Source organism: Eufriesea mexicana, unplaced genomic scaffold (genome assembly GCF_001483705.2).
Source record: "Eufriesea mexicana isolate 0111107269 unplaced genomic scaffold, ASM148370v2 scaffold442, whole genome shotgun sequence".
Lineage (NCBI taxonomy): Eukaryota > Metazoa > Arthropoda > Insecta > Hymenoptera > Apidae > Eufriesea > Eufriesea mexicana.
Window position 1 is genome coordinate 2,188 of NW_016908587.1, and position 72,089 is coordinate 74,276.

Below are 72,089 nucleotides of genomic sequence, written 5' to 3' on the forward strand. Positions count from 1 at the left end.
AAAATACCTGATACAATAAAAATACAATTTTTTCTCCCAAATAATGTTCCTCTTAAATGAAAAATAATGTAATTTCTACTTCCTTCTACCTTCTAAATGAAAACAAAAACTATGCAATTTCTTCGCAAACCTTTCAAATAAAAATAAAAATTTACAAAGCCATTAAAAATATCTCTACCATAAATTAAACAGAAAAAAAAAAAAATAGTAAAATAGAACAAAAAATGGTAAAATATATCGTTAAATAAGAACAATACATACATTAACTATATCTCAAAACTATTATTTGCCACACACTATTTCCAACTATTACAACTCATCAAAATCAAATAACAACTATAATTACCATTCGTTTAAATTTAATTATTTAAATCCACCTTAACATTCTTTCTCAACGTAAATTTGAGTCAGAATTAATTGACAAGTTTTCGCGTAAATGTAACGGAAGCATTCGCAGTTAATGAAATATCCGATTTAGCGAAACTATATCGGGGAATGGCAGCTATTCTCGCGAGACACGGTGGATTGAAACGGAAATGGTGTTGCACTGCTTGCAGCCAGGAAGTTTTCTTCCTCATTATCATTGGCAAATTCCCAGCTTTCGCATTTCGTCCCGCAGAGCCTTTTACGTTCTGAATATTTAACGAGACAGCTTACATAAGCTCCGCGTCGTTTGTAGATTTTTCAAAATGGCCGTCTGGCCGACGCCATTTATTTTTCGCCACCGTGAAAAGCAGCTTTGGCTGAACGACCCGATAAATAATTCCACGAAGGGATATTTTTGTCATGCTGTTCCGTGGTGGAACAAGGAAGACCCGTTACGGTCTTCCCACAGCCAGGTCTTAGGGTTAAACAATTCGGCATAGGAATTTTCCGCTCCATGCCTTCAGCATGTTTGAATGCTTTTACCTTCTTCTTTGACTTCTCGTGTCGCGGAGCACGAGAATCCTGGAAATCCCTAATTTAACGAAATTAGGTGACGGCTCTTAAGACTTAGCTGACAATAGGCCCGAGGGCTCCACGTGGTCCGCACACGTTGAAAGCCTCAGGCCCTCGCTAGGGGTAATAAACGACCGATGGGGTCACCAGCGCGCGGGTGGACCCCACGTACCCCACCTTGGAGAAGAGGGTTTCCTCCACTATCGTTTACTTTTTAGGGGAACCTTCCCTTTCTCCAAGGTCACCGATTCCCGAACCAAGGGAACGCCCTTGGTCAAAAACAGCCAATTACATTTGGCGAGCTCCTGATTTTTCCTAAGGCCGATCTTAGGAAGATCGAGGAGCTCACTTCCTTTCAAGACTTCAAAGACTTCGGTTCTTTCCAAACACTTCCGTTCGAGATCTCAGAGACATCGGTTCTCTGCAAATCAACGAGACGCCACGTTTGCTTCGAAACGTCGAAGACACGATTCCTTTACGCTCGTGAAACTTAAACAGTTGCCCAAGATTAATTTGGCGGACAACATTTGCGAGGTCGTGAGACGGATTTACGACCCTTCGGAATTACGAGATTCGATCGCGACGCGACAAAACACACGCGGAAAATTCATCGACGTCATACGTTGGCTAAATTCGTGAAATTATGACCGTCATTAAATCAGACAGCAGAATTTTCTCGTTGAAAAAGAATTTCATTTGATATTTTTGTTTATTGTTGTTAGTGTAATAAGAAATAGTTTTCTTTTTCATTTTTGGTGGGGAATTTTAAAGAAATTGGAATTGAAAATATATATTTGTTGATTAATTTTAATTAAGCACAGTGGAATTATCTTTATAAAAATAATTTATTTCGTATTTGAAGAATATTTAATTATACTTTGTCATAACAAAAAAATATGTTTCTTATTATTATATGTTCAAATAGTAAATGATATAATTAATTAATTAATTTCGTAACAATCATAATACAGTAAAAAAGTTTGTAATTTTTATGTAATAAAATTTTAATTCCTACATTTATTTAATTTTGATAAAATTAATAATTTGATAAAATAATTTGAAATTATTAGAATAATTACAAAAAGTTTGATAGTAAAATAACTCTGTAATTACTTTATAGAAAAATCCTTATTGTAATATTTATTTAAATTTAGAATTATTATATAGCAAAATATTTTTGCAATTTCTATATGTAATTAATTATATCTACAATTGCTATATAATAAAATGTCTATAAATGTCATACATTTTTCTATCATTATATCCTCAATTGTTTTAACAATACAAACCCTACGAAATGCAATATTTTAGTCCAAATTATTAAATTATAAATAACCAATCGATATTCGAAACAATTTACAGTAACAACGATGAAAATATTATGATGTATTTACATATCTTCGCTCAGAGAACCTTCTCCCTATAATAAATAATATTTATTTGCAACTGTGTATAACTTCAAAGACACTTGTCATAACAGGAACATTTAAAACATGGTTAATAAAACTTACCCATGTCGTGCTAAATCATTCTCCCTGTATCTCGATAAGTAACGATATAAATCATAAATTGATATAAGAGACCATATTCATCGGAAGATCTTACCCACCACGTAGATCTTTTGTTTATGATCCTATAAAACCATCGACGTCTGATTTATGATCTTTCCATGTCCAACACGAGAGATTCATTTTCCTACCTGCGTATGGTTGTTGTCATAACGTGCACAAGCTTTCATTTTGCGGTAAATCTTCAGCAATACGTAATATTTGACTTCACGACAAACATTTCGAAAGAATTTTCTTCTCGAAGATACAAAATAATAATTATTTTTAAAAATTTGTGTGAGAAAAATAATCAACTTCTTAAGGACCGAATTATTTTACAAATATTAGTTAAATAGACTCGAATTTTTTGTGGAAATTTTGTATAAAACCAAAATCGTGTTAACACAAGCACAGTTATTAAAGGATTATGGAAGAATTAATCTTCACTGAAGGGGTATTTTGAAAAATACAACAACCGAGAAATATTAATTTTTAAATATTATAAATGGAAATAACTCTCACAAAATATTATTTGGTGGTGTTTAGTCTTTAACTTGAAATTTCTTTTTAATATTAGTGTTCATAATTAATATTATCGTCTCTATTGTACTATTATTAGTTGTAATAAATATTATTAATTTTAATTAATACTGCTATCTCCATAACAATATCATTTTCTGTAACAAATTATTACAGAATATTATTTACAACTGATACCCTATTAATTACTATTCCTATAGCAATATTATTTCAAACAATGAATATCCTTACAGAGATATCATTGTGTATAATTTATTTAAAATAAATTAGTATAATTACAAATAATAATAATATTATTTATAATCTAATATAATTTATAATTATACTACTACCTTCATAGCAATATTATTATTTATAATTAATATTTTCCTTCTGTGCTATGTTTGTAACACTATTAATATTTATAATAAATATTATTACTCCTATAACAATATCGTTATTTACAACAAATATTATTATCACCATATCAAAATACTATACTAAAGTATATATAATATAATCATCGTTATCATGTCTTTCTCATTTCTACCTACTTCCCACCTCAACAATACCCAATATTAATCACGATAAACCACGATTCCTCGCGATGAGCAATAGCAATAAAACTTCTCCATCGACAATAGAACTTCCGTTACATAAATTAACTAAAAAACAAAGTGCTGGTATAAAACAATTTTTCACATAATAGAAGATTCATGACATCGTATAATTCATTTGTCTTCATTTGCAAAATCCATTAATCCTACAAAGCAAAAACTAAAATTTATCCGAAATTCAAACGAAGAAACATCGGACGAGTGCTCGAACGCTAAAATTAAAAAAAAAAAATGAACAAATGTAGTTAAACCTTGAACTAAATTTTAATGACTCGCATAACAGAAGATTCACGACGAATCTTAATAATATTATTATAATTTAATATTATTTATTATTTATAATAATAATATTATTTACATTTATACTACTATTTTCATACCAATATTATTATTTATAATAAATATTTTCTTTCTGTGCTATTCCTGCAGCATTATTATTATTTGTTCTACTGTACTGAGAATAAAAATAATAAAAAATTCACTCACCCAGTTGGTCATCTTCTGTCGACGTTCCAAAAGTCTCTGCTGCAGCTTGGGTCCAGGTCCAGAAAGAAAGGCCTTCACCAGGCTCCTGGTCTTGGGCAAATGCTGCGGTGCAATTGCCTCGACCTGGGCCAAGTATTTCTGCAAGGTCGGCTCCAGGTCCGGAACCGGAAGACTCGGTAGAGTGGCTTCCTTCTACGGGGCGAAACCAGGGAAATTGATGATTATTGGGACAAGAATCGCCGATGGGGATCGATCATTATTCTAATTCATGGGAAACGGGAAACAGAGCGGAAGGGTCGGCGGATTTATCCGCTTAAAATGGCTCATGGTTGATTTACAACGTTGTTTAAAGGTTAATCGCTGGAGGAGCTGACATTTATGTACCAATAAGGGTCGATAAATCAAGGATGCTGAACGCGTTGTCGCTAACGTTCAATTATTTAAATAAAACAAACGCTTAAAGGTCAGACATACCGTTGCATCGGGGTCATTTTGTATTATTCATCGTTGCATGCACCAACTAACAAATCATAACTCACGAACAATTTCTGAAGACCTAGAACTCTGAACTGGGTGTTTAGAATTCTGTACACGAGAACAAGAATGCATGTGTAGGGTGAAAGAATGAGATATGGAAATTCCTGGGAAAAAGTTGTATTTTTATTTGTAAAAAATTTTTATTTGTATTTGCATATTTCTCTTAGTAAAATGTAGATGGGGAATTTATAGAAATTGGTTTGAAGAATTTTATATCATTTTCTATTATTACATTACTATTATACATACTATTGTAGTATCGCAGAATGCCCACCTCGTGTGTAGGTGACTTTGGTTTGGAAAGTCGCCGAGGGTTCGAGGGCCAGGTCATTCGGAAAAACCCCGGCGATGCGTCAGGCCCTTAGCATGACCATATTTGGTCGTGTTGGGGGAGGCTTTTTAGGGAATATATAAGGAAGGCAGAAATGGTTAGGGGGCCTTCTTTTTGAGAGACAGTGCTTGAGAGATAGTCAAGCTGGGTCAGTGAGTTGTAATTGTGTTGTTAGTTGTAATCGTGTTGTTAGTTGTAATTGTGTTGTTAGTTATAATCGTGTCGTTAGTTGTAGTCGTAAGAGTTTAGTTGATATATATCTATATTCGTAGTCTTTACCGTCACCGCACATTGTATTATTATTTTATGTTTAATAAATGGTTTTATATTATTTAACACCCACTCAATCTCTACACTATTATTATATATATTTTATATTTTGCGAATGTTTCAATACAGTTAATTGTAATGACTTTTGCAATATTGTTCCTTATTGTTTAGTTATTTAATAATTTAATAATTAATCATTTTTAACTGGAAAGCAGGTTTCAAAAATGCAGTAATTGTACAATATTATTATTTTACTTCGTTATTATACTTGTACTTCATCCAATCCACTATTAAATATCTATGTTAATATATTCAAAATTATAAGAGTATCAAGAATGGTTTCAAGACAATTTTGACCAAGTTTATTGAAGGTAGATAAATTAGACTGAATAGTAGACAAAGATTTTCTATTATTATTCCAATAAATTTTTAATTCTTTAAAGACAATCTATAAACAATATATTTCTTCTTATGTTATCTTTAGTGACAAATTGGTCCACCCTATTACTCTATTACTCTATTTATTATTACTCTCAGAATACTACTCTTTGGATTACTTTGACAAAAAGTAGGCTACGAAATTGTATATTATAATAAAATCCGAAGAACCGAATGTGTAAGAACCTGATAGAGCATGAAACTCTTCCAAAGATGAGCAAACAAGAACAGAATCCAATTGGATCAGTCCAATTACGTTATTAGAAATACTGTTCGATCCAAGTACCGGTCTATATAAATAACTATGTACTATAATAGGAAACATAGAACACTTCCGAGAGTCCGGTAGAACATGAAGTCCTATTAAAGACGCAGAAAGTTTGCTAAAAGAAGAGCAAAACTTTCGAACTCCTACTGTTATTAGGACTACTGCTCGATTCTAACAACGTTGCTAAATATATGAGAAATTATGATAAAAGATATTCCATCTGATTGTACTCTACAATGTAACGTGCAGAATACACATGAAAAGCTGATAGAACATGAAACCATATTAAATATCCTCAGAAGAAAACAAAAAAGCTTCGACCACCACAATTTAATAGTGATTCCTTCACTATAACGCACAATCCTTGATATCTGTAAATAGAATAAATTATAAATGATTATAAATACAATAAGTCGAAAATGGAATACGAAGAATGTGGTATAGTGTGAAATTATATTTAAGATCCTGGAAGGACAACAAAAGCTTCGATTCCTAATTCCCCACTGTTACGAACCCTATTCACACCAAATACGTTTCTACGATCAAGAGGTACCCTAATATAACTACATTTTATAATAGAATACGAAAGATATTAAAGGGAATCCAATAAAACCCTCGAAAAAGAACAGAACCTTTGACCCCTACTTGCTCACTGTCAACAATATTGCTCAAATCAGTGTTCCTATGATAGGAAAAAACATCCTGTATAACTGTATAATATATAATAAAATATGAAAAATATTTCCAAGATTTCGATAGGACATGAAATCATTCTAAAGTTCTTCTATTTAATGTTTTCAATCCAAAAGATGTCACTCGAATGAAGTTACACGTATAACCAACCCCTAAAATAGAACAGGGAAGACATTTCTGAGACCTAGATGGCAAGCAAGAAAATCCTCAAAAAAGAACAGAATCATCAACCCTTAATTTCTGACTGCTAACCCTTTCGCGACGGGTGCTGTATATATACGGCAGTCATTTATTGGTTTAGAGCGGTTGATGCCGTCTACATACGGCAAATCATAATTATATTAATGTATTATTAATACATATATAGGATACCAAAAGAAATCGCGAGTCGGCTATTGCTAACAAAAACAAATTGTAAACCGATCGATATTTTTTAGAAGCAAATCGAAAAGTTATTCTATATAACAAAATTAAGCTGCTTGGCTTCCCTATGGGGAGGTGAAGCGAAGGTTAAGGAAAGCATAAAAGCGTGGTCCTTGACAACCAAAACAGAGTTCTTAGAAATCGGTTGTAACCAGCAGAAGCGCGAGTCGCTTGGTGCTGGAGAGTTTTAAAAGAGTGTGTTTTTGTGTGTTTTCGTTTCGTTATCTTGGTGTTCTTTTCCTAAGTTAAATCAGTTTACGAGTTTTGAGTTTGTGTTATTGTGTTCTTGTTATTTCGACAATTTTCGGTGTCTCAAGATCAGTATTCGCCATCCTACATATATATTAATAATTATTAATGTAATAATACTGCTTGAATCAACGTTTTTATGACATGACAAAATGTCTTGTCTAATTGTCTCCTAAAATAAAATATATAAACATTCCCTAGACCTCGATAGGTCACGAAATCCTACCACAGTCCAGCAAACGAGAACAGGTCCGTCTATTTCCAACTATTGACTATCACCATCAACCTAAGCAGCACTGCTTCGATGCAAAGTATCCTGCATAACCGATTCCTAACATAAAATGTGGAAAGCATTCCTGAGACTTGGATAGAAAGCGAAATACTGCTAAAGATCAGCAAACGAGAAGAGAGACTGTAGGGTCGATCGATCGGTCGCCTCGGGGTTCAACAAGTTCAGGGGTGCATCGTGTGCCGAGAACCTTCTGACGCGGCATTCGTTGGCCTTTACGATGTCACGGCGATTGTAAAATAAAGAATCAATTGAGAAACGAAGCGTGTCTATGGGAGTAAGCGCCCTTAAGGCCAGCACGGTTCGTTGATCAGAATCCCCCTTTGCCGGGCTAACAAGACCTAGCCTGCGAACCCGAACGCAACTCCACCCCTTCCTCCTTCGTTGAGAAATGTTTCCGACAAGTGGATCAAGGAGGAGAGCAGGTTAGACCAGAGCCTCGTAATGGTCTCTCTTCTCTTTTCGCCACGTTTGTTCGTGTATTTAGTTTCATTAACCGGCCTGCCTCGACCTATGCTCGAGTACCATGGACGACGTTGTGAAATCAACACGCGTCGCTTGACTCGTGGCCAGCAATGAGGAAGCGGCGTGCTAGTGATTTATGTGACAACCAGCGTGTAGAGTGACACGCTTTCTACGCGTGCTTCCCGTTTGTGTACCGGTTACGATCGTGGAACACGGAATGACGTAGTGGCTTCTGAAGGATTGGTCGAGCCTGGTCTAATTTTCGGTAGTCCAAGTATACTGCGGGTTTAAATGGAGAGAGGTATAAGAATGGAATTGGAGAAGTTGTATTAGTTAACGATGATTAGTCAAGGATATACGAGGGATGCTGATGTTTGTGGACAAATCATGAGAAATTAATGTAGAGGCTGAATGAAGAAGATGATGAAATATACAGTTAGAGAGGTGGAAATTAGTATTGTATACTTGGAATAGGTAGCAAATATCCTTTTAGGTTTGTGTCATAGTACAGAGTTTGTTGGGTGAAGCCTGGGAGACTGTATATATAATAAATATTAGAAATTTTATACATCCTTGTACAATCTAATATCAGTTTTATAATAACATTTATTATCTATCATACATATGTATGTATACATATATATGTATGGAACGCTCTATCTATATTGAATATTAAATACTATATATATATATATATATCCAATAATAATATTAGATATATAATTAATAAAATAATAACAAAATGTGAAATTTTATTCCTATATATCCCTATACAACTTATCCTTATACAAGTCATTTTTGTAGTAACATTTATTACCTATCATACATATGTATGCATATTTATATATGTGTGGTGCACTCTATATATAATAATATTAAATACTATACATGTATCCAATTATATATCCACTAATAATATTTAATGTTCATTATATACAGAGTATCCCACACATATATATAAATATACATACATATGAATGATAGATGGTAAATGTTACTATAAAAATGATATGAACTTGTATAAAGATGTGCGAATATATTGTGTTACTTTTTAATATAGCAATAGTAGTAGTGTCATAAATAATTATTTCTTTATATTTTCATCAATTTTGTTTTGCATTAATTTAATATTTTCATTCGTGATTATAACGTGATTTTTATTAATTATAATGTTGAAGTGTACCATCGTTATTTCAATCTCGTAATTGAATTTTGTAATTATGTTATATTATATTTTAATGTGACAGCAGTGTTATAAATTATGATTATTCGTTTACACGTCTATCAAAATTCTCAGAATTTTTACATTGAGAATACTAATACTGTCATATCACCGTGAAATATTCCGTCATATGCAAATATTTGAAATCCTCGAATGCATGAATTCATAAACCTCTGAAGCGTGTCATTCAATTTGAACACCTGGTTGAATATAGCTAAAGTAAATTTGTAAAATAAAAGTATTTTTAATTCATAATTATTTCTGATTATTAATAAAGAAATACCATAGTATATTTTTATACATATTTCTATCCATTTTAGCTAATTTATATATTATAATTACGAAATTAAAAATATTCCTCAAATATTCAATCTCTCATTCACAAATTATCTTATCCAACAAACTAGTCAAAATAATTATTTTTAGATTTTTCTTCAACATTACAAACATTAAAAACATTCAACTATTTTTGAAAATATTAACTTACACTTTTCGATACTCAACTTGTACTGAAACAGGTACATGATTATACACACACCATATATAATGTCTATAATTAATTTAGGTATATCGTATTAACTTAACATTAAAACTATCAAACCAGTCAAAGCAATTAGTTTCGTACTCCTTATTTGTGCAATTATTAGAAATATACACTTGATTTTAGCAAAATTGACGTTGACTCATCATGAAACAGAACTGCAATTATACCTATTTACTTAGCTGCAACAAACCTCTAAACTACAATTGTCTATGCAAATTGTATCTAAAGACACATTAGAGATCGATAATTCTCTAATTACGTTACACCCCAGTAATTTAAGTATCGCAAATACACACCCAGGTAACAAGTAAACCAAGGTACAAATTATCCTATCCAACTCAAACTACTCAAATCGATACGATCCACCTACGAAACATCCTCTCTCTCTCTTTCTTTCTCTCTACCCACCTTCGACCGATTAAATCAACGTCACTTAGCCACGACAAGCCTAGAAAACGATTAGATTCGAGTCGTTTATCTCTAATCGACCTCCATCGCTCGAAAATCCACGTGAATTCGTGGAAACGAGTAACCCACGCGTTATTCCGCTCACGAAACGAATCCGGAGAATGCTCGTAACGAGTTCGATTATCCCGCTTGCCATGAGTCAGTTTTGTCCCGATACACCCCTCGATTGTCGCGGGCCAGCCCGTTCGTTTCGTGCGAGCCTCCAACGTAACGGGTGTCCGTGTTCCCAGGAGGTTTTCCACCCCCTTTTCAAGGCTCATTGCTATGCACCGCTCGAAACTCTGCTAACGACCTTTGCACGCCGAGAGCCCTAACATCCACCCGACTTTTCGATCCGGAACAGCTTATCGGGCCACGCGATTGCGTGGATTTGAAATATTCGATACCCGCGCGTGGATTTCCTTCCATTCCGAGGGCTTATTTTGGGAGATGACTTGAATCCTAGTTTGGAAGAAAAAAGAAGAAACGAAGGTGAACTGTGGTCGTGGAAGAGAAGGTATTGCGTGGAAGGTGATTTTGGATGTGGGTGTTAGGGTTTGGCTTAGATAAGGTCCTGGAAGATGGCTTAGATCCTGATTTGGAAGAAGAAGGATGAAACAAAGGTGAACGGTAATAGGGCAAGGTGATTTTGGATGTGGGTGATATTGTTTAGGTTAGACTAGGTTTTGAAAGACGACTTAGATCCTAATTTGCAAGAAGAAAGAAGAAACAAAGATCAACGGTGATAGTGTAAGGTGATTTTGGATTTGACAGTCAGCTTTTGGGACTAGGTAGATTTTGGAAGACAATTTAGATCCTAATTTGGAAGAAGAAAGAAAGAATGAAGCTGAACGGTGGTCGTGGAAAAGAAGGTATTGCGTAGCAGGTGATTTTGGATGTAGGTGTTAGTGTTTAGGTTAGACTTGGATTTGGAAGACGACTTAGATCCTGATTTGCAAGTAGAAAGAAGGAACAAACGTAAACGGCGACAGTGCAAGGTGATTTCGGATTTGACTGTTAGGTTTTGGAAGACGACTTAGATCCTGATTTGGGAGAAGAAAGACTTGATGAAAGTGAACGATGGTCGTAGAAGAGAAGGTATAGCGTGGAAAGTGATTTTGGATGTGGGTGTTAGGGTTTGGACTAGGTTAAGTTTCCTGGGGGTGGGAGAATATAGATTCTGATTTGAAAGAAAAAAGGAGGATCGAAGATGAACAATGGTCATCGAAGGAAATTTTAAATGTGGATGTTAAAATTTTACTAGGTTAGATTTTTTTGGTGGGGTGGGGGGTGGGGATATAGATTCTGATTTGAAAGAAGAAAGGAGGATCGAAGATGAACCATGGTCCTGAAAGGTGATTTTAAATGTGGATGTTAGAATGTAGGCTAGATTGGGTTTTGAAAGCCAACTTAATTCTTGATTTATAATAGAAAAGAAAGAACAAAAATTGACAGTAGTCGTGGAAGAGAAGGTTTTTCGTGGAAAGTGATTTTAAATCTATGTATTATGGTTTGGATTAGGTTAGGTTTTGGAAGACGACTTAAATCCTACTTTGCAAGTAGAAAGAAAGAACGAAGATGAACGGTGATCGTGGAAAGTGCTTTTAGATGTGAATGTTATAGTTTAGAGTTAGGTTAGGTTCTGAAAGATGATTTGAATTCTAATTTGGAAGAGAAAAGGAGGAACGAAGATTAAAGATACTCGTGAAGGTAATTTTGTATGTGGGTGTTAGTGTTTGGGTTAGATTAAACTTTAGGAGGCAATTTAGATCCCAATTTGGAAGAGAAAAGTAAGAACGAAGGTAAATGTTGTTCGTGGAAGATGATTTTGCACGTGGGTGTTAGTAATTGGATTAGGTCAGGTTTTAAGACACGACTTGGAGCTTAATTAGATTGGAAGAGCAACAACGAAACGAAGGTAAATGTGTTTGTGAAACGTGGTTTTCCATGTGAGTGTTAATGTTTAGGTTAAGTTAGGTTTTGGAAGACAACTTGGATCTCACTTTGAAAGAAGAAAAGAATAACGAAGTTTAATATTCATGGAAGGTATGGCATTGCGTATGCGTGGATTTTGCACGTGACAGTTAGTATTTAGGTTAGGTTAGGTTTCCGGAGATGACTTGGATAATAATTCTCTTTGATAAAGGAAAAGAAGAACGAAGGTGAACGTTGCTCATGGAAGGGTAGGTTTCTTATGGAAGGTGGTTCTATATGTGGGTCTGTAGTGTTTAGGTTAGGTTAGGTAAAGAAAACTTTCTTTGGTGTGTAAAAGTAGGGGATTGGAAGTGAGGTTAGGAAAAATTATTGCGAGGGGAGAAAGTGAAGGTAGTGTTTGATTACTAAAATTCCTTAGTTACTTTCTTCAATCTTGGAATTATCAAATTAATCAGAGTATTTTATGCTGTTAAACATTCTATTTTAGAAATTATTAAAAGTACTTAGATACTTTTGTTAGAAATAATATTAAATTAATTAACATTAAGTTCTTATTTTCACAATTTTTAATATCATCATCTATTCATACTATATTTACATATATTACAGGTCGATAGTTTAATTAAACTACTTTATTTTCAATTTCATTAAATTTTATAAAATTTTATTTCATGTCGTTTACTTTGATCACCATATATTTCAAATTCTGTTTCCTGTCGTGTCATTATATATTCAAAATGTAGAGCAAAATTCAAATTTTGTTTCCTGTCATTTCATTATATATTCAAAATGTAGAGAAAAATTTCACCCCTATTATTTAATAAATATTCTATTACTATTATCATTCAGGGGTGAAGCTACCATTTTTGTCGCCCAATACAGCCCCTCAATTTGCCATCCAAGTCAATATTCACCACGAATAACATTAAATAAAAATATGGCGAGAAGAACACATTATTCGAAAGATGAAGCGAGTTATAAAACAAAGCAAACATATAAACACGAAACAAAACGTTTCATTCCTAGCTCTCTCTAGCGACCTCTCAGACCAAGAAGTCGCTGTTGTCACGGGAAAGATGGCTGAAATCAAACAACTCTCGATAACAATGAAATATTGAGTTTAAACATTCGTCCAACTAAGTCGAATCCGTTTGTATGATAAAAAGATTCGAAATATTAAGTATTCGTACCTATTGAATCATAGTATCAATAGATCTTTACAACAAATTGCGCAATTATAATGTACCACAGTAACGTATAACTCGCGAGTAAAGGTTGAACAAAATGTAGACTCTATATGACTTGAAGAATGCTTAATACTGTTTTATTCTTTGGTTCGTATCATCCTAAATAACTAACTTTTCCTTCATAAATATCCCACCCCGATTTCCTACGTCACACACAAAACCAAATGTATTACCCTAACCTCAAAAACTAACATTTTCCGACAATCGTAAACATCCTTCCCCACTCTCTATTCCCACATACGATTGTCGGAAAAAGGTAAGTTTCTGAGGTTAAGGTAATACATCTGGTTCTGGGTGTGACATAGGAAATCAGGGTGGGGTGATTACGAAGAAAGGGTTAGTTTTAGAATAATGCATCTGGTTTCCGGCCATGGCACGAGAACTTGGCAGGATGTTGATAATTTTCGGATATTGGAGGTTAGGTTTGACATTAGGATTCTTAGGGACCATCACACTGTCGACTTAACGATGCAACTGAAATTGTCATGACAGTTTACGTTTCCGAGAAGACGCAGTCACTTAATTACACGATTAAAATTCTCGCTGGACAATTATCGACGGTGATACACGAACAACGGGTCACGTTGATAAATCCACGTTTCCGGCGAGGAATGCCTGAATGGCCTCCATCAAGCGGACCTCGTTTGCCCAATTCGATAATAATCAATCGGATGCGCCTTTCATTCGAACGCACTGAATTCGAAATAATTACCCTTCCTTTCCCGCCACGCTCCAATCTCTCGCTCTTTCTCCCTGGTCGTGTTTCGTTGCAATACCGATCGTCCCATAAGCGTGATTACACGTTCCAGGCTGCACGAGGCTGCCTGCTAATTGCGAAAACAAGCTGTATGGACGACGTGTCCGGTTGTATCTACTACTCGATAAGGAAGGTCGGATGTCGATTAGGTTCTCTGATTTTTCAGTGGTGAGAGATGAATCGTGTATTGCTGTTTTTTGTTTTTTATTTGGAGAATTTTGATTTGAACTGAGATATAGTTGTGGGATTTTTCAGTGCTGAGAGAGAGGTTAGGTTCAGTTACTTTTTCTCTTTTGCTCTGGAGAATTTTATTTTCAACTGATTGTGAGATACAGTCGTGTGATTTTTCAGCGTTGACGGAGATTAGGTTCAGTTACTCTGTTTTTTCCTATGGAGAATTTCGCTTTGAATTGAGATATAGTGTGTTTTTTCAGTACAGAGAGAAAGAGAGAAAGAGGAAGAGAGAGAGAGAGAGAGAGAGAGAGATTAGGTTCAGTTATTCCTTTTTTTTCTTTTGGAGAATATTGCTCTGACTTAAGGTATAATGATTAAAATCTTTTTCAATAGAGAATTGAAAATTATATTTTATTGAAATTGTGACTAATATTATTTTTTTGTTTAGACATGTTGACATGTAGACAATGTTACTTTGAATTGAGATATAGCCGTGTGATTTCTCAATGGTGAAAGAGAAATTATGTTTCGTTATTTTTCAAGAAATTTAAGTCACGGAAAAAGTAAAAAATTTCGAATTCTCAAAGCCCGTGATTTTTTAAAACTTCGAAGTATTTTGAACTTTCCAAAATTTCGAATCACAAGGATAGTATTAAATTTCGAATTCTCAAAACTAGAAATATTTATATTTCGACATGTCCCGAGCTTCCAAAAATTTTAAATCAGGGTTAAAATCAACTTCGAACTTCTACATCTTTTTTAAAATCTTGATTTATTCCAATCTTTCAAAAATTATGAATTTCTCAAAGAAGTAAAAAATCTCCAATTATTAATACATAAAACCCCTCCAACACTTCGACATTCGAAGAAACTCAACCCGAAACGAAAAAAAGACTAGACTTTTCCATGTACCAATATGTCCCGACTTCCTGAAAATTTCGGATCATCGAAAAAATAAAAAATCTCCAACCCTCTTCTGCAACACTTGCACATTCGGAGTAACCCAAGCCAAGCCTATTTCTACCAGGGGAATCACGATAAACGGCAAAGTCTGTCGACACAGGGGCCAGGACAGAGAGTCAGAGGACTCCGTCGAGGATTCCACGTATTTCCTCTGAGCGGAAATTTTACGTACGCTCAATTTCCTTACACTTCCCTTCGCTGCGCCGTCGCGTGGACGCGCGCAGGATAATATGTACCTTCCATCACGAGTGGCACCTCGCGGTCCCACCCTCTGTGCGGGAATCCCCTGCGGACTTCCATTCTATGCAAACAGGCCAGGCGGCCGGAACGCGATGGAGAATCGACGGCGGGAGATCGAGAGATTCGAAACGGGTCGGAACGAGGAGAAATACGCGGAGAATGTAGAGGGCGTTGCCGGAGGAGAGATGTACACACGCGATCTGGAAGTAATTGAAGGAACCGTGGAAAAAGTTCCTTTTCACTGGCGAATGTTGGTATGCGAAATGAAGGAGATCGCGATAATAAATTGGGACAAAGAGATTGTTAACTTCTTAGGTACGGTGCGTCACTATAGTGGCTTTCGCGGATGTCATCTTTTCGAACGACGAGCCACTATAGTGGCTCCCTCGCTCACCATTTTAATTAAATGATCGTTTTCATGTTTTGTTTCACACTATTTTTGCCTTCACAACGTTTTATAACAGTGTTAACGATATGCAGGCAGAATATGTAGTTTTTGTTTCGAATATGGCAGTGTCAGGTATGAATTGTTGCTTTTCATTTAAATAAATATACCATTTGCTCTTAACCCTCTTGTTAGTGGTGGTATCAAGATTCCAAGACTCTAACTTCTTCTAACATACATCAATAATGCGAATTTCTTCGTACATTAGTTACTTCTTTTGCATCGAAGCCTTAACTGGATCCAGCTTTAAGTAAAAGATTTAAAAAAGGATAAAATTAGCAAGCGTCTAACTTCTTCATAACTGCTTGCAACCCAAGACTCTAACTTCTTGATGCATAGTGGAATAATATCAGTTTCAATCCTTGCGTTAGAGCTTTAACCACTTGCGCTAGCAAGAAATTCACAGACGCGTATGTCAGAACGGTCCAGTGTTTCTGTGACAATTGCCTGACGACGTGTATACCACGTCGTTGGCGATTCTGCGACAAAAGCATTACGACGTGCGTGGCACGTCTTTCTAGCGCAAGTGGTTAACTGGACAGAGCTGTCAGTGGTGGATGAAATATCAATGACAATAAGGACAATTCTTTATTTAATTACAAAAAATGATCAAACACAAATATCAAGTATAAATCTAATAAATTTCTTGCAATCACATGCTCACACCTATTTTCACTGTTACAGCTCAATTATAATTGACCTGTGCCCAATCTCTCGGGTTTGTTCTTTCTATTTTCATACATTATATGAACATACACAATTCACACAACATCTCAATCATTACACGCGTATGTGTCCCGCGCAAAATTCAGCCGAACCTAGGATTACAATCACGGATAAACCGTGATTGTGCCGTTTCGTTGGTATAATTATCCTCGAAGGAGAAATACCGTATTACCGACTTTACTCCAGGTAAAAAGCGATAGGGCGTAGAAGTTTGGCTCCATATACGCCAAGTACTTGGCGCATGGGGCAATAATTCATGTGGATACCAGAAAACTGTTTCAACTCCCATCATTTGTCTCAACCAATAGAACAATACTTGGTTCTATCAAGAGTTCTTGTGAACTCTAGACTTTGTAACGTTCTCGCAGGAAACACAAGACAGATGGGACAGAAAATAGTTGAGTATCGTAGAGCATATGTGGGATAAAACTACATCAAGGTGTTGATATCATTTATACAGATCAACAGTACAGTCCACTATACTAGGAGTTGGCCTATTTCGTTATATTTAATTATGAAAAATTATACATCGAGGAGGTATTTTATTTTAGTTCACTACTATGTTTATTCCATTTTAGATTGGATAAAAATTTTAGAAGTTGTTCGAATTTTATGGGTGTTCAAACATGTTAAACAGGTGATGTGCTAGACTCGCCATTGCAGAGAAAGGTATTAAATTACTTATTACTTATATTACTTCATCGTATATCAACGATTATTTTACTTAAAAATGTGTCACAACCTAACCAATAAAATCTTGACATTTGACAGATTCAAACGCTTGTGTACAATTGGCAATGTGAGGGGGAGTATTAAACCAACGTATTAATTGAAAAATAGCCAAAGAAAAAATGTAGATTAAATTTTATTTGCTTATTTTATTGTTAATGAGAAGTTTGGAAGTGTTCATAGTTTGGTGTGTATCCAAACAAAGATAATAACAATAAATCTTCAATGTGGCAATCACTACGTAGAAAATTATGTTTAGTATGTATAAACTTGGCAAACTTCAAATATGAAAAAGCAAATTCACATAAATATGTAGATCCAAAACAAGAGTAAATATTTGTATACATTATAAGGGTAGAAAGAAACAACTACGAAAAAGTATACAAATCACATGAACTGTGAACCAAATGAAATAATGAAGTACGATACAGTAAAGGATGAAAGAAGGGGGTAGGGGGTGAAAAATTAGTTCCTCACGAAAAAACAAAGGAACGACAGTGAAACACGGAAGAGCAGCAAGTGACAAAATATATAAGTATAAAGAGGTACATAAACTCGAATCAAATGAAATAATAAAATATGCGGTAGTAAGAGAACGTGGGGAGGGGGGGGGGGGAAAAAAAAGAGTGAAAAACTAATTATTCACAAAAAATCGAAGGTATCGAATTGAAACAAGGCAGAGAAGCAAGTACCAGAATATATAACAACTATAAAAAATATATAAATTCGGACGAAACGGAATAATAAAATATATAAGGTTAAAAGGAGAGGGGAGGGGGGTGAAAAAATAATTACTCGCGAAAAAACGAAGGAACAGCAGTGAAACAAGGCGGAGGAGGAAGTGGTACGAAAAGTACGAGAAGGGAGACACGGATGACGGGGTTAGGCAGAGTGGATATAAAGGAAGCCTAAGGGGGTTGTTCCTGGTCTGACAGCGGTAAGGGGGGCCGTGGGTGTTACTAATTGGAGGGGTGCCGAGGGGGAAACCTTGTTATCTCTTAATTGCTACGACCCTCCGCACTGTTTTGCATCGATAAGAAGAACCAGCCACTCCTCTCGGAGTTGAAACAAAAGTCCCCGCTTTTGTTTCATCTGACTCCGCCATGCCTGTGCCCGATCGATCGATGGAAATTGCTCCTTGTTTCGAAATTGCGGTCACCCTTTGTACCAATCTCTCGGTTTCTTTCCTTTGATGTCTAACTCGACCAGATTTGCATACTGATGTCCCGCAACGAGTCATTGAAAATTATTTCATAGGCCATCATCGATGAACCTCGGGGTTCCACCACTAGCCATTTCCGAATGGGTTGGTAAACTCTGCGAGGGTCGTTTTTCTTCATTTTTCTACGCTTCGATACGATAAATGTGGGTAATCAGTGGAATGAATATACTGTACTTGACTTTTTCCTTTTTAGTAATAATATAATTATTAATAATAACTAACAAATTATGAATAATAATTTTTGTACTGTAGCAGGCTCTATAAGGGTTGTTTTTCTTATTTCTGTTTGCTTTTAAATGATATTATATATATAGGAGCTGAGTGAAATGAGTGTACTGTTCTTGATGCGTGTTTTTTTAATAATAATATAATAATTAATAATAATTAACAAATTATGAATAATAGCTTCTTTTGTGGTAGACTCTATAAAAGTTGTTCTTTTCATTTTTGTTTGCTTTTAAATGATATATGAAGGGGGTGCGTGGAATCAGTATACTGTTCATGTTTTCTTTTTCTTTGTAATAATATAATTATTAGTAATAACTAACAAATTATGAATAATAATTTTTTTTCTCTGGCAGACTCTAAAAGGGTTATTTTTTCATTTTTGTGTGTCTGAAAATGACATACGAGGGTGATGAGTGGAATGGATGTACCGTTTTTGGTGTTTCTTTTTGTTTCTAATAAAAGTTATAATTATTAATAGTAACTAAAGGATTATGAATAATAATTTGTTGCTGTGGTATGGATTCTACCAGGGTTGGTTTTCTTTTCATTTTTGTTTTGCATGAGATATTTCGTTTTGCATGAGATATTTCGACTGGAAAATAAAACCCGATATTTATCGCGAAATATTTTCCGCTTTCGAATTTCGCGCGACTCGTTGCTCTTCCAAAAAAAAACTCTTCCGAACGACGATTCCGGGTGAAATATCATGCACTTCGGATCCTATAATTTAGTATTTCACGCGTTTCTTTGAGAAATATCGACATTACACTGGACAGCATACGAGCAAGCATACTTTACGGTTATTTTTGAATTTATTTTTGTGCTTTCGTTTCCTGAATAAGATTTTCAATCGTGAAAAAAAGAGAAAATGGATTTCTTGTATAATAAAACCGTAGAAATAAATATAGAACTATAAACGTACCATAAATGCATCTAAATAAATACAGTGAAAAAATATGAATATGAAATAAATAAAATAAAAGATATACATATAAAAGAAATGAAATAAAAAAATATAAACATATCATACATTCTAAATAAAAATAAAATGAAATAAAAAAAAATAAAATATAAACAAAATAAATAAAATAAAGAATGTAAATATAAAATAAACAGAATAAAACACAAAAGTATAAAATAAATAATATACAAAAATATAAAATAAAGAAATTTATTTAAGAAGTTTAATATTTCATCACTGAAAAACTGGAAAATTATATAGAGAAATTGGAAATATCGTAAACAAAACTTTCTCAACCGTCCAAAATATTATTAAAAGGTTTAATAAATGAAGGTAGAATTGAAAACGTACCTGGACGTGTATACACGCAGATCAAATTTATGCATAAGTCTCTAAAGTGCGAGGCTCGTTAAAATATACGGAAAGACGAATAAGAATAAGGCGTGTCGGGACGAAGAGGACAGAGTGTTCAATTTTTCTCGATGGCTAATCGGCTTGGGTCTTTCATATAATCGTGTCGGTCCTCTGGGAGCATTCTAGCCCACGCTTTAATAAAGTCTCCTCTACGGCCCCTGAAGAACGAACGACCGTGAAGACGTATCGAGGGAAAAATAAGTTTTCTCGCTGTTTTCGAAACGAGGGAGGGAGTCGGTGGTCCTTGGCAGCTGCGAAAATTCGCAGCAATTTCTGGTATGGAATAACGATCAAAGTCGATTTACAAGCCTCGGAGCATCACGCTCTTCTTCTGAAGGAATAATACTCCTCATCTACGGCGATAAATTTAGGAGGGAAATTCGAATTAGTTTCTTCAGCTTTAATCTCGCCTCTTCCCGTTTGAAGTGTACCTTCAGCTTATTTCTTGTAGGCATGTACTTCTTATAGGTATGTACTTCCTCCACTAATTGTAAGTACATGTGCTTCCTTTGCGATATATAAATTTGAATACTTTATTTCTGTCATGGGTTCTCATTATGATTCGTTTTCGTTTGAAATTGATGATTTTTTGTAAATCATTTTTATTTTAAATTACGGGGTACATGTTATTTTTGTTATTATTTATTTTTTAAGATATTATTTGAGGTATATATTGTATATTATTATTTATACTTACTTCTTATAGGCATGTACTTGTGCTTATTTACTTTTTGATATATTTGAGGTATATATTGTATATTATTATTTACGTTTTTATCTTTTATTGCGAGTTGTATATTATTTTTTAACTGTTAAATAATAAGGGTATTTTATGCTTATGAATATTATATGGAAGTTGATGTTTTCATAAACTGTATTTCATTTTTTTATTTAAAATTTTGGAGTAATGTTAATTTTGTAATTATTAAATGCAACTTGTCGTTTAGGATTTTCCTGTAATTTTCAACCGAGCAACCTTTCATCTTGCATAATCATTAAAAAGTATTTAATTTCCATGCTCGTTGTCTTTAACATTCAAAAGTTGGGGTTTCTCGAAGCTTTACTTTGAAATTATGGCATAAATAATTCAAACATTTTAAATGTGAATTATAATGACCATAAAATTCAAATTTAATATTGATATAAATGTTCTTTAAAATTGAGAATTTTATGCAGAATATTTTATGTTAGATACATCCATGATATTTTTTATTTTCTGTTGGATATACAATATTTCATACTACTGTATTCTATAGCAAAGATATTTATATATAATATTTAAATTCCCACGTTTATTGAAATTATAATCAAATTACAACACGAAAAATTAACCTAATTTTCAACAAAATTACCACCGTAAATAGACACTGTGAATATTTATGCAAATACATATTGTTGTGGGAAGCGAATAAAATTGGAAGACCTCATTAAAAATATGTTTTATCATATTTTTTGCATAAATAGAACAATTTATAGACAAAAGGTTTAACTAGAATCTCACAAATAAAGAATATACAAAAATTCGCAAATTATTATTTCGTTAAAATAAAAAAAGACAAGTAATAATTTGCGAATTATTTTATATTTATTTTCTAAGATATACATAGTTATTAAAAATAGGCTTTACACTAGGTATTCAAGGAAAAATTTATAGTTTATTCCTTCATCCTATTCTTAATTTTAATATAAAAATTTGCAAATAATTATTCGATTTCCTAATTTTTATCAATAACTTTATTTTATTCACATGAAAATCCTGGTCATCAGAAGATAAACGATATACAAAAATTTGTAAACAATTATTCTACTTTTCAATTCTTATTGACAAGTATATACTACACCCACACGAAGAACCTAGTCATCAGAAAATAAATAATATACAAAAATTCGCAAATAATTGTTTTATTTCTTAATATATACATATATATCCTTATGAAGATTACGTGTGATCAGAAGATAAAAAGTTGGCTAATAATTGTGTTATTTCTTAATTTTTATCGTCAAGTATATACTATGTCCACATAAAGATCCTAGTCATCAGAAAATAAATAATATACAAAAATTCGCAAATAATTGTTTTATTTCTTAATATATATATCCTCATGAAGATTATGTGTAATAAAAAGACAAAAAGTTTGTGAACAATTGTATCATTTCTTAATTTTCAGCAACAAACGTATCACACTCTATTTAATAATAAAAATCAGAAAATAAACAAAACATAAAAATTCGCGAATAATTATTTTATGTCTTAATTTTCACCAGCAAATGTATTACGCTCGTATAAAGCCTAATATCTGTTTAATTACGAGAAATCTTCTAATTAACTTAAATCAAATTACCCTTTCTTTCATCTCCAATATTCACTTGCATAACGGTGCATTCAGTCTCGATATTTCCCAGTGACCAACGAGATGGAAGCTCTTCTAAACATCGCGTTATTTACCATGGAGCGTTATACGTCGAATAGAAATAATACTGCGCCTCCAGCGGATGGAGAAATCCCCATAGCAAAGGGAGGGTCCGTATTTCCAGCGGAACGCAAACACCGGCAAACCGAACAAATTGGCAAACAGTCAGCGATGTGCAACCGTGCGAAGCAATTACGGATTTTGCGTGAACGACGCATGCAAACTCTTTATACACGCACGAAAAGGGCCGACAGAATTTTCCTCAGCCGTGACACAATGGCGTAACCTATTGACTTTGGCGATTTCATTTCGCGACATAAGAAGGATAGATTCGTGAAATTTCTTGGTACGAGAGTCTATGAATTTATTGGAAATTGTTATTGGAAAAAGATGGTCAAAATGGTAATTATTGGGAAGGGGTGAAAGAGAAAATTTGGAAATCTGTTTAGAATTCATAAGTGTGTTTGTTTTATGGTGGAGAGTATTAGAAATTTTTAATTTTGGATTAAATTTATAGTAAATTCGAGATATTTTAGTTTGGTATTAAATGCATATTTAATCCTTCGAGAAATAATTTATTGAAATTTTCTGATTAAAAGATTTACAGAAAAATCTTTATCCTTGATATGAATGTGTAATATTTATAATGGTAAATTTTGTTACTTCTCTGAAGTAACAAAAGAAAGGCTACAACAAAGAAATTCGACAGCTAATTGCTATGAATTTTTGTTTTTAGGATAGAAATAAAAAATGTGAAATTTATTCTATAATATAAGTTTGTAAGAAATTATGAGAGTTATGAATGAGGTGAATTAATGTCAGCTGTGAATGTCCTAATTTTGGATTCATTTTAAAATGAATCGTGTATCATTAGTTAAAAGTAGTAATTGTTTCTATGTAGATTAAATTAATTGATAATGTTAGAAAAAAAGTTATGATTACTTACAGGTAATATTTATTTACATAATTTTTGTATGTAAGTACACTTTTTTCATAGCTGAAAATATCTATATATACGTATTGAATAAATTTATAAATGAAAACATGAAATTTATGTTATTATTCTGGCAAAGTTATAATTTCTATAATTAACAATGTATGATTCTTTTTGTTAATAGAAAAATTATGCATACAATGAAAATAATTTTATAATTGTGTAAGAATTACTTTAAATTGTATTAGAGAATTACATCATCAACTTAAAATCACTCTACCCTCTACCTTCTATCACCAAAATTATTATGCACCAGCAATTTTAAATCATATCAACATACTGCTTTTTCACAAGAATTTTTTAAACTTGCAATATCTAATTATTTCGTCAGGGATACAAATATATTTCCTTCGAAATTATCAAATAAAAGAATGATAAAAATACTAAATTCTAAATAATACTTTTCTCAGAGAATCACAAAATTTCATTGAGTACTTCATGTGTGTTATAAAACTAACAATTTTTAAAATCATTCGTACGAGTAATTATCTACATACTCTCAACTAAAGTTTCCACAAAAATAGTAATTCTAACAAATACTTTCCTTAATAAAAAATATTTATAATACATATATACAATATCTTTATAAACACCCCTACACAACATCCCTCCCCTAAGGGCTAATATATACTACAACATATTTCATGAACAACAATTACCTTTTAATAATTAATTACATACTCTAAACTAAAATTTCCACAAAAATAATAATTCTAAAATATGTTTGCTCGAACAAAGGACATTTATATATACATCTTTTTAAATATCCCTATACAACACCCCTCCCTATATATACTAGAACATATATAATATGTTCGACAACTGCCTCTAATTATAAGATACAACGATCGAAATAAGCGAACACAGTTTCGGATCTCGCCATTAACCAAAATGAAACACAATAGCGATCTACGCAAATATCGAATATCCCAATCAGTTCTAATTAAGCATAGCATCGTTATATTTCCGTTAAATGTAACCGAACTGCAAATACAACCACACGCACACTTTGTGATTAATGATCATCCGAATGGTTGCCTACGCCACTGGCTGCGTCCTGAACCTGCTTCGAACCAGGAACCAGGAACGAGCGAACAGTAATTGGAGAGCGAACCGATGGGGGATTATGCTCGCGTTTCTAATGAGACGACCGAGAACTTGACCCCCGCACGAGCATGCCTCGCGCCCTTCTCGAATTTATTTTCGCTATTTTCCGTTTGAGATCCACGATAAACCTTTTTATACGCTCCGATACAGGTTCCAGTCTGATCCGTATCTCTACTTCCCTTTCACGCCATGTGCGTTCCAGCATTAATGATATCGCGTGGAATCTGCTTTCCGTCACATATGTACGTGTGTGGATATGCGTGGATGTGTTCCGTGTTATTAGAATAGCACAACATTGTTCTGGAATATTGGAATGCTTTGAAAATTATTTGAGTGAGAAATAGGGTTTAATTTGGAAGCGTATTTTGTATTAGAACAATGGAGGAAATAAGAATTTGACTTTTTGGGTGTTTTACAGTAGATTGTGAATATGTGTGTGCATGTATTTAGGTTAAAATGAGAACTTGTTTGGTTATTTATATATTGAGCTTTTTGGGTAATAATTGTCTTTGAGTTTAGGAATATTTATGTAATGATATGTGAAATATCACATGTGAATATTAAAGATTATGGTTGCATTAGATTGTATTATAATGATTTTATTGTGATTGTTACGAGAATATTTAATTATCTTAATTTCATTATTTTAATTGCTACGTATATAACATAGTGTTTCAGTTTTCTGTTATTATTATTAATATTTTCTTACTTCATATATGTTATTATAAATCATAAATTTAATGGAACTTATGATAATAAGGATGACAGTACTTAAGCATGTATATATAAAATTGATTATATATTATTATATAGCTGTGTATATGTAAATAAAGGGATATCCTCTTTTTTTTATTAAATTTACATATGTATTTTTCCTCAGAAATTATTTATCTGAAAAAATTTTATCTATTTATTTCGTAATATTTTTTATATAGAATTGATGAATTTTTTAAAATATTAAATCAATTTGTATTTTACACTTGTATTATCTCAAATATAATATACATTATTCTTGCAAATTTTATACTGTTCAAAATGTAATACTAAATACTAATATCCATTTCTTTTTAATATTAAATTAATTTGTATTTTATATTTATATTATCTCAAATATAATATATGTTATTTCTACAAATTTTATACTCTTTAAAATATAATAGTAAATACTAACATCCATTTTTGTAGTAATTTTCATCAAATATATAATTCGTTAAATTATACCAATTTTTACTTTACATCGATTTAAGCATTGTTTCTGCAGAAAAAAGAAGAAAAAGATCGTCTATGAAATTTGACGCTGCAGAGATAATCACTTCCTGTACAGTATTCTACTGGTTCGATGGCTCTAGAGAACATATCCGGCCCCTATCGAACGGAAACATAAATTTCCGTACGATTTAACCATGGCACGGGGAAAGTAATTTGGCTAGCAATTAAGAGAGAATGGCGAGAGTGGATGCCACCATGAAGGATAGAGAAAGCTACTAAATAACACAGAGAGTCTTGGCCTTCCCTTCAATTATCCCTGCGTACGTTTTTATGGTGTAACGGTCGGTTGCCGCCATTAGGAACCCGATATCGGCTGGGGGCAACCTTTTCGCTTTTCATAGTTTATTTTGATCGTTTAAAGAGGGATATCTTGAAATTTTGTCGGTCCTTATCGATCATACCCGTCGATGCATGTGAAAATTGGGAAAATTGAAATCGAAAGATCGAAATGGAGGGTTGCTTTTATGTTACGTAATGCTTGTCACTTACTCCATTTTCAAAATAAACGGCTCATATCTAAGGTTAAACGCTGTCCAACAGGTGACAGTAATAGATAGTACTCCAATACGAGTCATCTAGATAATATGGAAATCTTTAACAAAGAATGTGTTCTACACGAATATTATTAATAACAGATAAATAAATCTCTTTTTAAAAAATGTATTCGACACGATTACAGTCGATGTGATGATTACCAGGCAATGTTTTTACCATTGGTTGACTCTGGTAAATTAAATTTAAATGAATTTTACGACGAAATAGCTCACATCAAAGGAAGATTCGATACTTCACTTACAATTAGTAGATAAAAAAGGACAAATGGGAGAAAGTCGGTCAGACGAAGAGATTAGAGGTGAAAGATGGAAATTATCGCAATGTTCTTATTACTCGAAATCTACGTTTATCTGCAAGAAATAGGTGCAAGAAGTACATCGTCACAGAAAATGACAAAATTCCATGGCAAAAATGTTTTCTCTTTGCTAGTAATATCTCAACTCGCTTGAAATACAACTGAACATATTATATCTCATTCAATGTTATGGACTAGCAACTTCGATATATAACATTATCGCGATGAACGCTAGTATAATATCATAAGAAACTAGGGGATTATACTATGCAATGAACTATCCACTAGTATCCACACTATTTCGCATCACTCATCTTTTTTCGTGCCAATTATAGGTATAATTGGATGAGCCAAGTAAATGGTGCACTTCTTTGATACAAAATGAGTATAACATTAAATAGAACCTCTTTTTACCGTAATCACAAGTCTCTGATGCTTCACTGGTGATTGTCTGATTACCTCTCGATTCCTTTTTCACTAGCTAGGCATCTATAACACTACACTTTTTTCCACCAAACCTACTGGATATAAAGAAATATATTTCATTTCTCACTGATACAACAAAAGAGAAAACAAATATAATTATGATCGATTTACAAGAAAAGAAATAACAATGGTATTATTCATTAATTCTTCACTTTGAAGCAAGTTTCGAAAGAAGAACTTGCAGAAGTGCAGCAAACTGAAGTTAATCATGAAACAAGAATTACTAAGAAGCGATACACAGTGGTAAAAAATGCCAAGCTGGTCAGAATATGAAGAAATGATTTGATTTGTATAAAAATTCATGTATCAAGGTTTTCGAAGTCGTTGGTTACGAATCTGAAGTCAAACTTTAAAAAACAAAATGGCGGCTACAAACTGGAGAATAGGGATATTAAAAGAGAAATATTGTATTTGGGTGAAATTTACTATTTAAGGGTTCCTGAGGTCGCCGATTATGACTCCATAGCTAAAATTTAAAAAAATAAAATAGCGGATACAAACTGGAGAACAAGTGTGTTAGAAAATTGTAGAAATATTGTATTTGAATGAAATTTGGTACTTAAGGGTTTCTGAGGTCGCTGATTACGAATCTGAAATGAAACTTTTAAAAAACAAAATGTCACTTCCAAAATAACGGATAAGCATGTTAAAAAAATTTTGCATTCAGCTGAAATGCGATGTATAATGATCGTAGCGAGGTTCCATCGGAAAATATCGTACCAGCGCGGCAGCAATGGCGGCAGAGCAAACAGTGGAAACATATTTCACGGTATTCGATGCTCATCGGTAAATGGACAGTGCAGGTCTCTGAAAAGGAAGCTCGCGGGCGTGTGTACGCGTGTTATGTTTGCGTTCGTCCTCCGGGGCAACTTCAGAAGTTTACACTTAATCACGAAATGGACTTGGATTGGAAATGGCAAACTCTCCGCCCTCGCGTCGCTCAAACTTTAGTTAGCGACACTCGTGGCGCTTTGAAGTTGAACGAGCTCTGCCATCCCTCAACTCTTCCCACCTTTGATCGTGCTTATTAACGAAAATGCTTCCACCCATTCGACCGGTTCTTCCGGTATCGAACGACCCCGGGGGACGAGAACGGGGTACCTTGGATCATTTGAATAATTCTATGGAGTACTATACTATTTGAATAATTGCGATGCTTACAATGTTGAGTAAAACTGAATGTACATTACGTCAATTTTTTAACAGCTATGACTTTGCGAAAAGAAGTAGTATAATAATATTTGCGAAGCTAATATAAAATCAAAGCATGTACTTTTATATTCTTAGATTGAAATATCCCTAGATTCTATTCAGACGTTTCTCTAGGTTTTCAGTTTCAAAGACTGGAAGAATTCAAACGTTGGTAGTTTCTTTAAAAATTATGTTTGAGGTTCAAATTATCATGAATCGATTCAATGAAGTGTTCAGATTTCAGAAATTCTATGGAAGTTAGTGGTTTTTCGTTACTACGTGTTTTTACATTGAACGAAGAGTATACTTGCGACTTCATAGTAACTAAAAGAATTTATATGGTAGAATAAACACGGGACACAGTTTTATTTATACATATCGGTTATAATAAACGAAAACAAGTAAAATGACATTTGCTTTTTGTAATAGTAACAAATAGGATCGAAGTTTGATGTGATAGTATATGTTAGTGATGAGGAATATCGAACATGGTCACTAATGGATGGATATCACATTAAAATTAGTATTTAATATTCGAATATTGCATATTTTAGTATTCTCTTTGGTATTAATAATTTACTTTTCTAAGGCAATTATAGTAAAATTGATATTGAATACTTTTGTATTTACATGTTAGCAATAATGATTTAGTATTCTTTTTAGTACTAATAATTTAATTGTCTGAGACAGTGAATAATATTATAGTAAAATTAGTATTTGATAATCTATATATGTTACTATTAATTATTTTAATACTTTATATATTGATATTAATATTTTGATATTTAATATTTAATATTTGACGTATATTACATATACATAATTATATTATAATTTTATGATATTTAGTGCAATACGTATGTTGTTAGTTATAAAGATGAAAATAAAATAAAGAAATAACAATGAATAAAATGCTAATATAATTATTACTAATCTACAAAGATGCATATAACTTTTAATAAAAAATAAAATTAAAAAGAAGTAATAATAATAATAATAATAACAACAATATCAATGTTACTCATAAATTCCTAAAGGAACCTAAAATAGTTGAGAAGCCTTTAATTTTGGAGTATATAGAAATAAAATTAATTTCTTTTCTCATTTTTTATTAATCGAATCTACACACTCGAATTTATCGATCAATTCATACTTTCCACAAGACGAAGCATCGACGAGATATTCGCATTTGCAAACCAATTTGAATATTTTTCTCCTTTCATCGCTGATTCTAATTTCCTCGCGTGCAGCTGATCAAATCTCTGCTCATTAAAGAATTTACTTTCCACGGTTACACGTATCCCGCGTCCAAGTCTAACTGCAGAAACAATAAAAGACACGCCAGCTTTGGTACACGGTGAAGTTTCGTCGACGACGATCACGATTCGCGTGTCGGATTCGGGAACCAAAATAGTCGGAAAACGTCGGAATGGTCTTCCTTTTGTTGGGATTATGGGTTTATAATTGTGAAATAACTGTAGGGATATTATTTGATTGGCAAATATGAAGAATAAGAGATGTTATATTATTTCAAAGTATATATGTGCCTATAATTATGAAAGTGGTCTAAGTCAACGACTTAAGAGGGACGATTTTATTATTTATTTCGTGTTGCATTCATATATATTACGATAAAATATATTTATTTTCTACAAAACAGTGAAGAATTGAATCGTTCGATTGAGTTTGTAGCTTTATCGCAATTAATTTTATAATTTATGACATATTTAAAGGCCGAAGCTTTTGATATTTCAGAAGCAAATATAAGTGACTTAGACCACTTTAATATTTATGAAAGGCACATATTTATTACGAGCTAAATGAGATTAGGAATGAAGTATACAATAGAAGATTAGACTGATAACTGATCTATGATTACGCAACCGACCGACACTCTCAGGTCAACTCTCGCTAAAACTCCGTAAGGGACTATCCAAAGCCAGCCCTTGCACCCTTATTTAAACCTAGCAGTCTCTCTTCTATCACACGCAGGCTTTCTTTCTCGATCACTCATAAACATCCCGTCTATACGATCTTTGCACGTGGTTACTTTTCCATCCATGTGCGCTCCAGATATCACCTTGAATATTCGATCTGAACCAGAGACTGGTGTTTATTATCCATCATCAGACAGGTATACTCAAGTATTCCTTTGCACTCACTCTCAAACCCTAGCATCCCCTCTCAACCTTAGCATAACAACGATACATATAATTCTCTTTTCAATTCTTTTATTAATCAAGGAAGGTATATCTATCTATGAGTGTTTCTCTAGAGCCACTGCCCGACTAGTGAGAGAGGATCAAGAGGGTACGTAACGCAGTTCGCCTGAACCCCCAATACATATCTAATGTTTATATAAACATTCCTTCTCGGAATCTAGGTCTTATAAAATATTTATTCACATCTTATGTCCGAGATTGATTTTTGTATGTAACTGAACTTATCTTCTCGATACTTTTAATTTCCGTTTGAATTCCGTCTTAATTCCGTTTGAATCTCTTTTGAACTATATTTGAATTTCATTTGAATTCTGTATGAATTCTTTTTGAACTACATTTGAATTCCATTTGAGTTTCGTTTGAATTCCATTTAAATTCCTTTTGAATTTCGTTTGAATTCCATTTAAATTCTTTTTGCAGCTGTTTAGCCTTGCGACCGATTCCACTCTCGCAGCAACGTCTTGCAACTCGACTTAGATTCAAGTTTCATGAAAAACGGAACTATCATGTTCCCTGTGAAGTTTTTGATGCTGTAATCTTACTTGTCGCGAATTTCTTATCGCTCGATCTAGTAATTATTTGCGACACGCGTGTCTTGTGGACGTGTAAGTGTAATTTGGTTTTGGTATATGTACTGTACTCGGAATTAAGAATGGCAGTTGTCTGTTCTGAGAAGTTGTGATTTGTTTGTCAATAAGAAATGATAAGGTAAAATATTATAGAGAATAATGTAATACAAGAATTGGTAGATTTTACAGTGGGTTTTGTTATTATTAATTCTTATTACTTAGTATTATTATGGTGATTACTATTACTCTACTGGTATTATTATTTTTATTAGTTACTATAACAATATTACTATTAATTATTAAAGATACATACCAGTATTATTAATTATTATTGTTATTCTTGTTATTATTATAATAATTATTGATAGTTATATTATTACTAATAATTATTATGATATTACTATAGTTAATTATGATAGTACTGTCAATTATTGCTATTATTATTATTGCGTTGATTACTATGTTGTTATTAACCATTTATATTTATATTTGTCATTTATATGCAAATAGAAAATATGTTTTAGATTCTTGTAAAGAACATTTTTGTATTATATATTTCAAATTTCTGAAATTACAGAATATCTTGTATCACGTTATGGGATCCTTTCATATTACAGAATTATGGATATTATTTTAGATACCTATATCAGAAATTTCCTACAATTATGTTCTGTAAATGGTTCGTGATCCATTACATTCTGACAGAAAAATTCCTTAATTAATTCTACTGCTCGTAAGGTATCTCTCAAAGCGAAGGTCTATTTATCTCTTGGAATACCAATTAAGTAAAGTAGTCGATTACTTTTCGTCCAATGGTGCGTTTTAGCCATTACCCATTGCTTTTCATTTACGACTCCCATGTATAATACAATCCAACTCTGGAGAAACTCTTGCTAATTTCCCCTTTTCCCTTAATTTGAAAACTCGAATATCCATGCGTAATTATCCAGATACAATAGATTTAATGAAAAAGTAAAGTTAGTTAAAGTAACTTGGAAAATTTCGTTCCCAGTTACTTTGCGAAAATTCTGAGAATTAGGTGTAGGAGTACTAGTATAAGTTTAGAATCATATTTTACAAAATATGATTTTCCTTAAAATTTATGTTTTATAAATGTAAATTAAATTTATATTTTTCCTGGTACAGGTGATTTAATAAATTCACGAGTAAACTGCAAATGACTGTATGCAAATTTAAAAAAATACTACCATCCCAAAAATGGTAAATATAAATTTATCTAGTGACAAAATTCCCAACAGAGAGAACCATAGCACATTAGAAACCTTCACAAGTAACTAAAATCACAAAGCAACTAATTTAAGAAATTCTATCATCCCAAATAAATTAAATACAAATTTACTTAGCCACAAAAATTCTCAACAACGTATTAGAGGCCACCAGGAGAAACTAAAACCATAAAGCAATCAATCTAAACAGCGCTATCTACTGAAAAATAAAACAGAAAATTGACAGAATCGCCGACGATCCATCAAGAACGTGTTCTCAGATTTTCAGCTGTTCACGATAGCTGCACGTCCACGAAAAACCAAGTCATCAGGGATAATGATAAATACAGTCCACGTCATAATAGAGTGGGTAGCCCGTGGCAGATGGCACGTGACTCACGCGTGAACCACTCCCGTGATATACCCCGTGGGCCACCCCCATCGCAGCGATTCGTAAATAAATTAGCCTCTATCGGATCCCGAGATAACGCGTTATTTATGGTCAGCTCGTGACGGTGCACCCTTAGGAAAAAGTGGCAGGCCGCAGGTAGAGCTGATCGCTCGGCCAGCCTAATGCAATAGAAGGGATCGAGGCCCGCTATGTGGATCGGGGGTGCATTCAGGTAGAATAAGTGGACTTTGCGGTTCGGCGTTTAACGCCAACCATTTCCTTCTTTGGTCGCGTGCCGCGATTTTTCTCCTTCTTTTTTTCTTTTTTTAAGCTCCTATCTGATTTGGGGGATGGGAATAGGTTGGAAAGGTGATAGATAGGTGTTATAGATAGAGGTTTATAGATAAGGTTTAAGGTGGATAGATGGTTGACATTTATTGTTGAAGTAGTAGATGGTATTTATGGGATTTGGTCACATGTCAATTTTTCACATTTTTATTTAGATGTCTGTCAGATCGAGAGGATGTTGATAGATAAGGATTATGGTGAATAGATTGTTGTTACTTACTGTTGAAGTAGTAACTAATATTTATGGGATTTGGTCACATGTCAATTTTTCTCTTTTTCTATAAATTTCTATCTGATGAAAAGGATGTTGATAGATAATTATTATGATGGATAGATGGCTAATATTTACTGTTGAAGTAATAGGGGATATTTATGGAATTTTATCACATATCGGACATTCTTTTTCCTTTTTCGAAATTTTTATATGATCGATGAAATTGTGATAGATAACTATTATTATGTACATACATATATAGTTATATGTTTTTGAGGTAACAGGTTATATGTACAAGATTTGGTCTCATGCCATAATTTTCTTTCGTTTTCTTCAGTTTCTGTATAATTGAGAAAGTCTCAACAGATATGTGTCATGGTGGACACGTTGTTATTTATTACAGAACTTGATTATTTACTATAGAACCAACATGTAACATTTATGTAATTAAGTAGCTTGTTCTAGTGAATTTCGCCTCATTAATCATGTATAGTATCAAGCAATGTTAGTTTAGAATGTAGCATTAAAAGAAAATATGTAAATGTGTGTAAAAATGGTGATAAAAATATAAACCCCATAGATTATTATATCAACAACAAACCTGCCGTTTAAACGATTATATCCAAACTTTCATTAAAAATTATCATTTTCTCTTCTTTTCATTCATATCCATTCATTCATATCTCTTCTTATTACTACTGTCTCAACCAACAATAATAGAACTAGAAATTAATATAAAATATAAAAATTCAAGTTTCAATGAACTACCTTAGTCCCAAAATTTAAAAAAGTTCTCAAAACAGGATTAATCACCCTGCCCTAAGAACGACTCATATAAATTCCCATAATTCAATAGATAAATGGCAGTTGGCCAATAAGAGACACTTTAATTCACTTCTTACCCCGTATGCCGCTACAATCCTATCTACATCGTCATTCTGAAACACTCGATCGATCTTTTTCAATCTCCCACGCACCTAAACGCCACGGCCAAGATATCGAAAACTCCAACTCCGATTCCTCGTAAAAAATTACCCTTGGAGGGACTATGATCGACGTGTCTCGTGCAATCCACGCGAGCCAAAGGGAACGGAGGGGGAAATATATTCGGGAAAGCGTCACTTCCGATATTGCCCTTATATTAGATTTTTCATCGTATTTCATCGGGGTTAAGACGAGTCGGCGACGTTCTTTGATTTTACGTATCCCTCGTAGGGCAAGGCTCGGATTAGACGATTGCCTTTTTCGACGGGCAAGTATGGTAAAAAGAGAGGGGTGCACGGTCGAGTAACAGAGGTAGAAACAGGTCAGGATACGTGACCGTAGGGGCCTCTGGTATCGATCAGCAAACCAGGTGCACCACGCCCAGCTATTAATTAACAACTGTTCAAACAGCCACGATGAAACTTTTGGCAACACAGATACCGTGGATGTTCCACTTACAATGATGGAATGGTAATTTGTAGAGGAAGAGCAGAATACGAGGTACCTGTGAGGAGGATACTTAAGCTGTTCCAATTTGCTTAAACGAGTTAGGGTCTTGAAACTCTGATGATTGTAGAAAAGTTGAGTAGAAGACCAGTTTTATTTCTGAAGAATATTTCACTGGGAGCTATTGTAGTAATGGTTAACATAGATTTCGAATATATATGTGTTGATATAATAAACGAGCAACTAATCATTTTAAGATGTCTAGGGTGTAATCAGGATCGCTTATGGCCCAAATTCCTCACCACGAGTCAGACTCGTCGTTTTCGCTTATGGCACAAACTCCTTACCACAAGTCTCACTCGTGGTTATAGGCCAAAGGTGTGGTAATAGTTAACATAGATTTGGAATACATATGTGTTAATATAATAAAGGAGCGATGTCTGTAAGAAAGGGATGAGAGGGACAAGTATGCATGGGATGCCAATATCTAATGGACTCAGGTTATCGTGATAAATGAGTATGCGTATAATGATTGAAGTGTTGCGTGAATTGTGTATGTTCATGTAATGTATGAAAGTAGAAAGAACAAACCAGAGAGATTGGGCATAGGTCAGTTGTAATTGAGTTGAAATAGTGAAAATAGGTGTGAGCATGTGATTGCGAGAAATTAATTAGATTTATACTTTATATTTGTGTTTGATCATTTTTTGTAATTAAATAAAGAATTGTCCTTATTGTTATTGATATTTCATCCACCACTGACAGCTCTGTCCAGTTAACACTTGCGTTAGAAAGACATGCCACGCATGTCGTAATGCTTTTGTTGCAGAATCGCCAACGACGTGGTATACACGTCGTCAGGCAATTGTCATAGAAACACTGGACCGCTCTGGCAAACGCGTCTGTGAATTTTTTACTAGCGCAAGTGGTTAAGGCTCTAACGCAAGGATTGAAACTATTATTCCACTATGCATCAAGAAGTTAGAGTCTTGGGTTGCAAACAGTTATGAAGAAGTTAGACGATTGCTAATTTTATACTTTTTTAATCTTTTACTTAAAGCTAGATCCAGTTAAGGCTTCGATGCAAAAGAAGTAACTAAAGTACGAAGAAATTCGCATTATTGATGTATGTTGGAAGAAGTTAGTCTTAGGATCTTGATGGTTATAAAGGGGTTTAGTAGATGACTAATTTTAGTTCTTGAGAGTTTTTCATTCCAAGTTACGCCCAATTAAGACTTTAATGAGAGCAGCAAAACTGATATTTTTCCAGAATGTATGAAGAAGTTAAAGTCTTGAATTTCTGGTGAAGCTTAGATAAAGAAGTAGAGTTTATGGCCAATTTTATTTCTTGAACATCTTCCATTGGAAGCTACGTCCAATTAAAGCTATAATGCGAGGAATGAAACGGATATTATTCAAGAATATGTGAAAAAGTTAGAGTCTTGGGTTTCTAATGGCTATACAGACGTTATTTCATGAGAACCTTTAGAGCTAGGTTTGTCTAATTAAGGCTTTGGTGTGAGAAATGTAACATAAAAGGTCACCAATTACTGGGATTCCTGGTGACAAGATAAGAAGCATACCTATATAGATCTACACAAGGTCTACGAAAAGATAATTGATTTAAGGAATCGCTGATGTAGAGTTATTAAAGTTTTCAGAAGTACCAAAATGGAATTTTTGAGATTCTTCATTTAAGTTTGATAATTTACTTTAATCTACAATTCCTTTTATTTTTCTTTTTTATAAAATCATTACTGATCTTGTGAATATTGCGTTCATCTTGCATCGATCGCTCGCCGAACGGCGGCTATCTTACGTTAATCAATCGCAGAACGGCGGCCATCTCGTGCTAATCGGTCGTTGACTCACGGCCATCTTGTGTTCATCGATCGCAGACTCGAGGATCGAATTGATTTATTACATCGTGGAGACAACGATATTTTATTACAGAGATACCTGGCACGAGTGACGTCAATGCTGCGGCTTGATTAACTAAAATCTAGTTCATGGGATCGAACTCGCGACCTTTGACCCATCTTCTCAATTATGACGGCGATAAACGATAATTAGTCTGAGTTTTCATCTATTTTATTGCAATTTCTTCTTTCATTTTTTTATTCATCGTAATGAAGTGCAAATGGAGAGAACGAGAAGTATGAGGTTTTATTTCCATTATGTACATCTCTTCTTTAATTGCTCGAATTCATGCGCCAGGAATTTATGATTGCTGAATCTGATACAGCAATTTCTATCGCGAGAGCAGTTTCGATCGTAGATATCGGTGTGAATGCAGTTGTGCAGTTGGATTATAATTTATACGAGAAGCTTTATTTGGGAGATAAATGAGGGAATGCACAGAAATTTTTGTATATTGGCCATACTAATGAAGGACGAGTGTATTGATAAATTTATTTTATTCGAATTTATTTTCTTTTATCCTGGTTTAAATATTTTTTTCTTTCTTTTCTTCTATAGAGAAGTTATAAATGGTATGCATAATATAAAGAAATTTTTCCTCTGCAAGTTATGATAAATTTTATGACTCTAAATTTGTTAAGATTTAATAATAAAGTTGGTTTATTTAATTATAGTTGTACATTATGGTTACTGTATGTAAAATTGTGAGTTAAACTGTACAGTAGAATTTGTAGGCATTATAGATAAAGTTAAATGAAACGTTAATGTAAAATTATAATTCAAAATCATTCTTGATCATTTGAAATACCTATACTCATAAATTTAAGTATGCCTATTTTTTCCCTTTTAACATTATTTTCCTTTTATTTTACCATTAATATGTACATATACTACCATTTATTATATTCAATTTATTATAGTATATTATAATTATATAAATTATATAAAAATAATTATAATTATAGTTATATAATATTCGGTAATAAATACTGTAATAAAATAATATTATTAAATAAATAAAATTGGTAATATTAGAATATTATAATTTTGTTGGAATTAACAAAACGTTAAAATGTACTAATATTATTACTGAAGAAACTTAAATATTGAAAATCTGGATACCAGAAACTCTATTGTTTCAAATTATTGAACTGATTATGACCAATGAGTGAAAATGTCTGATATTTTGTAACCGGTACTAAATAATTGCTTTAGTTAGCAACATATTCCTAATTCCTTTCATTTACGTTAGAAATACTTAAGTACACCTCGCTAGCAAGTGATAATGGATGACTAACTGACGTAGGTTTATGTGTAACTCGAGTTATTCAAAGATGGTACAATCTGCATATTAATAATTTTACATTCTTTTTAAAAACCATTTTATAAAATAATTATAAAACAAAATAAATTGTATATTTAATTCTACACTTAAATTGTTATAGAAGAATATATAGAAATTCATAAATAATTTATTTTTTAAGAGTAGATGTTTGTAGAGAGAATTTAAATTTAAATAATTAAAAATAATTAAAATAAATAATTTAAAACGAGGTAAATAGAATGTTCATTATTCAGAAAATTTTTATGAAGGGACTGTAATGTAAACTCTTTCCAAATTTTTCAAATGGACTCTAAAAATATTATAATATAATTGCAAAGATATTAAACTCTAAAAATTGTTCAAAATTAATTTAATAATAGAAAATAAGTTTCAAAACACTATACATTAATTCCAATTAATTTTACATTTCTAAACATGAAAGGTATTTAAAATTCATCTTTGTGTCACATTTTGTTCACTTCTACTATCCCTTACTGTATAATTCTTTACAATAACGTTACAATTTTTAAAATCATAATTTACAATTTTTCACTATAATTAAAAATATAAATATGAAAGTTCCACAGTCTAAGTAATAAGTCTGAACATTTTCTTCTCTTACCAAAGTTTTTCAATTAGAAAAACCCACCTATTTTAACCAAGCAAAATTGATGAAATAAGTTGATTAAAATGAACCAAAATTAATAAAATTACTGAAATAACACTACCAAATATTCCAACGATAAGAAACATCAATGATATTTCCTTTTATACAATTGTAATTAAAATTTCATTACCACAAAGGAATTTTGAGAGGACAGTTAAAACGAGAAATGTCATAATCGTGAAAACAGATAAACGTAAGAAAAGTGCTAGTAACATGTAAGTAGCGAATTCACTTATTCCGTTGGCACGATCATGCGCTGTGCTGTTATACTGTAATCCACTTTGCCAACTCGTATAAAACTGTTCCCTGCATATTCACTACGCCAAAGACAGTGACACCTTATCGCATTTCTGGTAGAAGACGTATTTAAAATTCGTCAGCAAGAGTACCTGACATGGCAGAAAATGCTCTAGAAAAAGAAATTCAATACATTGTTTCAATTTCCAAGTGATTTCGAGTCTTCTGATATGAATCGAAGTATACGTCATCCGTGAAAAAATATCTGACCTGGATTGCTTTAATCTTGGAGTCATTGAATTTCAACTGAGTTCTATATCTGAGCCGTTCACTGCACAAATTGATTAACTCCATAAAACAAGAAGTGGAGAAATGCAATGAAATAATGTATGTTGTTTTTTAAAATTCCCTTTATAATTTAAATCGAAATAAATATCGTAGAATGCATAAATACAAATATAACTTTCATCTAACGGTATATAAAATTTATAAGAAAAAACAGCCAAAAGGTAATCGTTAGTAATGTTACCATTTTTATGTTACTGGAAGAGTTAATCGATTTAGCAAGTGGAAAAAGTAATAAATTTAAATTTTACTAAATTTTACGTAAATTCTGATAAGATGGCACTAAAAAATTCACCGTTATCATTCAGGGCTTGCCAGCGCATTTGAGTTGCATTATCGCAACGATTTACATTAGAGTACGGAGTTAATCAAAGTGACCTCTGAAATAAATTATTTATTATTCAGTGGCCAAAAAATTTTTGTCGTTTAATGGTGTTAATCTTAATTATCAGGGAAAGTTACTATAAATATAAAAAGTTATGACTATACATATGACTATACTATGCGCTTTGACACTTAAATTTAAGATTTTTCAAAAAGTGGAGTTAATCGATTTGTGCAGTGAACGGCTCATCTGACATAATATATCTCCTATTTGTACATATTTCTGGTGTGAAATAGCTAGATACGATATCAGAAAAGGTACTTGAAATTTCGAATAAATAAATAAATAAATAAAAGTAACAAGTTATTTACAATTTCTTTTGTAAATGTGAGGAAGAATTTAAAAACGAATACTTATTTTTATAAAGTCACGTTATCATGAAATAAAAATATAAAAATAAGCATTTCTATTAATGTTTTAGACAATAAAATTATTTTTAAATGTATTTTCGACTTTTACAAAGTTTGATTTTTAAAATATCGAAAATCGATAAAAGGATTTATTGGAACCTATTTTTCTTAAAAAAGAAAGGTTATAACATATTTGAATTATTATGTTAATTTTTTTTTTAAATATAATTATTTCCAATTTTTGAAAAACTTCTATATATAATATATTTAAATATTCTTTAATATATTTATCACGATCAATATAATTTTCTATAAAATTCCAAAGAAATAATTCCTTGATTTTATTCCTTTTACAAGGTTTGAGTTTTAAAATATCGAAAATCGATAAAAGAGTTCATTGAAACCTATTTTTCTTAAAAAAGAAAGGTTATTATAACATTTTTAGATTATTATGTTAATTTTGTTTTTAAATGTAATTACTTCCAATTTTTGAAAAATTTTTATATAAAATATTTAATATTCTATAATATGTTTATCACGAATAATATAATTTTCTATAAAATTCCAAAGAAATAATTCCTTGATTATCTTTTGAAACAAGTTTAAAATTCATTGGCTTAAAATATCATGCTGATTCAATATCCTTCCACAGTCGTTCAGTATTAAAATTATTCCTCTGATCATTCGGGAACAGTTCTATTTTGATTTATGTCACAGTGATTTATTCCGGACGGAATAATTTTGTAATATTCATTCACTCAAATATAGTTCATCGTCCTATCTATTTTCTGTGTCACAACGTACATTTATCCCTCCGGATATATAACGAGGAGCAAACTAAAATCGTACTTCAACGTCGACAAATTCGTCCAGAAATCCTGAATTATTTAGTCGACACGAAGCTGCCTTTTTTCCTGGATATTCCGGACAGTTTTCCAGGAGTTCCTGGGTAAACTTTCCGTACACAATTTCCTGCTTCACGAACATTGTCAAATCGTGTTATGCGCCCTGTCCTATTATTTTTCTCGACAGCCGGATGAATTCGTTCATGAATCTCAGAACTAGCTGAATTTATCACTCCAATCCGAACGTCAGTTTCCAGTAATATCATTTTTGATATTTATTTCTCGAGTGATACATTTTTCTAATAACTTCGATTCCTGCAGATAAATTATCGACGAAGATAGTTGGTCCAACTGCAGATAATTCCACGAATAATTTTATTTTTATCACTTTCTTTTAGAACGAAGAATGGTTGAATGGTTTAGTGTCTGAGCCCAAATATGGAATTTTTACAGGAAGAATTTTGAAAAAGATATGAAATTTGCGAGAAAAGATGAACGTAGGTAACAAAGTTATTGAAAATAAGATACGTCTTAACGTGTATATAAAAATCATTCTCTTAGGAGAAATAGATATATCTTTGACCTATGCACCGAAGAGATTTCAGGAATCCCCTAATTCTTATATAAGAATTAGTGAACCATTACGAGCTGCAATTGCATACCCTTTTTCTTCACTCTAATTTTGATTGTCTACGCGAACAATCAGAATACTTGAGATATACCTTCCTTAGGATAGAATAAAGATAATTATAAAATAAAGATAGTTATTTCTTTTTACCCATAATCCCAATGAAAGTAAAGATAAAATATTTTTAAATTTTGGTTTGTCTTGTATTTATAAACTAAAATGGTAACTAACTGGTAATTATATTGTGGGGTGGATGCGGGAGGGATTCTTGGTGTGGTGGTGGTGTTAGAAGGAACGAAAGCAAAAGGAAGGGATGCGTTTCGTCCTGGGCCAGCTAGTGGACTCATTGATAAGGCTACCTAGCAGGCTCTGCCTTAAACAAGAAGTCTGAAGATTCTATTTGTTGCGGCCCTAGGACCGCAATGTCCCAGGTCAAATGGAAGACTGGTTTATGTCCTTATTGTCAGTGTCCCTTGATTTGTATATACTCTTCGTCATCTAACCACCGCCTGGGTAAACCGTAACAGGGACCCAAATTATTTAAAGTTCCACCACCACAGAATGACACACATTCATCTCTTACATCTTATACAGATCAATCAGCAGACAGACGAACCTTATAAAACCACCGACAAGGCATTCACAAAGAGATTCTTCCTAAAAACTCTATCACGACCATACTATCATCATCGAGACCCACTAACAACTCAGCGCAGGAAACAGTTTACTATAGAACTCTCTGTAGTTCAACCATAATCAGGCTTAGCTCTATCAATTTAGAGTAGGTCGCATCCCAGCAACATTGCCGCAGCAGCGTAAACGGGCCTTCGGGATGCAACACTATTATATTATTCTATTCTATTAATATTAGATTATAATATATTATATTTATCTATTATATAATTCTAATATATAATAATAATAATATAGGAAACTTGTGAGATGGTCCTCGAAGCCCCGTTCAAGTAGGAATGCATCTATTAGCGAATAATGGAAATTTTGTCGTGAGCCCCTGAGCCTACCATTTAAAAAGTGGATGGTAGTAAAAGTTAATGGTGTTAACTCGATATGAAAACAGTTCTGAAATTTCGAGGAACAGAAGGATTGCAGAACGGAAGATATATCGTGGACCTTGATCTCCCTACGATAAATATTATCCACCCTCGGTCGCGTTGGTAACGAGATCGTATCTGACGGCGTTGCGTGTCATTTGCATATTTCAGCCGGAGGCGTCTGGTAGATCCTCGCTTTCGGCAATCCGAATGCAGGAGGGTGGTTCGATTTACATTTCGGTATCGGAACGGCGCTGTTACCCCAAGGTGGCTAACGTGGATCAAGCAGAGTGACAAGAGTAAACAACGTTTACGCGACTCTCACGTGGAGGAGACGTTGCTTTGTAATTAGATTTGCAAGATTTGCAGAATGTTGGTGAAGTGAGCAAACTGTATTATGTCAAAGATTACTTTTTCTTTTTTTTTTGTAACATGTTCCAGTAATTTGCAGATTGTTGATGAAATGATCATACTGCATTGTATAGTAAATTACTTTTATTTTTTTCCTGCATGATGTTCCAATGATTCGCATATTGTGATGAGGTGATCAAATTGCATAGTACAATAAATTATTTTTCTCTTTCCTGCATGGTATTCCGATGATTCGTAGATTATTGATGAGATGATCAAATTGTATTGTATAGCAAACTATTTTTATTTTTTCCTGCATGATATTCCAATGATTTGTAGATTACTGATGAAATAATCAAATTGCGTTGTATAATAAATTATTTTCTTTTTTCCTGCATTGTATTTTTTGTATTTAAAATTTTTTACAAGATGTTTCGATTATTTATAGACTGTTGACGAAGTGATTAATTTCACTGTGCCGTAAATTATGTTTTTGTAAGACATTTCAATAATTTGTAAAATGTTAATTGGGTGATTAATTGTATTATATTGTAAAATATTTTGTTATCACTATCTATTACACAGCAGGATTTGATTGATTAATGTCAATAGTTGATAGTTGAAGAATTAAGTAAAACATAAAAAGAGGCAAATGGATACATGGTATTAGGTTATTCCTATTTGACGTATCATATGTAATTAAATTTATTGTATTGTATTGCATAAGCTTCCAAATAAATTATTGCAAAAATAAATCTGTTCATAATGCCAATTTAAACGATTTCAATAATTCATATTTTATTAATTATGGAAGAAAAAATTACAAAATTCGAAATAAATTTATTTTCCATGAAAACTGGAAGATGTAGTATTTTCCTCCTGTTTATTTAGTATAGTAAGAAGTATTTAAATCTTTCCTTTAAACAACGTTGTACTTTCATACGTGTTTCCTTTTATCAATATTTCTGTTAGTAGTTTAGTCGAGGTAAACATTAAGACCATCGTCTCCGCGAGTTTCTTTAACAAAGAATAAACATTGCGACGACTTACCCTGGCAGGACTTGGCGAACTGTCCCTGGAGAGACTGCCGAGAGTCACCAATAAACGACGCGAAGCCCCCAACACTGAAGCCCGCCATCCCTCTGAAAAAATAAATACAGAAGCATGTTATTTATTGTACGACATTTTTGGGAGGTTTATACGACACGGTATTTGCTTTAAAGGACTTAAAAGTTTTTAATTATTTCTTATTTTCCAGGTATACCTACACACACACATGAAAATATACGAACGTTTACATATTCTATTCTTAACATGTGATATATACAAGTTAACTTCTTGCCCTATGTCTTACAAAAAGAGTACAAGACCTTCGGGTCATTGATTTAGTTGAAACTTTGCAGGTTTGTAGATTTTCCATATAGATGTTAGTGGTGGATGAAATATTAATAACAATAAGATCAATTCTTTATTCAATTACAAAAATGATCAAATACAAACAGTTATATTTGGCCCGATTTCATTACCACGAATTTACCTCACACGATAATGGAGGCGAAGGTGTAAATTGAGATATTTGAAACGATAATGACGTTCTTAGTAAGAAGGAAGTATCAAAATTATAGCAATAAAATTAAAAATAATTCAGTAATATGTATAGGATTCACAATATATTAATTAGAAATATGTTCCATTGGTTGATCGTAAAAAATATTCGAAAGCATTATATATTTGTTAAAAGTATCTTTAAATAAAAAGTAAGAAGTTTCAATGTTGCGTTGATTCATGTTTTATTGCTTATGATGGTCCTAAGAGGAGTTTCCACTAAACTCACTAGCGCCACCACGACCTGTATCTCGAATGAGTAGACTTTAAATATCGTATATATCGTTGAGTCATTTTTTAATTTTATATGCATAATGTGGGTATTTTTTTGTTACTATATCTACCATATCGTTGTAAACAATTTAATTTGACGTATGTGTATAATGATTGCAAATTATTTGGAGAATAAGGATCTCTGAAGTTGTGTAATTCATAGGTCATTGACTTACAACTAATACGGTATGATTTGTAGTTATTAAAATTTTAATACAACAGAATATTGATATTAATAACATTTCCTATTAGAAATATTAACATTGATGAAATTTACTGAAAGGACTATTAATACTAGCAAAATTTGTTGAAAGAAATATTAAAGCTACTAAAATTTGTTAATAGAAATATTAATATTAATAAAATCTATAGTCTGAAATATTAATACTGATTAAACTTATCCACAGAGATGTTAATATCAATAAAATTTTGAAATATTTTAATAGAAATTACGATATTCATAACATTAATAGTGTGTTGTGGACAAAATAAACACACAATTCTATATAAGTAAGTAACTATTATTTAATAAATAATTTGATTGCATTATAGCAGTACATAAATGGGAGAAACATAATTAACTTGGCAATTTAATATTGTTAATTCTCACAGTAAAAAATTTTTCATAAATTTCCAGTACTAGTTTTCTTAATAATATTCAGTAATATATATTAATATATTATAAATATAAATATGTAGAATGAATATAAAATATTAATTTCAATAACTGTTAAAGCACTATACGAATATTAAAATTTCAAAAATTTCTTTGCTTTATCTCGTACAATAAATCATATCAAAAGATGTATAACATCCTACTTGTTCTTCAGTTCAAAATTAAGGGGAAGATGGGGAGGGAAGATATGGCAATGTGCCTCCGTGAACAAACTGCTTAGGCGAACCCACGTTAAACTACTTTATTATGTACACGAGTACACGTATAGCCTCCTACGACTCGTAACTTTTCTATTTATTATTGAATTCGTGACAAAGTATGACTAAAGTAAAATACACAGTATATAATGAATTATTAATGCCATAATTGACCAAAGGTTCGCTGTCATAGCAGTAACTGAATATTAAATTTCGAAAAATATAGTTTATTTATACCAATTATTTGCTTTTGAAGAAATACTCCTATTTTTATAATAAAATACAAATATTTGTAATAATATATCCTTAATTTTATAATAAAATTAAAATAAAATAAGAGATAGAAAATTTAATTCTTTATGATTTATCACAATTTACTTGAAATTTACTCCGCGAATTCAAACAAGAAATGAAATATAAAATGCAATATGAGAATAAAATATAGTTTTAAAATATAGTTTTAAAATATAGTTTAAAATTTTTATATTTTATAAGCGAAATTCTCCCCATTTATTTTACTTATACATATTAAAACCGAATATGTAATATTTTTTAAAAATCTTATATTCAAACCAAACAATTCTCTTGTCAGAGAAGTATTATTCCTCCATTATACATATAATATCAAATTAAAATTTCTAGCAGCAAATAAAATTGTTTTACTTAAATTAATTACGTTAATTAAATTTTTTAATTCCAAGCAGAAAATATGCATCAGGTAGCGCATATCATAGACCCCCATAATAAGAGTAATTAACCCATAAAATAAACCCTTGGTTTAATATAAATTAATATTTCTCAAATTCTATTCCACGATATTCTTCATTCACCGGCACAAAAATTTCTTTCGCTAATAAATAATTTTAAATGCCCATTTAACGTGCAAAATTTTCTAAATCTCGTCTTAATAATACACTGCAACGATATTTAACGACCACCAACAGTCAGTTCCGAAACCCATAGAACGACCTAACACGTATCCTATCGCACGGCGATACTTACCCAAACGATCTGTTTTATCGCGTCGAATATTTACCATCGTGTGGCATAATGCGAATAAGAAAGCAGAATACAATATTGGTAGGGGAGCAATGACAGGGTAAGCCGCAGGGGAGTTTCATATTGCTGGATTAAGCGTTCAACTTCCACCTTCGACTCTGTTTCCTTCGCCGATGTCTTAAGCCTGGACCTGCTAAGTTATGGTCGCGACTTTCATTAAACGGCCGGATGACGGATCGCTTTGTCTCGTTTAGATTACGGTCGGCCATGAAAACGGATTTAATCATCACGGGAACACCCGATATTTGGTAGCCACCACCGCGCAAACTGATAAGATTCGTTTATGATATCGTCAAAATGTGTCTTTATGGGGTTGGAGTAATTAAAGAGAATTGTTTTCGTGATTGATGAGACTGGAAAAGCTTTTAGAAATAAAAGAATGATTAGCGTGTATTATTTTTGGCATTCGTTGTTTCGTTCCTTTTGTTCGGGTGATTATTCACTGTAATTTAAGGTGTGAATGAAAGTATTGGGGTGGAAGGTGATAGGAGATGATTGTTTGGATAAAAATAGATTAGAAATGAAGAATACAATTTTTCTGTTTGGCGCTTTGTTTTCGAGAAAATCAAGTTTGAAATTTTGGTGGTTGTGGTCTCTATTTGGATAGCTAAAATATTTAATTCACAAATTTAATTCATCATTTTTGATAAAACCTTTCTTTATGTCTTCTTGCGTGTAATAATTTATATACTGTATAGATTTCGTATATAAAAATAACAGATATTACAGTATTGTTCAAAACATTGTAATTTAGATATAATACATGCATGTACACCCCATGAATATTCGAAATCGATTTTCTCAAAAACTAAGCTTTGGATGAAAAGATTTCATTCATTCTAATTTCATTCTTTCATTTTTCATTTATTTTTGGAAGAATTATTGATTATCTCCTTATATATTAATTATTAATTGTTAATAAATTAGATAAATATAACAATGAAATTTGGAAGACAGAAAAATTAGTCAAGAGGCATTTTGTTAGAAAATTATACTCATTTTCTTAATACTATGCTATGAGGGTGCTATTTTACTATTTTTCCAATTGTTTAATTTATTCGTCCATTTTTTATTTAATTTACCACGAATTCTGCAGTGATAAAATTCAATTACCATGAATCACCGTAAAATTATTAATCATGAATAGATTGATTTAATCATTAAAATATAGAACTACTCGATAATTGATTATATTTTAATTATAATACAATAACATATTTATGATTTATTAGAAATCAAATGCAGAGATTTAATTAATAATTGAATTTGTATTTAATATGCACGAAATTGATGAAGATGTGATTACAGGAAGAAACATGAAACGCTATTACAGCTGTGCAATAGGATACGCTATAAATAATTATTATTTTCTTATTTTCGTTCATTTTACGCAAACGTATTAAAAAAATTGTTAAATTTTTATCCAGGCACAAACGTCTATCATTGTTCCTATTGTTTTAATCTACCACCTTTGATCAAAAGTAATTGACCAGAAGATAGTAATTATATATTCCTTTGTAGATTACACTGCATTCGTAACGAAGTACAAGTCTTGTAAAACTTAAAACAACAAGTTACTCTTCCACAGTATGTAAATTATACTGTACATTCCAAGCTTCTGCATAAATAATTTAGTACAATGTTCACTGCATCAAACCTCGCAATCCTTTGTGAAAAGCTAAAGTATATTGGAAAATAAGAAATATTGCTCTTTTACCAGAAACATTATTCTTTTCCTTGGCTACTTTCGAACAAAACTAAAAATTTTATTCACGAAAGAAAATAAGACAAGAAAAGAAAATTCAGAAGCTCGTTTCAACAAGAGAAAGAAAATATTTTTACTCGTCATGAAGAATCTTGAAAATCGAGAATTTTTGGAAAAGCACTGTTTTCCTAGTTCATTTTCACATCCCCGAGAAAACGGAGAAAGAAAAATCGGAGAGTCGTTTCAACGAAATAAAAGGAGATATTTTTATTCATAACGCAATCTCTGAAAAATTGAATATTTCTTAAGAATTAATTTTTTGGTCAATTGTTGTCACATTTAAGAGAGAAAGAAAATTCAGGAAAACTCGTTTGGACGAAGAAAAGGAAATATTTTCGTTCAACATTCGTGATCTTGAAAAATTACTTCCATCTTCGATTTTATACTGACAAGAAGTAGTGCAAAGAGAGAAAATTGAAATTCTCGTTCCTGGGAGAAAAAGGTTATTTTTCCATTCGAAAGCACCATCTTGACGAATGACTTTCCTCTTCGACTATTTTCACATTCATAAGAAGATACGTAGGAGAAAAGGAAGCAGTTTCATCCTCTTCCATGTATTTTCATATTTATCATAAATAAAATAAAAGAAGAAAGTTCAAAAATTCGTTTAAACGAAGGAAAAATAATTTTTTGTTCAACATAGCAATTTAGAAAAATTACTTCTTCCTTCTTTAATTCTTAAAATAAAGAAAAATGTTCGAAAATCCGTTTAAAGGAAGAAAGGATCATTTTTTTGTTCGATACAGCAATTTTGAAAAATTACTTCTTCCTTCTTTAATTTTATATTAACACAAAGTACCATAAAGAAAAAATTTCTAACACTCATTTAACTCAAAAAAAAAAAGAAGAAAAAGAACGAAAAAGGAGATAAAACTTTTTTTTCATTTTCACTCAGAAACTTATTTACATATAAAAAAAAAACAAATTCTGAAACTCATTTGGGCAAAAAGAAAAAGAACTTCTAAAACTCGTTTGGATAAAAAAAGAACGTCTCTTCATTGGGCAGCACAAATTTAATAAAAGCCTTTTCTTTTCTCGTGTATTTTCACATTCGCAAGGCATAGAATAAACAAGGAAAATTCTGAAACTCATTTGGACAAAAAAAGAAAAATTTTTAAACTCATTTGGATAAAAAAAGAACGTCTCTTCATTGGGCAGCACAAATTTAATAAAAGTCTTTTCTTTTCTCGTGTATTTTCACATTCGCAAGGCATAGAATAAACAAGGAAAATTCTAAAACTCATTTGGACAAAAAAAGAAAAATTTTTAAACTCGTTTGGATAAAAAAAGAACGTCTCTTCATTGGGCAGCACAAATTTAATAAAAGCCTTTTCTTTTCTCGTGTATTTTCACATTCGCAAGGCATAGAATAAACAAGGAAAATTCTGAAACTCATTTGGACAAAAAAAGAAAAATTTTTAAACTCATTTGGATAAAAAAAGAACGTCTCTTCATTGGGCAGCACAAATTTAATAAAAGCCTTTTCTTTTCTCGTGTATTTTCACATTCGCAAGGCATAGAATAAACAAGGAAAATTCTGAAACTCATTTGGACAAAAAAAGAAAAATTTTTAAACTCGTTTGGATAAAAAAAGAACGTCTTCTCATTCGACAATACAAATTTAACAAAAGCTTTTTTATCTCGTATATTTTCACACTCGCAAGGAATAGAATAAATAAAGAAAATTCAGAAACTTATTTGGACAAAAAAATTTTTTTTGTCACTGTATAATAGAATCTTGATGAAAGATTTGTATCTCTATTTTTGCATTCGCAAAAAGTAAACTCGATAAAGAAAATTCCTAAACTCGTTTGGACGAAGAAAATGAAAGTTTTTCGTGCGATAACGCGATAAGGCAGCCTCCGTGATCGCTCACAATTACAGGCATAAATTCATAAGCCGTAATAATAATAAAGTTACGGCATAAAACTAGACAGTGGGAAGAGAGAAGGAGAGATTGCAACGTGGCCACCAGCCGGCCGCCGGATTAATAAATCTCAATTACGCGAGTTAATACCGGGGGCAATTCTCTCCCCTGGCGTTCGCGAGGAACCGGATACGAGGGTGAAGGCATTTCTATCGGGCATTGTCGCTGGAACAATGACGATGACGATTCTGCGGAACCGCCTTCGCTTGTGTAAAGTGCGGTCGCAACGTCGTTGAAATTTATCGCAGTTTACTGATGGGCACCCCTCTTGTTAACGGCCTTTCGTGAAACGTCATGAAAAGCCGATTAAACGTTATTTCTTTTTTACATATTGTAGACAGACGGATTGGTGGTGGTGCATATATTTATTTAATAACGATACATATTTATTAAACGATTGCTTAGAACCGTATTTTGTAGTTCTTAACCCATTTGCATCATTAAACGGAATAATCCGTACCCCATAACTGTGGTAATAGTTACATAGATTTTTATGAAAAGTAAAAATAATAAAAATTGTTTACTATTGTATTTCCTAATCTACATACCATGAATATTATATAAATACATAAGAATTCTGTCTTTCTTTCTTAATTACTTCAAACAAATATAATCTCATCTTTTCTACCCTCAGGCTCATGAGTTAATCTTAATTATACATTATATAATATTATAATGTATATATATTATTATCATAGTAAACAATTACAGATATTATAATAAATAATTGACTTTCGTCGAAGCAGAAACATAGTTATATTATATCATCCATTTATATGCAGCATACCAGTTAATTAATGTCATCCATGTACAGGATGTCTCAGCAAGGGTAATACAAATGGGACGGGGGTGATTCTACGTAAAAAGACAAATCGAAAATGAAGAATGAAATTTTTCCATTTGAAGCTTCGTTATCGAGAAAATCGCCTTTGAATATTCATTGAGTATGCGTGCACTTAACTTTGGCAAAGGAGAATGGACCATAAGAATACCACCCTAGTCGGTGAATATTCAAAGTCGATTTTCTCGATAACGAAGCTTCGAATGGAAAAATTTTATTCTTTATTTTCGATTCGCTTTTTCACGTAGAATCACCCCCTTCCAGGTTATACCACAGATATTGATGTATCGATGATCTATCCATCTAAGCCATAGTCCAATACATACTCGGTGAATATTCAAAGTGGATTTTATCAAGAACGAAGCTTCGAATGGAAAAATTTTATTCTTTATTTTGATTTTCTTTTTCACGTAGAATCACCCCCTCTTCGGTTGTCCTACCGTTACTGGGACATCCTATTGATATATCTAGTTTTAAATGTAGATTTCATTTATTTAATTTCTCGTGGATGTTTATTGTTCATTATTTAAGCAGTTTGCCGGATGCATTTCGATTTATGGAGTATCATATGTATTGCGTGATAAATTTAAAATCATGTATTTAATTGTGATATATGGACTGAAAGGGTTTGTATTATTTTCAGTAATAATTTTCTTAATAATTTTCGCGATGGGTATAATTAATTGATTACATGTTTAATATAATTTAATGACAAATTAATTATGTAATATGCATAATGATATACATAATAATAATATAATAGGAATAATATATAATAATGTAAGATTATACAATGTCAATTAATTATATGACAAATATTAAAATAAAATTATACACCTGACTAATAATAAATAATAAATATAATATTGTTCTTCTAATTCCTTCTTATATTTCAATTTTATATAATAAAAGAATTTATTTTTTAACTTTTATTATTATTATTATTTAGCTCCTTAAAATAATTTCCTTATAATTTTTCTAAATATTCTTTTGCACAATGCTAGTTTTGATAGAACTAATTGCAAGACTAAAGAGTATTCGATCTTCTAAGGTATGCCATTTTTATGCAATTTAAAATAATTATGAAGATATTTACACACTATTATTGATCGATAATAACCAAATTATTTTGTTGATAACAATATTATAACGTATATGTTTCATTTGGAATTAACAAACAATTGTCAACTTTTAAGATTTAATAAAATTTGTAATTAAACTGTATTAATCTAATCTTTTCTGAACGAGATTGCAATCATACAAGAATATACCTTGAAAGAACAAATCTTTAGTTAAAAACCTCAGTATAAAATCAGATAATTTGCTGCGAGGAAAATTGAGAAGAGAGTCCAAAGCGAATTACTATGTCTATAGCTTATGTATACATAGAAACGTATCTAGAATGATAAAAATACCTGTTCTGTAGTTTGCAGACATGCGTTTGAAAAAGGCTTCGCTTACACACTTAAAAAAGTTTATAAAACTAAAGCTATTAATAAAACTAAATCAATAAAAGAATCACAGAAATAGAACAAGAAAAATAATAAAAATTTATCAATAATGGACCTATAAAGCAACCTAAAAGAAGCAACAATGAAACTATAATAACAAAATAAAAATAAATAATAACGAAGTAATAATTTTACTTTTTACATTCTTATCATTGAAATATTTCCCATACACGGTATATCATAAATGCTGTTCCTAAAGCAGTAAATATCTTCATACAAGTAAAAGTAAAAGTTTTCTAACACGAGGATCCAAAAATAATAATTATACACTCGCAAATATTATTAACAAAATTTCGCCAAAATTAAAATTATTTTGTAAACTCTCATCATTGAAGTATTCCTCATACACAGTGCATCATAAATCCTGATCCTGTAGTATTAAAAATCTTCACCAACATACGGATCCAAAATGATAATTAAAACATACGCAAATATTATTAACAAAATTTCCCCAAAATTCAAATTAGTTTTTAAATTCTCAAGATTATAATATTCATCGTATACAGTGCATCATAAACACATACTGTAGCAGTAAAAGTTTCCATCAACACCAGTATCCAAAACAACAATTATACATTCACAAATATTATTCATAAATTCCACGAAGATGAAAACTTCGCATAAGTTGCGAAATAAACTCACAAGCAGAATCGAATTTGAATCTTTTGGTAGTCGGTTAATCCTGTTTCCGCACATATCGAGCAAACGTCAGAGCCGCCTAGCGATCTGGCGCGCAAACATCGCTGAATATAAATGCGTCCTCCCGTTTGCACGTCGAATTAAACCGAAATAAATCATAAATATTAAACGAGGCTTTCAGTCGCGGGATTACGAGGGTTGCAGCCGTCCCCACGGACATCTCTCTCTCTCTCTCTCTCTCACTTTTCCTTCCTCTTTCTCTGTATCCCACCACCCCCTGTCGCATTTCCTCCACGCCGCCGGAAATTGCGCAAGTCCTTTCCTTCCTTCCTCTTTTCTCGACTAGCCTGGTGATTTCAATGACAATGAGACCTAACAAAGTTGTATCTCTCTCTCACACACTCTCTCTCTCTCTCTCTCTCTCGCTCGCTTTGCGTACCACCGCTGACCACAGAACGAGCTAAGCTTAAGATCAAGTGGCCACTGGTCATTCTAGACTAAAAGCACCCTTCCGTGCTCTTGGTTAACCTCGACATCCTGTGAGATGTTCGAATACCTCGTCGTTTAGTGGTTGCAAATTCTCACAAGTGTGAGAGACTCATGCTTAATTTAAATTTGTACTACGAAATGTTGCAAAATTGAACATTTGCGATATTCGATCCCGGACAAGTCTCCAAAAATATGTAGAATCTTTATTCTAGCGTCCTACTTATCGAATCCCTTCAATGTCCTAGAACGCTTATCACGCGCCAAATTAATATTGCGTGACTAGTTGTAATAATAAGGATCCCGAAGTGTGTGTTGATAAAAGAGAGCATTTATTTATAGAAAAGTATAGAATAGTTATAATGGAGACGTTGAACGGAGTACCGTTTCGAACACGCGTTTATACGTGTAAGTAAGATGTTTCAAGGATCGGTGTCAAAGACGAACTGATTTCTCGAATTTGATCTATGTCGTGTCTCGTCGTGTCCTGTCCGGTCTTTTCTCCAGTTCAGTTCTGATTGGGCAAAATAAATGTTAGTGGTGGAAAAGTAAGGAGTATTAATTGAACAAAGGGTGTAACGGAAAGACCTTTGGCTTAGGAGTAGGAAACTGTCAAGGAGCCGATTTTTGATGGTCAATGACGTGATTTATAAGTGGTGTCCGTCCGTCGCTTGTTGGGTCTGTCACACATGGGTCCCATCTGTCGAGTCTGGTACTTGTAAAAATTCCTAAACTTTCGCCTTTACCTTTACAATTTAATTCATTCAGTAATGTTACACACATCCATTCGATCCTCTTGCGCGCGGTCACCTTTGTTCTAAGTTCAAACACTCCCGCCACATACATAACATCGATTAAACTCATATAAAAGATTATTTCCAACTTAAATTAAATAATCAAATAAAAATATTCATAAAATACAAATACTACTTACAATACAACTTAACTACTAATCAAATTATACCATAAACAAAAATTTCTCGATCATTTGACCAAATTAGCAAAAATTGAGAAATCTTACCCCCATCTTAATTAATTTCCAAAATGTAATTTTTTTTACTAAAGAAGATTTTCAAGGGATTCAAAGATTTTCTGCTATACAAATGACGAAATTTTTTTTAGTAGTAAATAAGAAATCGTATAATAATTAACACGTAGAATTATTTGATTTCGATACCTCTCATATCGTTACATTATCTTAAACTTGACATATTAATTAATATCGATCTTCGAAATTTTATCAAATGGCGACTGAAGGCCTCTCGAGTGCAAAGGCTTAAAGAATACAGTTTCTTCGTGCGTGAAGCTTTTATGATATTGTACGATATTATACAAATAAATCATTTGAAATGATCCTTCGCTACGTTACTCGATTAACTAGAACTTAGCCCCGTGATAAAGTGTTTACAAGGCTGATTCAGGTGCGATATCAAAGAATTGATAAACGGGGCACAAAGAAAAGGAGAATAATTTATTACGCGATAAAGGTGCACGTGAAGGACATTCTTCTGTCGAATCAGTTAAACAATTGTTGGCAGGCGATGGCGAACTATGCGACACGCAAATTACGAAATCACGACTTTGTAAACTCGTCACGAAATTGAGCGGACTAATTTTCGACGTGAAGTTTAATTACCGGATGCTACGGGGCGAGAAGGAATCCTCGGTGACACGCGTTGGCCACGAGGCATTACTTTGCTCCGTTTAATCGGGGGATAATTTGTTTCAATGCCCTCTAATTGTGTGCAAAGGAAATTTGTGAAGCATGTGCAATATGTGAATAGGAAGTTTGTAAAATGTGTGAAAAGAAAATTCGTGAAATGCGAGGAAAGAAAATTTGTGAAATGTGTGAAAAGGAAATTTGAAAAATGTATGAAAAGGAAATTTGTGAAATATGTGAAAAGGAAATTTGTGAAACGTGTGAAAACAAAATTTGTGAAATATGTGAAATGTATGGAAAGAAAATTTGTAAAATGTGTCAAAAGATTCGAAATTCTATGTAAATATTCTTATGTTATATAAATACAATTTAGTGTTTGATCTTTAATTTAGAAATTTTATTTAAGATTAGTACTATTATGTTAAAATGATCAAATCCATGAAAAATTATAAGAAAAATAATATTTCAAGAGATTTACTTTTTCCTAAAAACTGTCTATAATTCCATTTTTTAATTCACATACCACGAAAATTATATAAATATTTATCACAGCTACCGTCCTTCTTTATTAATTACGCTTATCAGGTATAACAACACTTTCCCTATCCACAATCCTACCACACAAATTATCCAAGCATCCATAAAAATCCTTCCTCAATTCCAACATCCAAAACTTTTAATTCCACTTGATTGCGTACTTCTCGATCTCATTAAACCGGATAGTTCAAGAATCTCTCTCCAATCTCCCTTCAAATTTCATTTCACACACAAGTATACCTCCAGAGACCATTCTCCCATGCTGCCATCGGAATATCCTTCTCTCAATCTCGTCAAAATCCCTCACCCTTTCCTTCTCTCAAGAAACGTAAAAAGAGAACAAGAAAGTCTAAAACCATGCCGGACACACGTGCCAAAGTGCAATTTCGAAGAAGGATCGCCCTAGAAGAACTCGAGTACAATCGTTTCACACCTGCAGACAACAAACGCAACGAGCGAGAAAGTCGTTAAGGGGTAGTTTCTCTGCTCAGCTCCAAAGCCACGAGGTTTAAGGGAAAGAACCAGCACCCAGGGAGATCGAGATTAGCGTCGCGGAGGGATTGCTACAAGAGAGAATGGTAAGAAGAAAATCGATGGTCGTTCAAGCCGTATCCTCGTCTGGGTCTCGCCAGAACGAAATGGCTTGATTAACTGACGACGCGTCGTTACTGCGACCACCCTGCTGGTCCACTATTGCCTTCGCAGGGGTGGTCGATGCTTTGGGGCTGCACCACGCGGCAAGGAACATGCGAGGGGCCGTAACGCTCTTTATTCGCCTTTGCTCGATCACGTCCGCGGTTTTCCTTCACCCTCAACAAAAAAGCTTCTCGTCCACTGACTACGCCGTTCCCTGCTGCAACGGGTTTCCTTTAAAACCGCCCGGTCTAGCCTGACAGGGTCGACGTTTCGGATATTCCTCGGTGAACAGCCGCTGACTGACACCTGAGTATTGATCCGGCCAATTGAGCTGATCGCAACCCTGATTCTTCTCCACAAATCGCTACCAAGAGGTCCAATTCGAGGCGTTGATGTCCTCTTTATCTCGAACGTCGTACGGAAATAGTCTACTTTATTGGGGAAGATTTATCAGCGAAGATTGAGGACGATTTGAGGATTGCGACGTGGAGTAATTTGAGATCTTAATGAAAATTTGGATCGGTGAATTGGTCACCTGATGGGCTTCGTGCGATATAAATAAAGTGGTTGAGTTTAGGTTTAATGATGTTTCAGGTGTCTTAACTAGGTTTGATGGATTGTAGGCTAGAGTGAATTATGTGAATTATATTAGGTATAATCTTGAATTTTTCCTGGTTTTATAGAAAAATGGACACCATGGGAACTTATAGTTTTGTAGTTTAATCAATTAATTATTAATAATTATGTAGAAAGAGTTATTTCCTATATTAAAAATTAGGTATATTAAATCAGACTCCACTTGGGTGATGAAAATTAGGTTCCAATATATGAAGGTAATGTCTAATATAATATTTAAATACACTAAATATTTTTAAACGTATGACACTTTTCAAAATCCCCTAAAATGTGTAGTTCTGGTCAACTTAACAATTGTTCTTGCTATTTCAGTATCATTTCAGTATGTGTAATTTAACATTTTTGTTACAGAAATCTACACATGCAGACTATTAAAATGGACACATTGAATTTAAGAAGGTAATGTAGGGATGAAACGAGTAAAGAAAGACTACGTATGAAAGAAGAGAGAATGATAGATTTAAATAAGGATGCAAAGGCGAGGTAGTATGTGAAGTATTAGCGAATATATAGAAAATCATGCAGAGAGTATAGAGAGTAAGAGAATAGATAGTTTAAGGAGTATCAGAGTGTTGTGAAAGGTCAGTGAGCAATATGTATCAGAGAGTGTTTGAGAAATAGTATTAGCGAGTATGAAAGAAGATAGAATGTAAAGATAAAATAAAGGTACGAGGATGCGTTAGATCAGTTTGAAATCAGCAGTTAGGTAAAAATCAGAAGTCTTAGAGTTATTGTATACCTGTCTACATTTATACTCCTAAAGAGCACCAATCTTCCAAATTTCTCAGCAGAACCCAGTCCTCCCCCCACTACAATCTTTTTTCCAAAGAAACACTAGCTGAATACAAAACTGAACATAACATAAACACGACCTCTCTCTACATATCAATTTCCTCACCCCTAAAGAAGCGGAAGGATCAGCTAGGCCACGTGGTCTCCATCTAAACAGGTCCTAAGATGTCCGATTCGCTATTATTCCTCTCGCTATCTGCTCGAATAAATTCAACCATCAGGCAGAGCATATGGGGGAAGCGCTAATACCGTTTTATGTGCGGCTTGATACCCATAACGCAATATGGTGCCCTTCGCTACATTATCCTTCGCGTCTGGAGGAACGCGAGAAGAAAGTCGCTGGCGAGAATGGTCTCGGCTGGTGGATGATGCTCGAGAGGGTACATGTGTGCGACGAAACTTCTTACTTTATTCATAAAGAAGGGACGATTTCTGCTGCGGGGTTGTGAGTCGAGAAGGAACGAAGTCATGGCAGACGCGTCGAGACGGCAGAGAGAAGGTGGAGGTCGCGGCTACTTTCGACTCTTGCGAACGATTTCTTCTGCTATTCAGTTCGTGCAATTTCAATGGACGGAGAAGAAGTTTATGGTCGAGAATAAGCGCGTTTGGGAAGCTGCGTTGCTCGGATGGAGACGTTGCCAGGTTTGAACTAGTTTGCTCGCGAGACAGGGCTGCTGAAAGACGTAATGGAATTTTTAAACGGATGTTGATGGTGTCCAAGGTACGGGAGTGGAAGTTGAAGTTTGGACTGTAAGATGGGGAAGTTCCGTGATGTATCGCGAGGTTACACTGAGCTGAGAGCTTGCAGCAGTTTATGATGGATTATGGAAGTATATGGAAGTTGGATTATGGGTTAAAATTGGAAGTGATGTTGGGTTCGGTTAAAGCGATTTTGAGTTGAAATGTTCAATTCATGGGGAGTTATTAACATGTAGATGGAATTTAGAAATAAGCCTGCTAGGTATGGAAAGTAGTGTTAATGGAATCGAACTCGTTTACGATGGATGACTAGATCGATGGTCGTGGAAATAGTATTAGGTTAATTACACGATGCATGTGAAATATTGCTTCCCTGGGGACTGAACTCGATGAGCCAATAGTAACTGTTAAATGTCATCGCAATTTCGATTATAGCTACCCAGTATTAACTAAGAATTATAGTAACGAAATTTTAATAGGAACTTCAGAATTTCGATATTAGTTGTCGTAAATAATTAAAATATTCTTGTGATTTTTTAATATAATTTTAAACATGAAAAAAGTGCTATGAAAGTTAGGTGAGTAACATAGATATTTATGTTAATAAATTAGTTAGATATTAATTAGATATTTAAGTCAATAAATTATTCTTTATGTATTACTAACATGTTATTCGTTGTTTAAAATTATAGTTTAATTTTTATTATATTTCATTTGTTGGAATGATCTATAGGAACCAGCTTTAATTACCTGAGTTTTATAGCAATTGAGATTTTTATCTCGAAGCAAGTAAAACAAATTTCACTTTTAAGTGGACTTTTTATGCGAGTATTTTTCTTTCCTAGCCTATTTTATTTCTTTCCAATTATTTTCCAAAGATTTTTGTTCATTTAGTATAAATCCTTCTCTTATTAAAATTTTGGTTATAGGAAATTACTATAATCTGTGCACGTTTTAGTTAGGTACCCATTAAAGATCGGTAGTTCTAGTGTTAAAAAATCTTAAAGAAGGAAAGATTAAGTAAAAAGTAACGAATCTTCTGCACGCGAAAGCCAAATCCCTCTGTCCCATAAAAGAGTCGCCACGTGAGCAGTTAAAATAAACCAAGAAGGTGGACATCGAACGTCCAGGAAGCGCCAAACGACCGCACTTCCGGTTCGTGCGGCAAAGTGTTTCCTCGGCTTTCGAAGGGGGGCAACCCTTCTGTCTCATCGATGGATGCGGAGGGTAAAGGGCAACAATGCCGTGAGCAACCACTCAAACAGTGGCCTTTGTCTGAAAATCTCACTTCACTTCTTTTCTCTTCCACCCCTCCAACCCTCCACCCTCCCTTCCGTCGTTAGCCCCGGGACACACCTAAACGTCCACGATTATAATACACACGAGCGAAAAAATACAATCCTCCCTCTAGTCCTCTATTTCGACCATTTTACACCTAACACTTTTGCCATGAATTAAACATCACCCCTAACCCTCTCATATTTCGAATCCTCGACCCGTCTCCAATCTCCACTCCTGTTCTCCCAGATTCCCTTACCAGCCCGTCCGAAATAACCTCATTAAAACTTCTTCACTTCGCCTCCCTCAGCAGGCAACACAGAAACGCGAGTCATCCTTTCCAATAAAATTCTTCCGCGAGATCGTACGTCTAATTGGCTGTTCGCAGAAGTAATTACAGACGCGATGTTCGCCGAGGTCCGCCGAGTTTCGTGTTCCCGAAGGGAAAGTTTGCAAAACCGTGCAAAGGCCCAGGAGCCTCTCTGCGGTACACGTCGGCTCGTTCTGCCAGACCGATGTACCAATTTCTTTCATCCTCTGTCTCGCACCCTCGCAGCCTAGCCTCGAGACACGATCTCGTTTTATCCGGCTCGACCCCTTACACGATCCGCGTTTGTTACGGAGACCCCAGCCTCGACCAGCGTGCTCGCCGCTATCAACCACCCCCGACCTTCCTATTTTTCGCCCTTTTCTTCTTCTCCCTTCGTTCGAGGGCGGCCAGCCTCGAGCGGGCCACGGCTAGATAGAGCACGCGACTCTCGCGCCCTCTTCGAGGGGATACTCGCACGGAGTGCATCATCTCTGCTAAGTGGATTCTGTCTTCGGGGCTAGCGTTCCTCTTCGCTCACTCTTCGTGTTATTTCCTCGATCTCGCTTACTACCAGACACGACAGCGAGGAAGAGGAAGGTTGTACGAAGTTTCAATGGAATACGTCAGTTACACGACTTTCCGGAGAGTATTAAAGGATACCTGTCGAAGGTGCATGGTGGGAAGTTTGGGTGGGTTGTAGGAGCGATGAGGCAAGTTCCTGGGTAGTTGGCTTCTGGTTTGGGGTATTTTGAGAGAGACCTTTTAGGTGCGTGCAGTGAACACGGTGTTTTATGCTGGGTTTAACGATGGCGCTAGTGTTCAGTCGGAATCATCGGTTTGCGAAGGGGGTATCGTAATTTCTTATGTGAATTTGGGATTAATTAGAATGAGTGGCTTCAGATTTTATGTTCTTATTGTTAGTGAAAACAGTGGAATTGCTTTTGATAAAATTCCTTGTAACAATTTAATGCTTTGTATTCAATGATCTTTTCGCTATAGGGAATTAGCAAAGGATTATAATTCTTTTTATAATATTCATGGTATTCTATAACATAAGATAAAAACGACATCATGTATAAATTAATGTGTTTTAATATTACATTATAACTTATGTACTTATGTTTTTACATTATTTTAAATTTAAAAATTCACCATGGATTCTAATAATTTTGCAAAGTGACGATTGAGAATAGCGTACCAAGCGCAAAAGATTAATTCTCATTAAATAGCATAAATTTATCAAATATATTTTAAAAATTTATTATTAAATGATTCTGCAGATAACGTAATAAAACAACCTCAGACAATACCACACAAATTTATTCAATGATTTTTATTTATGTCGAAATCCAAAGATTTTCATGTAAAGATGTAATAAATCATAATATCGTATCATTTTGTATAACAAATTTTTATAATATATATAAAATTTGTTATAAGTTATATGTGAGTGCACATGTCATGTCATACAAACAAAGTAAATACACAACAAGCAATAAACGCAACAAAAACTTCGTGTACGAAAAAAGCATACAACATACAACTAACATACAACTTGAGAGACATACTTATTGTTCCAATAACGACCTCTTAGTACCCCATAAACGAGTAATAACGCGAAGACAAGCAACGGCCATAGACCAGATAAGACATAGACTAGCCACTTTCGTGGCACGGCTATATTCAGACTATGCTGCAATGTTTCATAAGAGTCCGCTATAGATCTGTCTTTGCAGAGCAAACTCTCCCTCCTCTGCGTTCCATTCTCCACGAACCGTTTGTCCCTCGCGATGCTCCGGCGACGAAGCTTCCCCCAATAAGGCCATAAGAGTTATACAAGGTATTAGCGCGGAAACAGATGTAGGCGTACAGCGACGTGTCTAGAGCTCACCCTTCTCGTGGACTGACAATTTGTCACATCCACGACCGCCGACAACGCCACTACAGCAACCCCCACCTTCCTCGAGTGCGCAACACATCGATAAGCCTGCGCTCTTGATAAATCGTGCGATACATGACCGTCATTATCGGACCTCAGACCCTTCTCGCGGTGACGCTTATCGTGGAAATAGGATAATAGGCACGCGTACGATGCGATCAATACTTGATACGTGTGACTGATACGACGTCTAGGTGCAATGGGACATGTAATACCGGTATAATTAAGACCCACTTGTTAAAGCACTTGGAAAAATTGTTGGGGACGCTAGATACGGTTTTGAGAACTTGGAGAATTGGCGATGATTTAGAGGTGCTGGAGTTTAACTTTTTGAATTAGAAAGGTCAGTTTTGATCACTGGTTAGCAATATCATAAAGATCGACGATCGACCCTTTCACGAGTAAACGTCTCGGGGAAGCCTTACGATTACCCATTTAACTCACTAACGCCACCACGGTCCATATCTCCGATAAATGTAAGTATCGCATATATCGTTGAATTATTTTCTAATTTTACTGATATAATTTTCGAATTTTCTTCTACTGTGCTTGCACAGTATTGTTGGAAGGTTTGATATTAAATTTATAATAATGTAATGAAATAAATTGATTTCGTTTACATTAGTGTAAAACATTTAATTATCGTTTGCCTGTAGTAAAATAGATTTCATGTGCTAAGTGTTATTAGGTTTGGTAGGTACTGGAGAGTGATAGTAGTTTCGAATGACCAATACTGCTTGCTCTATGTCTATTAGTATCCCCATTAATTTTAAAAATATCTGCTTATTTATTATTTATACACCCGTTTCTTTGAAGTCCAGTAATCAAATAATCAGAAGTCCTGATAAACGTTCGAATATAGTCCTAAACTGTAAAGTAAAGTGAATTTTATTGCATGTTATTATGTATGATGATTACAATTTACGATTTTAAGAGATTGTTTATAAAAATCGTTCATAAATTAAAAAACCTAATTTATGTTAATGGAATTCGGTTAATCAATGCTTCTAATATAAATATATGTTTTAAATTATTGTTTAATGTTTCTTTCCAATTTTGTTTTGAAATCTGGATAATCAAAAGATGACCAAGTGTGATTAAAATTCATATAGTTTAATATTCAAGAAATAAAATAAACACCTAAAAGTTATTTGAATACGTAATGTATGCCGATGTTTATCTTTGAACAATTTGAACGATTTAAATCGAATCGACTGTTAAAAATATTACTTTCCATATAATTATGTTTTTATTTTAATTTCTGTTCTTTTTCGTAAATTTTAGTAGCAAAAATTTTTCAAATTAAATTTGTATCCCTATTTTATTTCTCATAAAAATATGAAATCCTAGGTAATTAAAGATATCATAATTATCGTTAATACGACACTTAATTTATTTAAAAAAAAAAAATAAAAATTAATCAATTCATAGCGCAATTAATTTTACATTTTAAGAATAAATTTTATAATTGTTATATATCCGATGCATTCTACAATTTGGCTTATAACATGGCGATTTCTGTTTCCCTAAATGTATTTTTCACGCGGATACCCTAAACCTTCTAACATTTTATTCAATAAAACCAGCAAATCATGTAAATACACTTTCATTAACTTAATTGAAATGTACGTTTTCAGAACATCGTTCGCTGTTCGCCCTGAAATTCCCGCTTTATGGAATTGAACGTAAAAACGAGGGCTGTTTCTTCGTAAATTCAAGGCGCGGTTCATTTTATAACTTATAATTAAATGTACCGCATCGAATGTGAAACATTTGATCAAGCTTTCCAGGGAAAATGTTAAAGGCTGTTTGTGTCGAAAGGCCTGCGCATGAAAGGGCTTTGCAGCTCTGAAATGCCACTTCAATATCGACAGAAGCAATTCGACTGATGAAATTTAACGATACAATAATCCTGCTTGCGTATAATTCCTATTCTCAACGCGAAAATTCATGATTCAAACCGAATTTTTTAAAAATTAATTCTTTGACTTGATAAAGAAGCTTAGAAATTCGATTGAGTAAATAAAATCGTAGGCAAATTTTAATCGATATTGAAATAATTAATTTGGTGGCACGATTAAAAGAATTTTTTGAATATTATTCTTTGTTTTGATGTAAAAAGTACTTTGTTGAAAATTCAATCAGGAGAATCATACTCAAATAACAATGAATATTCATTTGACGAATTTAATTCTGAAATTCAGAGAATCATAACAATGAAATTAATTAGCACTTTCGGAAAATATTAATTAATCTTACTGCAGTGCATATAAGTTCTATTTGCAACACAAAGATTATCAAAAGTTTGAAAAATATTATTAAACTATCTTTGTTATTTGGTGTAGGAGATATCTCGCCGGAAATTAAAAATTTAAGAATGCTAATGAAATAATAATATTCTTATAACGAATTATTAAAATTCAGTGATTCAAAAAATTCTACAATTGAACTTGACAAACACTTTTTGAAAATGTTATCACGCGTTGCAGTGCTGCATCGTTTACGCGTAATTCGCGTTGAACTTTGCTATACAGAGAAACCGTGAGTAAATGGATAAACTAATAAGATTTATTTAACACGACAACAGCACAACATAAATTATAACTAAATCTCGTGAAATAAATTCGCTTCTAACTGAGATATAATTTCTCGAGGACTCTTTCACACACAACGTCAATATGTAATGATTGTCATTCAACTACTGATTGTTTTTTCACGACACCCTATCATACTTGTCACACACACATTCTTCCACACAAACATTCCTCACACTCATACCACAAATTCTATGGCAACCACTACCACAGAAATAACCCCGTGCAAATTCAACCGTGCCTAAGAGGTTAAAGCCAGTAGTACAGTCGTAGAAGTCAGACAGTCTAAAAGTTGTCAGTTACGAGTAGTAGAAATTAGTCTTGGAAGTGTCAGGGTCTTGACAAGCATTGCATAGTTACTATTTTAACATATTAATCAGTTATTCTGTTAACTCTGTGGGGCATGCTGGGATTAGAAGTGCCCAACTTTTTGATGCACCGTAACGCATGTGGGATCGCGTTTTGGGTGGATTGACTAAAATAGTGTTGTTTGCTTGTTATTAGAATAAAATAAGCTTATACATAGACTGACGGCTATGAAACAAGAGAGATTCGCTACGGGCACGCTCAACTTGGACCTCTTACTAACACACTGGCACACTCTTAGAGACTAGCTTAAAAACTCTTAAAGACTGTTAAAGACTTCTGGAGACTGGTGGCTAACATGGGTCGTGACACGATTGAAGATTTCAAGTATTTTTTAGAAAAAGTGAAGAAGATTTTTATAATCCTTTAGAAAATTTTAAAACAATCGTCAATGTCTTTCCTGTAAATAGAAACTATATTTTAACAACTAAAGTGTTGGAAATAATTGTATAACTAATAGAACATGTAACACTGTGTACATCGGGATAGAAGTAAATTTGTATGGGGCAGAATTTCATCAGCGATTCACACGGAAAACGATTCGCACAAGGAAACATAGGAACGACGAGTCATGCACAACAGAAGGACAATTTGTCATATTCGTGAACCTTTTTCTATCTACCATCGCGACAACCCTCTTTTCCTTTTCGAGTACACGACACATCGATAAGCCTACGTTTGATAAATCGCGCGATAGGCGACCGTCATTATCGGAACCCAACCCCTGTTTCCCTTCAGCCTTCTTCTCAAGGAACGAATCGTCGGTGTATCCGTGATAAAATATCGAACAAATATTCCCGAATCGCGATTTAATGCAGGGGATAGACAATTATAATAAATCAATAGAGATGGTAGAAACGGAAAAAAATTTTGGAAAATGCAGTATGAGTCTCCAAACTCAGATTTGTGAGTCACTCAGATTTACTTGTAAATCATTTCTTATACAAAAAAGAAAATGTTTCAAAACAACACGATATTTAATTTTTACCACTTCTTTTCTTTTTATCAAGATACGAATGACACCCTGAATTTTTTATGCAATATAATATAATACAAATGTAATATGCAATATAAAATATATAATAATAACAATAATATGTAATATTTGTATATATATCATTCGAAAAACTATCTAAATGGAGAGGAAAAGAATGATTAAAGTATAAGTACTAGTACTCCTTTCAATAATAATTATAGAAAATTAAGAAAAAAAGAAAAATGTTGAAATAAAGGATAAGAATGACACCTTGAATTGTTTATTAAATATAATATATAATATAAGGAATATAATAAATGTAATAAAATATAATGATAATCGTAATATGTAATATTCGACTATATATGATTGGAAAAATTACCAAATGGAAAGTAAAAAAATGATTGAAGTACAGATAGCTCTTCTACAACACGGCATCCTATAACACGATTCATAAATTGCGGGAACCCTCCTACAATACGGCATCCTATAACACGGTTTCGCTCTAACAAGATAAGAAAATTGCAAAAACCTTGTACAAAACTATACTTCTACATGAGCAGCGACGACGAAGAAATTTATTAAATTAAAGTTGCGTTAAATTAAAATAATATTTATGCTTTTTTTTGTTTTGTGTTGTACATATGTTTGTATTTTTGTAAAGATGAAAATTTGAAAAGTATTTCCTTTGCAAACAAGGGATAATCTATTTCTGTTTACGAAATATTTATAACAAAAACGATCGACATTATACAAATATTCATTTCTACAACATATTCAAAAATCATCGAAATCGAAAAATAAGTTCACTAACAAACTAACCAAAAAAGAAAAAAAGAAAAAAGAATCAATAATGTACCATTATCTTAGAAAGAATTTGATAAAGTTTGATTCCAAAAACACATTTATAATTGTAATAAAAAAATCGGAAATGAGAAACCAAAGGGAGCAGTTAACGCGTTTGTTAATCCGGTGTCGACATCTAGCGGTGTTATAGTAAGTCATGGCGGGAAATTTTAAATAGCTTCATCGCGATACAAAAATTCATAAACTACAAAAAGTCTTCGACTTCAAAGAGATAAAGAAAGAGATCCACTGCCTCTCAAACACTGCAACCCTTTCGATTTGAGCTTCACAAGGTTCGCTACGTTGACAAGACAGAGTTGAAAACGTGGCCTAATCAAATTCAAGTGATCTAAATCCGATTAGACTTTATAAACGATTGCGAATTGACGCGTATAGATTGTAATACTATTTACCAGTTTTTACAAAATATAACGAAACGAATCGAAGTCATCGATTGAGCATAGTTTGCTCGTCACGGGAGTTTGCGTGTGAATCTTCTTGGTCGAAGTGTGTCAGTCTTTTCCTACGTTTGGGTATGTCGTGATCTGTTAGTACGAAGTGTGAGTGATGAATGAGTATTTTTCCGTTAATTGCGTATGACTATTAAGGATGTGTACTTATTTCAACGTTTTACAATGGCTTGGAATGTTTAACACGTTAAGTGCCCAGCCCGTTTTGCCTCAGGCCCAGACTCAGCTGTCAAGTGGGCCACCGACGGTGGGTGAAGTGTTCATAAAACTCGGAGATACTATTTCAATTGTTATAACAGGAATTCCCAAACGTTAGGTCCAAAGATGGCGAAGAATTTAACACTAAAAGTTAGTACCTTTTGGTTCTAGTCTGGGCCGGTCCCTCAAGACCGGTGGGGCTCGAACGGAAAGTCCAGCACCTGTTCCTGGGGACCAGCGTGGCACTTAACGTGTTAAATTGGGTCCCTCTAGTCCCAAGTGAACTATAGCCCCATGCTAGGAACTGACATGCGTGGTATCTAAGTTTCACGAGTGTCCGCATGTCATGACACATCGGTAAGAAACAAATGATTTATTCATTGATGATTCCAACCCGATTCAGAAAGTCGGATCTTGGGATTGAACAAAATCTCTGGTATCATACCTAACCTGAACCCCGATAGTGAGAGTGAAGCTATCGAGGTGGCATATCTGGGAAATGTGTCTGAAAGACAAACGAGCCGACAAATCGGATTCACGGGATGCCGGACATCAGAAAGGAGAACCCGACTCTGGCAGCCTACATCGAACCGAATTAGATTCTCGCGCCTCGTCCTTCTTGCCCTTCTATCTCGACCCGAGTCGCGACCCTTCGAGATTGGCCAGGCACGATTAATTGACAGCAGACCCTTCAAGACTTCTCGACGAGATTCGAAACGACAGCCACGCATTCCAGGAGGGTGCGAAGAAAGGCATAAAGATGTAAGTGTCCAACGTTCGGATCTATGTACAGAGTATTCGTGTGACAAGATTGAGTTCTGAGCTTCAACTTGTTGATCAGTCGAGCTGCGACACCTTTGATCGCTTCGAGACATTACCCTGTTAAAGTTAATTAGCAACTTCGATGTAGCTCGTGATTGGCAATTACAGTATCGATGTATGAAGGGAAATTACGATGGTGTTTGAAGGATTGGTGAGGATGAAGCGATTAATATCGCACTTGCACATTTTGCTTCTGAGTTTAATACGAAGATTGCGAAGGGAGAAGAAATAATAAATTTTCTTTCAAAAATTATAGAAGTGGGTATTTCTTGAGATTTTGGGGAATTTTGTGTGAAGAGTGAAAGTAAGTGTTTTGAAATTGGGTATTTCTTGAGATTTTCGGAAATTTTATTGAAGAGTGAATAGAAGTGTCTTAAAAGGGGTATTTTTGGGGATTTTTGGGAATTTTATATGAAGAGTGAAAGTAAGTGTTCTGAAATGGGATATTCCTTGGGATATTTTGGAATTTTATGCGAAGAGTGAAAGCAAGTGTTTTGAAATGGGGTATATCTTGAGATTTTTGGAAATTTTATGTGAAGAGTGAAAGGAAGTGTTTTAGAATGGGGTATTTCTTGAGATTTTTTGGAATTTTGTGTGAAAAGTGAAAGTAAGTGTTTTGAAATGGGCATTTCTTGAGATATTTTGGAATTTCATGTGAAGAGTGAAAGTAAGTGTTTTGAAATTTGTCACTTGTTATAAGAATTATTCGAATCTGTGACAGTATGTTTTTTCCGATCATTTTTAAATTTTCTGTGAAAAGTGAATATCAATGTTTTTTGAAAAAATTATTCGAATCTGTAACAACGAAATTTTAGAATCTTTTTTTAATTTTCTGCGATTTGATTAAAAATTAATAATATCCTAAACTAAACGAAATGAAACTTTCTATACTATTGAGTACAAAAATAATAAGGCTCTGAAAGAAAACTCAAACTATAAACGCAAAAGATTAATTTTCATCTAATAAAATTCATATACTTTACTATATATACAAAATCAAAAAGTTGAGATTTCCCAAAAAGTACAAAATTCTTATCCTCAACATGTATGTAATCCTTTTCATTCAATCATCATTGCAATTATTCGCTTTTCAATCTATAGCTTCAATTATATACTAATGTTTCAAATATCATTCTCCATTTCAAAATTTAACTATTATTGCAAATATAAAATAATTTTAGCTCTTAGTACTGCAAACATCTTACAACAAATAAATACTATAACCATTTTCAAGTCATCAAACTATTTGATATTATTTATCAACCTCAAAATTTGCAAAATCATCTTCTAAAAGTGTCCTACCAAATTTAAATCTCATCGTGAAATGACACTTATATTCAGAAATCCCTTCAAAGCTTCTCTTTAAGAATTGCCAGGTGTACCCGAAGCAATTGTCAGACAACAATATCGTGGCGGAGGCAGGGGCAGAAAAGACGAGCAGTGAAGGTGGGGAAGATGTACGGTGGCAAAAGAAACATTGATTGAACACAGAGGGTGGCAGGTTGGTGTTGTCGAGGACCGATGAGGCGAATAATCGGATTTGGGGATTACCAACGCTCGTCGTGTTGCCTGCAACACTGTTGGTTTAGCATCGTCATCGTTTTCAGCAATCATTAACGCGATTAGCGAGTCTGTTTTGATAATCAACGATACCATAATGAATTAAGCCTTATCCGAAATTAGGGAAAATCCACAAGCCTTTGGTCAAACGACGATGTATCAAATCTTATAATTTGACAATGAAATTACAACTGAAAATGGCAAGATACATATTTGTAGCAAATAAAATATTAAATAATTAAAATATAATTAATGGTTCGAATAAAAAGAATTAGAATAAAAAGAATAATCTAGATAAGAATAAGTAAAATAAAATAAGAATGATTGAAATTAAATGAAATTTGTAAATACTTAGTGTGAGAAAGTTTACTCTTCGTTTTTAAATTATAGAGAAATGTATATCAGGAAAATTGTACACAAGCAGATAAGTTACCCTTTAGGTGATTATACTCTTTCTGTATTCAATATTTTTCTGTGAAATATGAAACTTAGTATAATATAATGTAAAATTCATATTGGAAATTGGAAAATTGTCCTTGCCAATCAGAAATACTGAATCCTTCTGGAAATTTAAATGAGAAAGAAATTTTTAGAATAATGTTTATATCTACTACTATGACAGTAAATACTACTTTAAAAATTATAAATATTAAGCAATTTAATAAAATAAATTATTAATAAAATTATAAATATTATGTAATTTGATATTTTAGAAGAGAGACTTCCATATTTGATTCCATATACCAATATTAATACATGACATTGTTACATGAAATTGAAATCCATTAATTAAGATTTGCACGCTCCAGTATTAAATCAAGCCACCTTTCGTTTAATAAATCATCTGCATAATATTATCTGTAATTTTACCGAGATCAAATATCACAAATGATGATGAAATAAACATCCCAGTAATTCTTCAAAATTAATGCAATAATGAAAACAAAATTTAAATAATTATAAAAGAACAGAAACGAAAAGAATATAAAAATCTATCACTGAGATAATTTATTTAAATAATTCATCATTGTAAAGTTAAAAAAATGTATTAATAAAAAGAAACCTCGAAATTATGCTGAAAGATATTATAGATACTATTAACTATGACAACCCTACATCACCTAATTTTTAATAATGTATCTGTAAATAATTCATCTATTAACGTATAGAAAGAATTAATTAAATATTCCATTAGAAAATGATGGTATTTATATAAAATAAAATAATTGTTATACTTTTTGTATGTCCCTAATATTTGTATGAATACTATAGCTCCCAATGCTCGTTATCATATTGTTCCTTAGCAGAATATAAACGGTACTCTAGTTCTAACTTCAAAGTACCACTGGCGTAACGAATTCATTGAAGTCATCGGCGAGTTCGTTGAAATCTCCACGAACGTCCTTGTCACGCTTTCAATACCCTCGTTTACGTTCTCGTGGAAGGAAATAATCGATATAAATGCTATGCACTCGAACACGTTTTCAGAGAAATAGTCCATTTGTACAAGAAGATCAAACTTCCAATTTATATTATTTTAAAATATACAAAATACTTTATTTCTGATAAAATGAGTAGAAAACGCGAGATGCTTTTCTCATGTGTAATATAATGCTCAGTTGGTTACGAAATCTTTATAAAAGTGTATTATTA

The 72,089-nt window shown here is 33.0% G+C and overlaps 1 protein-coding gene across 1 annotated transcript; it reads right to left on the minus strand.

The window, feature by feature from the left end:
• Positions 1-4,108: 4,108 nt before the first annotated feature.
• On the minus strand, positions 4,109-46,928 carry LOC108545405 (peroxisomal carnitine O-octanoyltransferase; the record flags this gene model as incomplete). The annotated part of the gene is made up of 3 exons (XM_017896991.1): positions 46,892-46,928; positions 44,189-44,280; positions 4,109-4,300 (listed from the first exon to the last, which is right to left on the minus strand). Coding segments are annotated over exons 1-3 (321 nt in total), but the record flags the coding sequence as incomplete, so codon positions are not given.
• Positions 46,929-72,089: the final 25,161 nt, after the last annotated feature.